Source organism: Coturnix japonica, chromosome W, assembly GCF_054131305.1.
Source record: "Coturnix japonica strain WE chromosome W, WE-NBRP24, whole genome shotgun sequence".
Taxonomy (NCBI): domain Eukaryota; kingdom Metazoa; phylum Chordata; class Aves; order Galliformes; family Phasianidae; genus Coturnix; species Coturnix japonica.
This window is the reverse complement of record NC_140701.1, coordinates 24904596-24976684: the sequence shown is the minus strand read 5'-3', so window position 1 is coordinate 24976684 and position 72089 is coordinate 24904596. Positions and strand designations below refer to the sequence as shown.

The following is a 72089-nucleotide window of genomic DNA, read 5'->3' as shown; positions in this document are numbered from 1 at the left end:
TGAAACCTTTTTGGGGAGAAGGGCGATGGCAAAAGTATAAATATGGAGAGGCATGGCAGGTTGATTATATCACCTTGCCACGATCTCGCAATGGTAAGCGTTATGTACTCACCATGGTGGAGGCAACCACTGGGTGGCTCGAAACATACGCAGTACCCCATGGTACCGCCCGAAACACCATATTAGGGTTGGAAAAGCAAATCTTGTGGCGGCATGGCACTCCAGAAAGAATTGAATCAGATAATGGGACCCATTTCAAAAATTCTCTTGTAACCACTTGGGCCAAAAATCATGGCATTGAGTGGATTTACCATATTCCCTATCATGCACCAGCTTCTGGTGAGATTGAACGATTCAATGGGTTGTTGAAAACTATGTTGAAAGCAATGGGTGGCGGAACATATAAAAACTGGGAGAACCATTTAGCAGAAGCCACCTGGTTAGTCAACACTCGAGGATCTAGTAATCGTAATGGTCCTAACCAATCCAGCTCCCTACGTACCGTGGCGGGAGATAAGGTTCCTGTAGTACACATGAAGAGCGTGTTGGGAAAGACGGTTTCGGTCCTTCCAGCATCTGGAAAGGGCAAACCTCTCCGGGGTACTGTCTTTGCCCAGGGACCTGGGTGCACGTGGTGGGTGATGGACAAAAATGGGAATGTTCAATGTGTACCACAAGGGAATTTGATGTTGGGGGAGTGCAGCCAATGATTTTCTTGTAGATATATAGGTAGAGTCTCAGAAAATATTTGACGACTTTTCAATTAGATATCAGACTTAAGATAGAGTGGATTAATGTTAAGGAAACACTTTTTTTTTCCATATACCTTAATTAGGCATTCTGTAAGCAAGTTTTCCATCTGGACTCTATATCGTGCACTGGCAATGCATGCGTAGAGCACACATGGAAAGAAGTATAAGTAAAAAGGAAATCTGCTGTGGTGGCTGGGAAAGGATGAGTGCACCTTGATGTGGGGGACGCCCTACTAGCGCTGCTTTTCTCCTCTACCGCTGACATGTTTTTCTTTTTTCTGGCAGTTTTGCCATTTTCTCAAAATTAATAAATAGTAGGTTAAGGTATAGAGTTTTGTTCTCAACTTAGAGGTTTGTATGGAACAAATATAAATTGTTGCGAAAATAAGGTTACTGATTATTCACAACTATACGTATGAGTGTGTATGTATGTATAAACATAATGTAATGATGTAGAATAAGGGGTGGAATGTCATGGTTTAATAATTTTGTAATTTTGCTATCAGTATTCCACATCATAACATCATATAAAGCATGAATAATTTTACTGAATCTGCAACTTACAGAAGAAGACTACATCTCCCAGAGAACAACACGATAGGTCATGGGACCTGGACTCTATATTAACTTGGTCGCAGAACAGACTGACGTCTTTCGAGTTCTGGCGTTCAGGGGAGTGTGTGGGAGCCTTCAGCCGTTTGCCTAGATTCACAGTAGGCCTCTCGGTTACGGGACTCATTCTCTCTCCTATTTTGCTTGATTCGTTAGCTCAATTTTCAATTATATTGTATTATATTGTGTTATCCTGTATTTCGATATAGTATTTAGTAAATAAGTGTGCCTCCTGAGATCGTTGCCGCTGTTTTCTTTTCCTAATTAACTTTTTCCTTTCGGCCTAGGGCCCCTCCGGGGCCCACGGCCCCTGTCACGGACGCAGGTGGATTTTTCGTTCAAACCGTGACAGAGGGTATGGTATCGGAGGCCGGGACATAATCCAGTACAAGAGGAAGTATTGACTCAAGATAAGTATATGGCCTGTATCTTGCCCTGGAGGGCGGATCTTCCTCTCCTAGTACCTTTGAAGCATCTGTATTATTCCCCTTAAGATTGATTCTAAGCCTCTAGGACCATCAGAGAACGATTACTTTGGACTGATGAAATGCAGACGGACCTGCACTTAAGATGGCTTGTCTCCGGTAACATCTATCAAGCACTGGCCCATGGAAGATTGTGAATACCCATCCAATCATCGTCATCTGAAATACATCAACATTTAGTGCGACGGGAGATTGTATCAGCGTCACGTTGGGTCTCTGTAATAAGGGAGAACTCACCTAATCATTGGTTCATGCTACGAAGGGGTGGAGTATATAAGAGATTGGTAATCACAGCGTGAACCACTGATTAATCAGCTGAGGAAAGTGTGGGGTCAGCTGTGGGAGCACAGGTGAAAGTTATGTAGCTGTGTTCCCGGGAGGGGTGGAGTTCGACTCCACCTCCTCTGAGACCTCATTTAAGGGCTGACCCTCACTGAGGCAGCATCTCTTGGAGACTGCTTGCTTGTGAAGATCGCCTCAGCTCCTAGTGTCATCACTGGTGAGTTCCCCTTTTTTCCTTATACCTTCTGTACTTCTACTACCATCCTTGTAGTTGCCATTCTTGTTAAAACCTGTATAGTTACCACCAATACAAGGCCCCACTACCCCATATCAACCCTATAGACCCCATACAGGCCCCATAGGCCCCATATGGGCCCCATAGACCCCAAACCGACCCCACAACCCCATATGGGTTCCATAGATTCCACACAGGCCCCACAACCCCATATAATTCCGACAACCCCATATGGGCCCCATAGACCCCATATACATACCCCAAAATCCCATATGAGCCCCATAGACACCATATGAGCCCCATAGACCCCATATAGGCAGCACAACACCATATGGGTCCTGCAAACCCCAATAATGGCCCCATAACCCCATATGGGTCCCATAGACCCCATACAGGCCCCACAACCCCATATGGGCCCCATAGACCCCATTCAGGCTCGACAACCCCATACAGGCCCCACAACCCCATGCGGGCCCCAAAGACACAATAAAGGCCCCACAACCCCATATGGACCCCATAGACCTCATACAGGTCCCACAACCCCATATGGGCCTCATATACCCCATAAATACCCCAAACCCCATATGGGCCCTATAGACCCCATACAGGCCCCGCAGCCCCATATGGGCACCATAGACCCCATACAGTCCCCACAACACTATATAGGCCCCATAGACCATATATGAGCCCCGTAGACCCCATAAAGGCACTACACTCCATAGACCCCATGCAGGCCCCACAAACCCACATAGGTCCCACAGACACCATACAGGCCCCACAACCCCATATGGGCTCCATAGACCCCATGCCGGCCCCACAAACCCACATAGGTCCCACAGACCCCATACAGGCCCCACAACCCCATATGGGCCCCATAGACCTTATACAATCCCCAAGCCCCCATACAGGCAACATAGACCCCATACAGGCTCCATAACCCCATAACCGCACCATAGAACCCATAAAGGCACTACAACCTTATATGGGCTCCATAGACCCCATGCAGGCCCCACAAACCCACATAGGTCCCACAGACCCCACACAGGCCCCAAAACCCCATACAGACCCCAGAACATCATATGGGCCCCATAGACCCCATAAATGCCCCAAACCTTATATGGGCCATATAGACCCCATACAGGCCCCACAGCGCCATTCAGGCCCATAGACCCGATACAGGCCCCACCACCCCATAGACCCCATATGGGCCTCATAGATGCCATACAGGCCCCACAACCCCATATGGGCCCCATAGACCCCATACAGACTCCAAAACCACCTATGGTCCCCATAGACTCCATACAGACCCCACAAACCCATACAAGCCCCCAAACTCCATATAGACCTCATAGACAACATACAGGTCCCGCAAAAGCTTATAGGCCCCTCAACCCCATAGGGACCCGATAGATCCCATACATGACCCACAACCCCATACTGACCGCACAACCACATATGGGCCCCATAGACCCCATACAGACCCCACAACCCCATATGGGCCCAAAGACCCCATGAAGGCCCCACAAAACCATATAGGTCCCTCAGACGCCATACAGGCCCCACAACCCCATACCGGCCCCAAATCCCAACACAGGCCCCCCAACCCCATACAGACCGCAGAACACCATATGGGCCCCATAGACCCCATACAGGCCCCACAAACCCATATGGGCCCCATAGACTTTATACAATCCCCAAGCCCCCCCATACAGGCAACATAGACCCCATACAGGCCCCATAATCCCATAACCGCACCATAGACCCCATGAAGGCACTACAACCTTATATGGGCTCCATAGACCCCATGCAGGCCCCACAAACCCACATAGGTCCCACAGACCCCACACAGGCCACACGACCCCATACAGACCCCAGAACACCATATGGGTCCCATAGACCCTATACAGGCCCCACAAACCCATATGGGCCCCATAGACCCCATAAATGCCCCAAACCTTATATGGGCCATATAGACCCCATACAGGCCCCACAGTGCCATTCAGGCCCATAGACCCGATACAGGCCCCACAACCCCATAGACCCCATATGGGCCTCATAGATGCCATACAGGCCCCACAACCCCATATGGGCCCCATATGGTCCCCATAGACTCCATACAGACCCCACAACCCCATACAAGCCCCCAAACTCCATATAGACCTCATAGACAACATACAGGTCCCACAAAAACTTATAGGCCCCGCAACCCCATAGGGACCCAATAGATCCTGTACATGACCCACAACCCCATACTGACCGCACAACCACATATGGGCCCCATAGACCCCATACAGACCCCACAACCACATATGGGCCCCATACACCCCATACTGACCCCACAACCCCATATATGCCCAAAGACCCCATACAGGCCCCACAAACCCATATGGGCCCCATAGATGTCATACAGGCCCCACAACCCCATATGGGACCCATAGATGTCATACAGGCCCAACAACCCCATACGGGACCCATAGACCCCATACAGGCCCCATAGACCCCATACAGACAACACAACCACATATGGGCCCCATAGACCCCATACAGACAACACAACCACATATGGGCCCCATAAACCCCATACAGGCCCTACAAACCCATTTGGGCCCCACAGTCTCCATATAAGCCCCATGGACCCCATAAGGGCCCCACAGACCCCATACAGGCCCCACAACCCCATATAGGCCGCAGAAACCCGTATGAGTCCCATTGACACCATATGGGCCGCAAAATCCCATACAGGCCCCACAAGCCCATACAGGCCCCACAACCCCATATAGGCGCCATAGACGCCATATAGGTCCCATAGAACCCATACGATACCCATAGACCCAATATGGGCCCCATAGACCCCATTCAGGCCCCACAACCCCATATGGGCCCTATAGACCCCATACAGTCCCCAAAACCCCATACAGGCTCCACAACCACATATAGGCCCCATCGACTCCATACCGGCCCTATAGACCCCATACAGGTCCCACAACACCATAGGGGCTCCATAGACCCCATACAGTCCCCAAAACCCCATACAGTCCCCAAAACCCCATACAGGCTCCACAACCACATATAGGCCCCATCGACCCCATATAGGCCTCATAGACTCTGTACAGGAACCACAATGTCACGTAGGCCCCAAAATCCCTTATAGTTGTCATTGACCCCACACAGGACCCACAGACCCCATACAGGTGTCATAGACCCCATATGGTCCCCTTAGAACCCATACAGGCCCTACAACCCCTTATGGGCCCCGAACACCATAATGGCCCCATAGCCCAACACAGGCCGTACAACCCCATATGGGCCCCTTAGAAACCATACAGGCTCCACAACCCCATATAGGCCCCATAGACCCCATAAAGGCCCCACAACTCCATAAGGGCCCCATAGACCCTATACAGTCCCCAGCACCTCATATGGGCCCCATAGACAGAATACAGGCCCTACAACCCCATATAGGCTCCATAGACCTCATATAGGCCCCACAACCACATACAGGCCACACAACCCCATATGTCCCCCATAGACCCCATACAGGCCCTACAACCCCATACAGGTTCCATAGACCACATATAGGCCCCATAGACACCATACAGGCCCCACAACCACATACAGACCCTAGAACCCCATATGGATCCCATAGACCCCATACAGGCCCCACAACCCCATATGGGCCTCATAGACCCCATACAGTCCACACAACCCAAATCGGCCCCACAACCCCTTATGAGCCCCATATAACCCATACAGGCTCCATAACCCCATACGGGCCCCATAGACCCTATACATGCCCCAGAATTCCATAAAGGCCACAGAGACCTTATACAGTCCCCATATGCCCCATAAAGGCCCCACAACCCCATATGTGCCCGATAGACCCCATACAGGCTCCACAACCGCATATAGGACCCAAGGACCCCCTATGGGCCCCATAGACTCCATACAGGCCCTACAACCCCATACAGGTCCCATACCACCATACAGGCCCCATAGACCCCATACAAGCCCGTCAATCCCATACAAGCCCCAAAGACCCCATACATGCCTCACAACCCCACACAGGCGCCACAACCCTACACAGGCCTCACAACAACATATAAGCCCCATATACCCCATTCAGACTCTACAACCCCATATGGGCCACATAGACCCCATTTGGGCCCCATAGACCCCATACAAGCGCCAAAACCTCATATAGGCCCCATTGACCTCATACAGGCCCCACAACCCCATACCGGCCCCATAGACCCCATATAAACCCCACAACCCCATATCGGCCCCATAGACACCATATCGGCCCCATAGACCCCATATAGGCCCCACTGACCCCATACAGACCCCACAACCCCATATCAACCCCATAGACCCCATGTCAACCCTACAACCCCATACAGGCCCCAGAACCCCATATAGGCCCCATAGACCCCATACAGGCCCCACAACCCCATATCGGCCCCATAGACACCATATCGGCCCCATTGACCCCATATAGGCCCCATTGACCCCATACAGACCCCACAACCCCATATCAACCCCATAGACCCCATATCAACCCTACAACCCCATACAGGCCCCACAACCCCATATAGGCCCCATAGACCCCATACAGGCCCCACAACCCCATACAGGCCCTATAGACCCCATATAGGCCGCACAGACCCCATACAGGTCCCACAACCCTATATAGGCTCCAGAACCCTATATGCGCCCCAAAACCGCATATGGGCCCCATAGACCCCATACAGATCCCACAACCCAATACAGTCCCAATAGACCCCATACAGATCCCACAACCCAATACAGTCCCAATAGACCCCATACAGGCCCCACAAAGCCATATGGGCCCCATCGACCCCATACAGGCCCCACAAACACATATGGTCCCCATAGTCCCCATACAAACCCCACAAGCCCATATGGGCTCCACAACTTAATACAGGACCCATAGTCCCATTACAGTCCCCACAACCAGATATTGGCCCCGTAGACCCCATACAGGCCCCAGAACCACATGTAGGCCCCATAGACTTCATATAGGCCCCACAACCACATACAGGCCCCCAAACCCCATACAGGCCCCACTACCCCATACAAACCCCATAGACCCCATACAGGCCGCACAACCCCATATGGGCCCCTGTCATGGTTTAATAATTTTGTAATTTTGCTATCAGTATTCCACATCATAACATCATATAAAGCATGAATAATTTTATTGAATCTGCAACTTATAGAAGAAGACTACATCTCCCAGAGAGCAACACGATAGGTCACGGGACCTGGACTCTATATTAACTCGGTCGCAGAATAGACTGACATCTTTCGAGCTCTGGCGTTCAGGGGAGTGTGTGGGAGCCTTCACCGTTTCGCCTAGATTTCACAGTAGGCCTCTCGGTTACGGGACTCATTCTCTCTCCTATTTTGCTTGATTCGTTAGCTCAATTTTCAATTATATTGTATTATATTGTGTTATCCTGTATTTCGATATAGTAATTTAGGAAATAAGTGTGCCTCCTTAGATCGTTGCCGCTGTTTTCTTTTCCTAATTAACTTTTTCCTTTCGGCCTAGGGCCCCTGTGGGGCCAACTGCCCCTGTCACGGACACAGGTGATTTTTAGTTTAAACCGTGACAGATTTTGGTGGAGGACGCGGGCATATTGAGTTGCTGTTTTTCTGTGTTTTTTTCTGTTGCTCTTTTAGCTTTTAACAGAGCTACAAGATTTTTTTTTCTGTTAAGGATCTATCTTAGGTTTGCGATTCTGCACCTGCGAGCTTGACCTTGAAAGTCCAGGCGGACTGCCAATACTCCGGGATATTCTGTAAACACTTGCTTTCTTACTTTTTTTCCTCTCTATTGAAGAAAAAAAAAGAAAAAAAAATGTTTTCTCCAGTAAACTTGTTTTACAATGGACTGCATGTCATCAGTTCCTCTTTTATGATGCTCCAAACATATTGGACCATGTTTAAGCTAGCCATTTTTTCCTATGAAGTTATAGGAATGTATAATGGATTGAAAGCAAGGTTAGCAACGCTTACTTGGTATCTGCATGCAGCTCCAGAAGGAGCAACTGATGCAACTGATATTACAGAAAGGGTGGTTTTTGAGCGTGCTCTTCCTTTTTTTTTGCATCCTTTAAGCAGTCTTCGAATGACCAGTTGGCCCAGTGGACCACACTGTCAATTGTGTTAATCTCCCTGAACTTATTGCCGGTTATTGTAATAATCTCACTCAGTATCTGGATTTATAACCTGAGGAGGAAGTCTTCCCCAGAACAAGAGAATACTGAGTGGCAGGGAGTGTGGAGAGACTTTGGAGAGACTTTTAGAAGACAGACATCTTTAGTGTCATGGAGCTTTACTCCTGAACAATTATAGAATCCAGAGAGTTTGACCGCATATTTGAGACAGGAATGTTGTGGCTCAGGCAGATCTAAGGAGGCACAAATGACTTGGGGCCTAGCTAATGCTTATCGGGCCTTATTCAATACCAATCCTGAGAGGGAAGATTTTGAGGTTGAGAGAGAGTCTCAGGGCTGAGAATGAGAGTATGCAATCTGTTGCCTTGTGTAAGGTAACCTAAAGAACTACGTCCATCATTGAGAATGTGCATCTGACGGCCCCATGACCAAGTTACACGCTGATCACACCAATATGGTGAGCTGTAAAATGGCATTTAATGAACCGTGTGAGACCCTTATATAGGGCTCCAATTTCAGCCTCATACATATACATTACCGAGCACGGGGAGGCCTATCGCGTTACATCCCGTGAGTTCGTGCCGCCTAATACATCATTTCCCCCTCTCCATGCTCGATAAAGTATGCCACGTTACATCCCGAACGCTAATCCTTAATCCTAATATAAAAATGTTAGTCTCTATAATTTAAACTTAATAAGTTATCTAAAAAGTGAGGTAGACAAGCTACAGAGGTAGGTAGTGCAATATCTAATAACATCAGTAGTTTTCTAATGATTATATCCAAGGCATCTTGGCTTTATACAGTTCCTTCTTCTTCTCAAAGTTTATCATATACCCGTTGGTACTCCATTTTTTCGTTAAACATTCTATCATATGCTGTAAACAACCCTGGACACACTGAAACAAACAAGGTAAGCAAATCATTAAAGCTAAAAAGAATAAAATACCTATGATTAATACTTTGAGAAACTGCTTAAGCCATGGGCCCAGATTACCAAACAGTCCCTCCAACCAGCTTCCGAATGCATCATCTATTGCGATCTTCTTCGTGTGTTCTTGCATCCATTCCAACTTCCTATGTATCGAATCGCTGTGGTCGCTCAGATTGAAACAACACATCCCTTCAAAGTCCTTGCACCCGTGCCCTTGAGCAAGCAGCAGAAAGTCAATTGCAGCTCTATTTTGAAGAACAGCGTGTCTGATGTTGTTAACGTCCATCAGGAGTTCCGACAGGACTGCTGTGGTGACATTAGCTTGCTTCACGGACCAGCATGCCAATCTCTCAATTTCTCTTAGGGCCTGGGCTGAAGCTACTCCCGGAGCTAAGACGGATGCAAAGATTCTAGCTGTGGGACCCCACAGCTGAACCTCATCACTACAATCCTGGTCCAATGTTTTTATTGACCTTTTCTGGCGTCGAGCTCGATCAATCTTTTTCATAACACTTATCATTGCAGTGTGATTGGGAGCCAACAATGTCAGCTTTCCCAAATAACACGGCCCCCCAACTGGATTCTTTGGTATCCCTTGCCAAGCTCTATCCCCACATATCAAAAATATGTCCTTAGGAAGGGCCTTGGCTGTACCATTGCAGTTTATTCCTTCCCCAGCTAAAGGTTCCTTTCGAGAACAACAACCAGAACATGCCAAATCGTCAGGGCCCCAGTAGCATGAGAGATTATAGGTGGACCCGTTAGGATGACGTACCACATACTTCTGATTGTAAGAGAGCCACCTCCCACCCTGCTTTATGCATTGGTCTGCAAATCCATTCTTGGAGCCATCCCCGGAGCAGGGACGGGAGAATCCCTCCACCCTTTCAGCTGAGAAACCACAATATGCCCCTGACAAGCTATATGTGTCAAATTGAATGGGGTTAAGTAAAGTAAAGGGTTCCGACCCAGTTGTTCCCGAGAATGGTGCCCCATTCCCAAGTAGGCCTTCCCATACCCTGCGATTGGACAGTTGACCCGGTGTCCTAAAACCCGAAAAATACAAACATCTAACCGGGCGTTCCCACTTTTGAGAGTTCTTATTCCATGTTACGTTACCAACTGATTGGGATCCAAGAAGCTGCAACTCTGGTGGATCCCAGGGCAAGGAGGTGTTCAAGGATCTAATAAAACATGCAGACATTCTGGCCCAGTCAGTGAATTTAGACTCAAATGCTTTCATAAAGAAAACTTTGTCCACTGCATCTCTCTTGCAGTTGTTCTTATGCACATATCCGTTGAACTCCTTTGGGTCCCACCTGGGTACACCTATAAGGCATGTTCTAAACGGTGATGTGGCTGACTGCAGGCTAAGGCAGAAATCTTTCTGCCCAGTTCGATTAGACCATGTAACCCAAATATTTTCTGGTTGTGATGTTAAGTGAGTACCCTCTCCCCCGGTAATGAATGCAATTACACAAAGACACACAGCAAGTGATACAACAGATGTCCTTCTCGTTGGTACTAGCAGCAGTTCTTTATCTGTTCTTTTTCCTTTTTCTGAAGAGTCACTTCGCGGTTGCGGCTGGCGGGTTCCCATCAACAGTAAAACCCGCCGTGGTGAGAGCTTCAACCACCCGCCTTTCCAAGTCGTGTAATCCTTTATAACAGAAGTCAGCGCTTCCTTAGGCAGTTCCGATCCTTCTACTGCCCGTATCAATCGATTGGCAGACTCAGAGAATGACTCTGAGGGACCCTGCATAATCTCTGACCACGGGGCTACAGGCTCTGCTTTTCTTATAAAGTGTATAAAAGCAGAGGTAGCCGCCCCCGTGGTGGCAAGCAGCTCTCCTGGGCGGAGGTCCCTAAGCTGCCTCTCTGCAGATCCAGCCAAATCCGCAGATGAACCTGAAAGCCTCATTAAATCAGTTTTTGGATCTCCCTCCTTCCCATTTGCTGGATGCTGTGGATCGCGCGCAGCCTGTGCTAAAACAGCTTTGAGTTGTATTATCCACTCCTCCTTCCACACAGTAAACTGTACTGGTTCGAGGGCTACTCTCATAAGGCTTTCAATATCATATGGGAGTAGGGGACCTGGGGCTACGAGAGCCTCAAAGGCACTCATTGTCATCGGGGATCTCAATCCCTTTTTGTCAATCGCCTCTATAAACCGAGCAACTGCTTTTGCTTCCAAAGGTACCCAAACCGGTCCCTCCTGTTTGACTACAATTGGGAACACCGCCCAGTCCCGCTCCTTGAGCCCCACCTCTCGCATTGTATCGCAAATGTCAGTCCAATCAGTGGGCTTACGCGATATCTCTCGCTCCTCCCACTTCTCCCCCCTCCTCCGGGGAACCACGACCGACTGGGTGGGGACAGGCAATTCCTTCCGTTCCTCCCCTTTCTCCTCCCCCTTCGCGGGAGACGAAACCGACGGGGTGAAGGCAGACAGTACCTTTTGTTCCTCCCCTTTCTCCTCCCCCTCCTCGGGAGGCGAAACCAAAGGGGTAGGGGCAGGCAGTACCTTTCGTTCCTCCCCTTTCGCGGGATGAGGTCCCTCCTCCGGGGGCGGGTCTAGGGGTGGCTTAACGCCTCCACGGCGCGCCTCCCCCCATGACTCTCCCTCCCTCGGACAGGACCCACCCCCCTCAGGTGAACGAAAGCTCTGCAAACAGGGGTATAGGCGGGGATAATATGGCGGCGCCTCCCCAGATGAGGCAACTTCCGCCATCCCTTCCGGAGTTGTTTCGGGCGCCGCCATGGCCATTGTGAAAACGGCCGGCGTGGTCGGCGCCATCTTGGGTACGGAGTCGCCGCAAGGGAGCGGTTCCTCCGCACCCTCCGGGACCCCAGACGTCCCGGAACCCACCCCAAAAACCCCATTCGCGACTGCCTGGATCTTTTTCTCCTCCTTAGCCGCTTTAAGCGCACCCAGGACCAAAACCCAGGTTTTTAACTCCTCCGCCTTATAATCGTTTGTTGCTCTTAGGAGCAGGGCAGCGGTGAAAGATTCCCAACGCTCCGAATCGAGCAAATTACAAGGGGAGGGTGAAAGCTCCGCTTCCTGCAAAAAAGTAATAACGGCAACAATCTCCTTCTTAGAAGGAGCATTCCTACCGCAGTGGGTTTTACAAACCCGTAATAGTACCTTTGTGACGGAATCCATGTTTTTTCTGGTGCTCGACACCGTACGTCCTCGCACCCTTTGTATATATACCCGGGCCCAAAGTCCCACGGTCTTCCACGGTCTCACCGCAGGATAATCAGTAGCTGCAGTCAATATATCGCCCCTCCGGCGCTTCCACGGGATCTAACCGTAGGATTCGCGTCCGTCTCGCGGTTAGCCGTCGCACACTCACTCTCAGGACTTCCTCACACGGGGCACCAATTGTTGCCTTGTGTAAGGTAACCTAAAGAACTACGTCCATCATTGAGAATGTGCATCTGACGGCCCCATGACCAAGTTACACGCTGATCACACCAATATGGTGAGCTGTAAAATGGCATTTAATGAACCGTGTGAGACCCTTATATAGGGCTCCAATTTCAGCCTCATACATATACATTACCGAGCACGGGGAGGCCTATCGCGTTACATCCCGTGAGTTCGTGCCGCCTAATACATCAGCAATCCAAACTAGACACCATTCAGTCCGAGCATAACGCCCTCCGGTCAGAGCACAATACTCTTCAGTCCGAGCAGAGCACCCTCCGGTCTGAGAACAACACTCTCCAGACTGAGCACAATAGTCTCCAGACTGAGCGTAATGCCCTCCAGACCGAGCACAACACTCTCCAGACTGAGCACAATGCCCTCCGGTCCGGGTACAACACTCTCCAGTCCAAATACAACGCCTTCCAGACTAAGCACGGCACTTTCCAGCCCAAGCACGATGCTTTGCAACCCAAGTGCAACACCCTCCAGTCCGAGCATAACACTCTTCAGACTGAGCGTAACGCCCTCCGGACTGAGCACAACACTCTCCAGACTGAGCACAATGCCCTCTGGACTGAGCACAACACTCTCCAGACTGAGCATAATGCCCTCCGGTCCGAGCATAGCACCCTCCGGTCTGGGTACAACATTCTCCAGTCCAATACGACGCCCTCCAGTCTGAGCATGACACCCTCCAGCCCAAGCACAACGCCTTCCAATCCGAGAGTGACACCTTCAAGTCCAAGTATGACACTCTCCAGTCAGAGCACAATGCCCTCCGGTAAAAACACAACACTCTCCAGACTGAGCATAACACCCTCCAGTCTAAGAATAACGCCCTCCAGTTCGAGTGTAAAACCCTCCGATCCGAGCGCGACACCCTCCAGTGGAAGTACGACAGCCTCCAGACTGAGTTCGGTGCCGTCCAGTTCGAGCGGAACACTCTCCGAAACCAGCTATGTGCCCTCCGGGGTGAACTGAATGTATTTAACCAACTACCAGGGGCACATGTAGTCCAATTTGACCAGCCACCGGGGGCACATGTAGTCCAATCTGACCAGCCACCGGGGGCACATGTAGTCCAATTGGACCAACCATCGGGGACACCAGATACAATATTGGTTGCCCCTGTAAGAGGGCGAAAGACAAAACGTGTTTCGACTCAGTTAGAGAAAATGCAGAAGGAGTTAGAAGAGCGGAGGGAGGTAGGAGAGCAGGGAGACTCAGGAGAGCAGGGGGAGTTAGAAGAGCAAGGGAAGTAAGAAGACCAGAGAAAGTTTGAGGAGCAGATGATGTTAGAGGAGCATAAGAAGAAGTTAGATGAGCAGAGGAAGTTAGGAGAGAGGAAAAAAAAGGAGGGTTACCTGGAGGAAATAATACAAGAGTCAGAGTCAGAAGAAGAAGAGGAGCCAAAAGCTTGATTTTCTTTACGAGAATTTCTCGAATCCAAACTTCTAGATGGGGCAGCCTCATCAACACAGTTGCCACCATCAACACCTGGGACTCTTGATAGAGCAAAAGGCGAGCAAAGTATTACAACCATTATTGATCGATCTTTTAAAATGAGTAAAATTCGAGATCTAAGAAAGGATTTCACACGTCAGACAAAAGAACATATGGTCACTTGGTTACTTCGCTGCTGGGACAATGGTGCCAACAGTGTGAGGCTCGATGGCCGTAAAACTCGCCAATTGGGTAGCATTTCCAGGGACTCACGTGTGGGCAGAGGTATTGGCACATGCCAAAATCAGTCCTACACCCTCTGGAAGCGGATGTTGATAGTGGTAAGAGATAGATTCCCCTTTAAAGGGACTTGGAGCCTGAGAAAAAGAAATGGACTAATATAGAGAAAGGTATCCAATTTTTGAGAGAGAGTGCTCTGGTGGAAATGCTGTACAGCCCCCACTTGAATCGTAACGATCCAAACCAATTACATGATCCGGAAACAGTCTGTGTTCCACGACAAATGTGGCGTGACTTTACAAAGGCAGCTCCAGAAAAGCATGCCAGTGCACTTGCATTATTATATGGCAAAGGGGAAAGGAAACCCCTTGTGAATGAACTAATTAGCAGGCTTCAGGAACTTGAATTATTTATCAGCGCTAAAGAAGTTAATCTGTATACTTCAGCCATTGTCAAAATAGTGGAAAGATTAAACAAAATGGAGGGAACACAAAGTGATATTATTGACAAATTGGCTAACGTGCCTGATGTAGATGAATCCATGGTGGTACCAGATGATGGAAACCAGGATTTCCACGATCGCCTATTGAGAAAGCTAAACAACATCAGTTCCTCTCAACCCATATTATCGAAAATCTCAACCATAAAAAAGAGACGTCCTCGTATTCAAGCAAATGACAACGATAAGACTACATGTCTTGCCTTGTTGTTTTTCCTCTGTAGTCATGGGGAGGACATGAGGAAGTGGTGTAATTCATCCACTTCTGCACTTCAGGCACGAGTGAAAGAATTACAAGGTGAAACAACTACCATGGTGAACTCTTCCAAGAAGGGGAGAGTTCCAGTTGCTGCAAGTCAACGAGGTAAACAATAGAGGGGCCCTGCCCCCAGCCAGGGGAGGGAAAGGGACAATAGAGTATACTGGACTGTGTGGATTAAGTGGCCTGGCGCATCTCGACCACAGAAATATAAAGCCTTGGTGGACACTGGTGCACAATGCACCCTAATGCCCTCAAGTCACCAAGGGACACAACCAATATATATCCATGGAGTGACTGGGGGTTCCCAAGAATTGACTATGTTGGAGGCCGAAATAAGCCTCACTGGTAAAAATTGGCAAAACACCCTATTGTGACTGGTCCAGTGGCTCCATGTATATTGGGTATCGATTACCTTAGGATGGGATATTTTAAGGATCCCAAGGGGTATCGATGGGCCTTTGGGATAGCTGCTGTTAACACAAACGGTGTTAAGCAGCTGTCAGCTTTACCTGGTCTGTCAGATGATCCTTCTGCTGTGGGGTTGCTCCAGGTAAAAGACCAAGAGGTACCAATTGCCACCAAAGTGGTTCACAGACGGCAGTACTGCACCAATAGGGACTCATTATTCCCCATTCACAAGCTAATTCGCCAATTAGAGAATCAGGGAGTGATTAGCAAAACTCACTCGCCTTTTAACAGCCCCATATGGCCAGTGCGTAAAAGCAGTGGGGAATGGAGGCTGACCGTGGATTACCGTGGCCTGAATGAAGTCACACCTCCATTAAGTGCTGCTGTACCAGAAATGCTAGAACTCCAGTATGAATTGGAGTCAAAAGAAGCTAGGTGGTATGCCACCATTAACATTGCTAATGCCTTCTTTTCCATCCCATTGGCTGCAAAATGTTGGCCACAGTTTGCTTTTACCTGGAGAGGTATTCAGTATACCTGGAAACATTTACCTCAAGGGTGGAAGCACAGCCCAACCATTTGCCATGGGTTGATCCAAGCCGTTTTGGAACAGGGTAATGCTCCTGAGCACTTGCAGTATATTGATGATACTGTAGTGTGGGGCCATACAGCAGCAGAGGTTTTCAAGAAAGGAAAACAAATAATCCAAATTCTTTTGCAAGCTGGTTTTGCCATTAAGCGCAGCAAGGTGAAGGGGCCTGCCCAGGAAATCCAGTTCTTAGGTATACAATGGCAAGATGGACGTCGTCACATCCCAGCAGATGTGATTGACAAAATCACTGCTATGTCTCCGCCCACAAATAAAATAGAGACCCAATCTTTTCTGGGAGTAGTGGGCTTTTGGAGAATGCATGTCCCAAACTACAGCCACATAGTGAGCCCCCTCTATCAGGTAACACGGAAGAAGAATAATTTCTCATGGGGTCCTGAGCAGCAGCAGGCTTTTGAGCAGATAAAACAAGAGATAGCCCGTGCCGTGGCCTTGGGGCCAGTACGGACGGGACAGGATGTGAAGAACATCCTCTACACTGCTGCTGGAGAGAAAGGTCCCACCTGGAGTTTGTGGCAAAGAGCTTCGGGAGAGACCCGAGGCCGACCCCTAGGATTTTGGAGTCTGTAGAGTGTGTTTTTTACAGATAGTTAGCTGAGAGGGGTTGTAAACACGGTGCAGTTAATCAAGCAGCCATGCCACCTGCAAGGACAGTGAGAACAACAGGATGCCTTGGGATGGTGAGAAACTAGCCATGGTTTTGTGAGCTCAGCAAGGGAGTAACTTTCAGGATGTTAACAAGAAGTTGCAAAGATAATCGGGGGTGGTATGTAATTGGGAACCAATGATGAGCTCCACTTTTGCAATATGTATGAGCTAATTATCCGTATTATAAATGTACACGCAGCCAAGCAATAAAGGAAAATAGCTGATCATATGTCAATGACAGGTGTGGTCGTCCGCTTTTCTCCCGCCGTTCGACAACAAACGCCCTCTGGGACAGAAGGGCCATCTCCTACGCAGGATGTGCTGCACAGTTCTTTTTCCTTCTCTTCTTCATGTCAGCAGAGCTGTCCCTTCTCACCATCATGTCCTATGACCGCTACGTTGCCATCTGCAAGCCCCTGCACTACGGGACCTTGATGGATCGCAGAGCTTGTGCCACCATGGCAGCAGCTGTCTGGGGTGCTGGTGTTCTCAGTTCCCTGCTGCACACTGCCAGTACGTGTTCACTGCCTCTCTGCCATGTGAACCAGTTTTTCTGTGAAGTCCCCCAGATCCTCAAGCTCTCCTGCTCAGCCTCCTACCTTAAGGAAGTTCTGTTTCTCATTTTTAGTACCAGTTTAGCCTTTGGCTGCTATGTTTTCATAGTTGTGTCCTATGTGCAAATCTTCCTTGTCGTGCTGATGATGCCCTCTCAGGAGGGACAGCACAAAGCCTTCTCCACGTGCCTCACTCACCTGGCCATGATCTCTCTATTTGTCAGCACTGGCGCTTTTGTCTACCTGAAGCCCCCCTCCATTTCCTCACCACTCCTGGATCTGACAGTGGCACTTCTGTACTCAGTGGTTCCTCCAGCACTGAACCCTATTATCTACAGCATGAGGAATAGGGAGATCAAGCACGCTCTTAGGAAGGTGTTGCAATATACACTATTCCAACTTCCATAAAGTGCACATCTTCATCACAGGATTCCCATTGATGGCTATTTATGTTTTATTCTTGTTTGTCTTTTTGATTTTGTGTAATACCGTAATCTGCAAATAAGTTGCAATTTATTTCACTACTTCTTTCCTACCTACTTTCCATTTTATTATACCAAGAGCTTGTGAAAACATGAAACCAGATTCCCTGAATAGGTTAAGAGACAAATAAGAAAAGTTTTCAAAATAGACTTTTCCTTATCTCTTCTTTCTTCCTCCCTTGTCTGGGTCTGGGAGAGCTACATCCATGGACAGCAGCACAACAAGCTCTTTTCCATCCTGCCACAGTGCTCTCAAGTCCTTGTATTTGTGCAGGCCTGAAGGTCTTGTGTGTTTCACAACAGTCCTGTTGTCTCTACAGTAGCACTCCGGGGCAGCAGTCAGTAGCCAGCAATATGAACGGTTGTGTCAGAGCTGGTCTCCTTTTTGACACTGTCATGGAGTTATCCAGATCAGTGTATGACCCTGACAGGGGGGGCAGTAGGCCCGCAGGCCCCCTGGCCCAAACAAATAGGAAGGGAAAAAGGAACAGGGTAGAGAGACTGGAGCTGGGCTCAAGGAAACAAACAGAGAATCAGAAAAGACCTAAGAAGGAAAACTTGTTTTACTAACTATGATATGTGGAATACCAATGGGAAAAATTACAAAACCATTACATTCCACCCCTTATTCTACATCACTACATCATGCTTAGAAAACATATCTATATACAAATAATCAACAATTAAAATGCATTAGACACACAGGAATTTATACATATATATACATGGAATTACTGACTGCACTCCCCCAACATCAAATTCCCTTATCGTACATATTGAACATACACATCCTTCTGCATCACCACCACGTGCACCCAGGTCCCTGGGCAAAAACAGTTCCATGGAGAGGTTTGCCCTTTAGAGAGACTAGAAGGACCGAAACAGCTTTTCCCAACATGAATAATCTGCGCAATAGTGTCCATAGTTAAGTCCACCCCTCGGTCTCCGGCCCTTTCCTATGTTGCGTCTCTTCCTTGATGGCTTGAGGTCTCATGGGCCCATCGAGATAGAAATAATTCACCCTTGTTCTGCCAGTCCACATCTATTTGAGCTACCTCAATTCTGGCAGCTCGATCTACCCAGTGGTTGTTTTGCAGTTCTTCAGTAGACCTACTCTTGGGCATGTGATGTACCTTTACAACCATATCTTTTTTTCGGGCAGCAGTGTCTTTCCACAGTTCAGCAGCCCAAATAGGTTTATCCCTCCGTTGCCAGTTATTTTGTTCCCACTGCTGTAACCACCCCCATAAGGCATTTGCCACCATCCATGAGTAAGGCCTCGGGTCTCTCCTGAGGCTTTTGGCCACAAACTCCAAGTGGGACCTTTCTCTCCAGCAGCAATGTAGAGGATGTTCTTTACATCCTGTCCCATCTGTACTGGCCCAAGGGCCACGGCACAGGCTGTCTCCTATTAAGTCTGTTCAAAAGCCTGCTGCTGCTTGGGGCCTCATGTATAATTCTTCTTCTACAGCACCTGAAAAAGGGGGCTCACTATGGGGCTGTAGTTTGGAACATGCATTCTCCAAAAGCCCACTACGCCCAGGAAAGATCCTGCCTCTTTCTTGTAAATGTGTGGAGACATGGCAGTGATTTTGTCGATCACATCTGTTGTGATGTGACGATGTCCATCTTGCCACTTTATAGCTAGGAACTGAAATTCCTGTCAGGTTATTTCACTTTGCTTTGCTTTATGGCAAAACAAGCTTGTAGAAGAATTTGGATTATTTGCTCTTCTTTTGTGAAAGCTTCTTCTGCTGTATCGCCCCACACAACGCTATCATCAATGCACTGCAGGTGCTCAGGAGCACCACCCTGTTCCAGTACAGTTTGGACCAGCCCATGGCAAATGGTTGGGCTGTGTTTTCACCCACAAGCAAGAAATAGACACAAAAGCACAGTGGAAGGCTCCACTGATTGTCAGAGATGTTCAGTAACCATCAGAAGACTTCACTGATCAAGAGAGGGTGTCACTGGTCATCATAGGGCTTCATTGGTCATCGGGAGATTGGAGGTGTCCATGGGAGGGGATATGCAGACCTTGTTCTGGGTGATGGGGTAGTGGGTAGGGGCAGTCGCGCAAGGGGACTAAAGAAGACCCAAAGGAGGGACAAGTGGCTTCAAGAAGAGAGGGGCCAAAAGGATGGTGAAGTGGTCACACTGTGTCCATGCAGATGTAGATCAAAGGGTGAAGGGTTTGGGAGGAATTGTATGGAGGAGCTGAGAGAGAGCAGAGGGATTGTAGTGGGGCTGATGGCCGCATGAGGAGCTCCATCCTATAGGACTTTGGAGCAGGTGATGAGAGAGGGTGGGGAAGCCCACAGGGGTGCAGGACATGGTGTGCGCAGCATGGAGCTGGGGAACCCTCCAGATAATTTGAGGTGGGAACAGCCAGGCAGGGAGAGACCCCACCTGCTCCTGCATGACTCCCTGCAAAGCCGCCCTTGGGAACAATCTGAGTGGCTGTGCAGGCACTCACCACAGCAACTTCCGAGTTTGGCACTTGCATAAGTGACTGTGGAGAGAGGAGCAGGAGAGAGTGAGAGAGACATGCAGTGGGTACCCCCATGGCCAATCACCTCCAGCCCCAGCCCACATCCCCCACGGATGCTTCACCTGAGCATCCACTGTGCAGCACAGGGCAGCAAGGAGCATCATGAGGCTGAGCACAGCTGCCTTCATCTTCCTCTGTGCTCCGGGAGCTGATGAGGCTGAAGGAAGCAAGGTCTGCATTTATCCTCCCAGAACCTCTCCCACTCCCCAAGTGTCCGTGGGCTTGGCAGGCTTCCCTGGCATGGACTGAGCACAGCCAGACCTCTCAGGGAGAGAAATGACCTCTCAGGCCATCCAGCTGTTAACTCAGATAAGATCTGCTTCAATAGTAATGACCCCTCTTGTATTACCTGGGCCGTAAGATCAGAGGCAGATTTAGGAGATGGGGCTGTAGAGGTTGAACCTTCCCACCAACATCCCATTACGTGTTGCTGCCGTGTAAAAGATGACAGCAGAGGGGTAGCCTGACAGAATGGCATCTGACATTGAAGTGCACATGAAGCGATGGTGTGCCATTGAATGCCTCCAAGTGGATAAAATGACACTCATTGATATTCACCAATTTTTGCTGAATGTTTCCGGAGACCAAACAGTAGATGTGAGCAGAATGAGGCAATGGGAGGTGTGTTTCAGCAGTGGTAACAGTGGGTCGCCATTGCTGGTGAAGATGGCAATGAGCATGGCACATAGGCTCCTCTTCCCTCAGTCTCCCATCTCTGTTATCCAGGCTGCTCCCAACCTCCTCATGTCAGTCATCTCATTAGGAGCAGCTTTCTACCTACCAGCCTATGCTCCAAGAATGGCTCCTGTAGGTGTTGGGTAACTTTTATCAGACCTTTGTGCAGAATTCCTTTACCACAAACCATCCTGGAGGCAGCACCGACCTCTGTGTACAAAATGGAAGAAGCCCAAAAGGAAGCTTGGAAACTTCTGACCTGACAACCCATATCCAAGAACTTGTCCTGTGCAGGGTCTCACAGGGAAAGAGGAAGAGAGACCTGGCAGCCAACATGCAAACCAGTTGCTGCTGCTGGCTTCTCAGAGGCACTGACAAATGTGAGCCTTGAAGAACAGACCCCAGCCAGGAGCCCAGGGATGGCCTGTCAGCTGTTGCAGTCGGAAGTCAGCGCACAGTTTGATGATCAGCCATGTGCTTCCTGCTGGATTGTAGGTTTCTGAGAACATATGACCCCAACTGCTCCAGAAACGTCTCACAAGAAGGAGGACAGACAGAGGCACTGCACGTCCTTTATTCTGTTAAGTTTCACAGAGATCCTGGTTCATTATGTACAGTGTGTCTGGGCTACAATATAAAGGTAAAAGCTGAAGAGGAATTGATTTGAATAATACCATTTCAGTGAAAAAAATTACAGTGTTTTAAAACAACAATAAAATTTAATACAATACACTTATGAAAACGGATCAAAACAAAACAAACAAAAAAAATAACAAAGAGTTTGTATCAGTAAAAAGCTGCATTACATGTCATGAATTCCAAAAGATGGGCAGTTCACTGCTTTTGAAACACATCTGGTCATCACTTTCCTCACTGCATCCTTGACTTCCTGTTTCCTCATGCTGTAGATGAGGGGGTTCACTGCTGGAGGCACCACCGAGTACAGAAGTGCCACCATCAGGTCCATGGATAAGGAGGAAACAGAGGGGGGCTTCAGATAGGCAAAAAAGGCAGTACTGAGAAAGAGGGAGACCACGGCCAGGTGAGGGAGGCATGTGGAGAAGGCTTTGTGCTGTCCCTCCTGAGAGGGCACCATCAGCACGACAAGGAAGATTTGCACATAGGACACAACTATGAAAACATAGCAGCCAAAGGCTAAACTGGTACTAAAAATGAGAAACAGAACTTCCTTAAGGTAGGAGGCTGAGCAGGAGAGCTTGAGGATCTGGGGGATTTCACAGAAAAACTGGTTGACCACATTCCCTTGGCAGAGAGGCAGTGAAAACGTACTGGCAGTGTGCACCAGGGAATTCAGAACACCAGTGCCCCAGACAGCTGCTGCCATGGTGGCACAAGCTCTGCTGTCCATCAAGGTCCCGTAGCGCAGGGACTTGCAGATGGAAACGTAGCGGTCATAGGACATGATGGTGAGAAGGGACAGCTCTGCTGACATGAAGAAGAGAAGGAAAAAGAACTGTGCAGCACATTCTGTGTAGGAGATGGCCCTGGTGTCCCAGAGGGCATTGGCCATGGCTTTGGGGAGAGTGGTGGAGATGCAGCCCAGGTCGAGGAGGGCCAGGTTGAGGAGGAAGAAGTACATGGGGGTGTGCAGGCGGCGGTCGCACACTACGGCTGTGCTGATGAGGCCGTTGCCCAGGAGGGCAGCCAGGTAGATGCCCAGGAAGAGCCAGAAGTGCAAGAGCTGCAGTTGCCGCGTCTGCCAATGGCAGCAGGAGGAACTCGCTGATGGAGCTGTGTAGAGAGTGTTTTTTACAGCTAGTTAGCTGAGAAGGGTCGTAAACACGGTGCAGCTAAGCAAGCAGCCATAACACCTGCAAGGACAGCAAGAACAACAGGATGCCCTGGGATGGTGAGAAACTAGCCATGGTTCTGGGAACTCAGCAAGGGAGTAGCTTTCAGTTGATAACAACAAGCTGTTAAGATACTCGGGGATGGTATGTAATTGGGAACCAATGATGAGCTCTACTTTTGCAATATGTATGAGCTAATTATCCGTATTATAAAGGTACACGCAGCCAAGGAATAAAGGAGAATAGCTGATCATATGTCAATGACAGGTGTGGTCGTCTGCTTTTCTCCCGCCGTTCTGCAACAATTGGTGACCCCGACATGGCCTACCAGGAAGGATCGTAGCGGCGAAGGTGTTCGAATCATTAAGCAGCAGGGATAGCATGCGCCAGGAAAAGAAGGTGCAGGTGCTCTACGTGACCTTATTGAAGGGCCTAGCCGATACGGGCCGCCGACATCCTTTAAGGCTGCAACAGTGCGCTGACAAATAGGTATGCCAAGGCAAGCGGTTTATGAATTATTTTCTTGCTTTTTTAAAAAAAAGTGTCAGGTATTTTCTTGCTTTTTGAAAAAAAAAAGAGTCAGGTTAAGGGGACAGACTTACAAAAGGAACTCCCCGAGTTATTAGCGTATGGGTATGCTAAAGGGTTATTTCAGAATCCGCATTTAGTGTATGATCTTGCTGAGTGGCGTAAATTTGGAGATGCAATTTTACAGGGAATATTAGATGGGGATAAAACAGCTAAAAAATGCGGGAAGTGGTGGCGTGTGGTTTATAATGATTTGTTGCTACATCAGGCAGAAAAGGAAGCGGCAGAACAAGCTAGTGCTGTGCAGGGGAGGAATAAGAATTATAATGAATGGTCAGATTGCCCGGTGCCCCCTGCTTTGTCCACCGTAAAGTTGCCACCGGCCTCCGAGCCTGCATTGCCGGTGGCTCCGGAGCCGAGTGCCCCGTCTCCGTCTCCCGGCACGTCTGTATCAGACGAGCCGCCTGCATCGACCATGGTGCTACAGCCGGCCCCCTCGACCCCCCTTTGCAATGAGCCGCTCCCTGGGGCACAGAGTGACCTGGCGGAGGCTGTCGCGCGGGAGCGGGGGGGGGGGCTTGGGCGTCGCTGGCGCGGGCTTGTTTAGAGGCAGGAGACGGTGAGGCGTTGGAAGCGGTGCAACAGGTGGTGCTGCCGGGGGGGTATTCGCCTGATCCTGCAGGCGGGACACAGGCTGCTATCAGTGCTTTAGATTGGAAGTTGTTGTCACAATTGCAGTCTACGGTCAGTCAGTTTGGAGTAAAAAGTGAGCCAGCGAGACAGATACTGGATTATATCTGGAGTACTCAGGTTTTGTTGCCATCTGATTGTCGGGCTATAGCTAGGTTGATTTTTTCGCAGCACCAACAACTGCTATTTAATGCTTATTGGGAAGAGATGTGCCAACAGAGCGCTGCGATAGTTAGGCAGCCCAGAGATCCCTTGTATAATGTAACCGTTGAAGAACTTTTAGGGGTGGGTCCTTTCATCCGGACGGAGGCCCAGGCTTTATTAGGACCAGCTAAATGTAGGGAGTCAATGTATCTGGCCAGGCAGGCTATGGATAAGATCAAGGTGCCAGGTGGGCTGCCGTCTTATATGGGAATCCAGCAGGGAAGAAATGAGGATTTTGGAGCGTTTCTAGATATGGTAGCTGGAGCCATAGAGAAGGCTGGAGTACCAGAGTACATGAGGGAAATAATTCTAAAATATTGTGCACTTCAGAATTGTAATGCTACAGCTCGTGGCATTCTAAGTACTTTGAGGAGTAACTGGACAATAGAGGAGGCGTTAGACAGATTATCGAGTGTGCCCACGGGGGCTCAGGCTTTCATAGTTGAGGCTATTAAAGAGCTAGGGGCAGGATTAAAGGCACAGGCTGAGGCTTCTCAGAATCAAGTATTTGCAGCTCTTGCACCCTTACAAGCGTCTGCGGTAACCAGTGCAGGCCCAAGCACCTCTTTTAAATGTTTCCGGTGTGGCGTTAAGGGACATTTGCGACGGAATTGCCAAGCTGTCGGTGTGTGGTGCCAGAACTGCCGCTCGGACAACCACAACACCGTCACCTGCCGTCGCTGGTCAAGAAATCTCCAGCCCAGCGCAAGAAAGAACAGCGGCCGCGCTCCGACACAAGCAGCCGTTCCCAGCCAGTGGCCGCCTGCCCCCCCGCACATGTCTCTCGCCGCGTTGTTGGTCTCTACGGCGCCCCCGCCCTCTGCTTCGCCCACGTCGTTCTCTGCGCCTAGCCATGCTGCCCCCCCCTTGTCGTGCGCAGCTGCGTCTGTGCAGCCCATGTGTAACGTGGTTAAAGACGCGGATGGACCGAAACCAGAGGATCGTTGTGACCCCGGTCCTGTAGATCCAGAAAGCGAATCGGACGCATTTCCTCCTGATGATACTTTGTTTGGAGCAGGAATGACAAATTTCCCTACAGCGTACTGTGATGTCTTAGAGCAATGCAGAAAAGAAACAGTATTAAGGGGTGATGCTGACACGTTGCAAACCTTTTCTAATCAGGTCCCCCATTTGGAATCCCTGCCTTGTGAGGCAGTGAAGGAGCTAAGGGAGTCAGTGAGAACATACGGAGTTCAGTCAGACTTTACATACAATCTTTTGGTTGCAAACAGTGACAGTTACTCTATGACCCCTCACGATTGGAAAACTGTGTTAAGAATGATCCTCTCTCCTACGCAATACACCGTGTTTGTGACTGAATACCAGCTACATAATTTGACTGATACCTCTTTGCCTCAAACTGGGACAAATCCATGTGGCACAGCACCTCTTCAACTGTGTCAGACAAATGTCACTCATGTTCCTGAATTTGGCTGTCTAAAATATGCACATATAACAATAGATACTCATTCTTCTTACGTATTTGCCACAGCACAGGTGGCACAGTCATGACACCCGTAAACACTGGTTATCTGCTTGTGCTGCTATGGGAATCCCACATACTACAAAAACAGATAATGAGCCTGCATATACCTCTAAGGCCACTCAAACTTTCCTCCAAGAAGGGTGTGTTAAACATACTACAACCATTGCTCATTCTCCCACTGAACAAGCTATCACTGATCACATTTGTTCTGCAACAGAGCTGCTGTTGGACATCTGCTGTTCCTGGGCTTGGAGTCCTGTTCAGAGTGCAGAAGATAATGACAAGTCCAGACCATTCTCAGACACTCTTCCTGCTATAATATGAAATGTTTTAATTCTCTTACAACAGTGTACATTTAGCACCATTACTTGCATTTAATTTCATGTCGTTCAGCATTCCTTAAGCAGAAGCAGCATTTGAAGCTCTAACCTTCTTCTTACTTTCTTATCTTATCCCGTCTCCCTGGTTAGTTTCATCTGTTTTATGTCTCATATCTTGACCCCAACTGCTCTTAGCGTCCAAAACCCAGCCTCTGTGCCATTCAATTTCATTTAGAAAAAGCTGCCTGTTCAAACGTTAAGTGAATTCCTTTTGTCTACTGAAAATGATGATAATTTTGATTGGTTCTACCATTTGAGAAAGAGGAGACTGAAAGCACATCATGTGTGACTGCTCACAAAACAAGCAATTGACTGAAGAAAAATTATCAGAGCTGTGACAGCCCCTTTTAAAATTTGCCTCCAATCATTTCTGTCTTCCTCAAGAACAGGAAATAGAATATCCCTGCCTTGGCTCTCCTCTTGCAAAGTACACTTAAAAACATTCTTTTGTGCAGTGGAGCTGTGATCCCCCTGCCCCAGGCAGCAGCTGTGGCAGCACAAGCCCTGCCGGGGGGCTCCTTCCCCCCACACGTTTCCCTGCAGTGCCCTGGGCAGCTCCCCAGGCAGGCTGAGTGCTGAGCCTGGCAGGCGGCAGAGTCCCATACCCAGCACACTGCCCCTGGGGCACAGCAGGGACCCTGCTCTGCAGGACAGCCCTGGGCACTCGCCTGCAGCCCCGGCTGCACAGCCTGCAGCCGTGCTGGGACACGCAGCACTCAGGGCTGTGCTCTGACGCTGCAGCATGGAAGCCCTCAGTTAAAACAGAAGTTTTTTATCCACAGTAAAGAAACATGCAGTGCCTGTGGCCAGATCTGCTATGGCATGTCCCAGTTATAGTTAACCTTCTATGAAAAGCAGCTGCATAGTCTGCAGGGAGACTTAACCTGTCATGTTCTGTGAGCAATGCTCCTGCAGTGAATTCACAGCCCGCTCACACAGTATACATCCTGTAAGCTCTCTCCCTTTTCTCTCCTCTCCTTCTGTCAGCTGCAGGCTGTGCTGTGCAAAAGAGCAGATCCTGGGCACAGCTGTCTCTCTACAGCACTGCCCACTTTTATGAGCTCACTGTATCCCAGGAGTATGGCCCAGCCCAGCTCAGCAGCAGAGGATGTATTGTTTATCCTTCCCACTCGTCTCCCCTGAGATGTCCCTGGGTCTTCTTGGCCAACAGCTTCTGAAAGACAGCAGTGTCATAACCGTACTTTGAAATCTGATGAATTAAACACCAGATATCCAGTGGTCAGTGACTAATTCCAGACTTAGGGCAGTCCTACCAGAGATTTTTTGATGAAACAAAAAGGGCACACAGACAAGGGCAAGACATCATAGAATCTTAGAATCATCAAGGTTGGAAAAGACCTAAAAGATCACCCAGTCCAACTGTTCACCTATCTCTAATAGCTCCCATATATCCATGTCCCTCAACACAACATCCAGTTTTTCCTGGAACACCTCCTGGGTCAGTGACTCCACCACCCCCACGGGCAGTCCATTCCAGGTCCCAAAGTGCAGAACGTGGATTTTGGTCTATGTGAACCCCATCCCATTGGCTTCAGCCCAGCTCTCAAGCCTGTCCAGACCCCTCAGTAGGGCCTCGCTACCCAGGTAGATCCACACTCCCAGCCAATTTGGTGTCATCTGAAAACTTTCCTAGGGTGCACTCAATACCCTCATCCAGGTCAGCAATGAAGATATTGAAGAGCAAAGGCACCTGCACTGACACCTGGAAAACAGGTGTGCCCCGGTGGCGCAGTGGTTAAAGACGCCGCCTTGCAACACTGGGGTCCGGAGTTCGAATCCCCCCTGTGGCGCAAGTGGTAGAAGTGCCGCTCTGCTACACAGAGGCTCGAATCCCGGGGGCTGGACTCGATGATCTCTAAGGTCCCTTCCAACCCGCACAAAACTATGAAACTATGAAACACCAAGTAGGTGTCCAGGCGGGTCTTGAATATTTCCAGAGAAGGCGACTCCACAAGCCTCTTGGGCAGCCTGTTCCAGTGCTCCATGAAACTCACTGTAAAGAAGCTATTGCACACATTTGTGCAGAACTTCCTACGCTCCAGTTTCTGTCCATTTCCCCTCTTCCTGTCTCCACACACTGATGAAGAGTCTGGTCTCACCACTTTGCCCCCCACGCCTCAGATATTTATAGACCTGGTTCGAGTTCCCTCTCAGTCTTCTTCTGTCAAGGCTAAACAGACTCTGTACACTTAGCCTTTCTTCATAGGGGAGATTCTCCATGCCCTTCACCATCTTTGTGGCCTTCCGTTGAACTCTTTCCATGACATCCCTGTCTTTTTTCTACTGGTAAGCCCAGAACTGAACACAGGACTCCAGATGAGGCCTCACCAGGGCAGAGTAGAGGATTACTTCTCTCAACCTGCTGGACACGCTCTTTTTCATGTACCCCAGAATGCCATTGGCCTTTTTGGCCACGAGGGCACACTGCTGCCTCACGGTCAACCTGTCATCAACCAGGACACCCAGGTCCCTCTCTGCAGAGCTCCTCTCCAGCAGCTCACCCCCCAACCTGTCCCAGGTGCTCACAGACCAGCTCTTCCCAAATTAAAGAGAAGTCTTCCATTCCCCAGACCCTCTCACTAAGCTCCAGGGTCTGGGATTTCTGAGGGTGAGCTTTCTCAAGGAAGACAGAAGCAAAGAAGGCCTTCAGTATCTTCACTATCTCAGCAACCCCAGTTACCAGAACACCCCTCTCACTTTGCAGGGGACCCACAGTCTCCCTAGTCTTCCTTTTACTCTTAACATACTTTAAAAAGCCTTTTTTTTCTATCCATTTTAATGAGTGTCAACCCATTTATATTCTGATTGCAAGGAAGTGTGTGAGGGAGGTGGTTCAATCAGTGCTGGTTCTGTGGCAAAGTGTTTATAACTGAACGATATGGATTGTTAAGGGAAAGTTATATGGTATTAAGGGTGTATATGGAAACTAAAAAAATGTATTGTTTCACAAACTATTTTGATGGTATAAGAAAGTGTAATTGTTAATGGTATGTGGAAGTGTACTTGAGGGAGTGTGGAAGTATAAATGAGGGTACAAGTAGTGGAATAGTTTACAAGGTAAAAAGGGTTAAAGATAAAGTGAGCTAATCTGCACTGAAATGAGAGCAATCTCCCACACCATTCCCCTACCAGCTGAGCAGAGCAGAGCAGAGGCACAGTCCCCATGTATCAGGTAGTGATATTCTGCTTACCAAATGGCTGAGCTCACAACAGAAGAGGCAGGTCTTCCTCTCTACTCCATCTGTGGCATACTCTGGAGTTCAAGGCATTGCAAAGCTATGGCACATCTACGTTCTTTCGCTGATGACACCTTAGTGTGCTCTGGGCTCTATAATCAATTGCATCTAAAGAAGTCTAGGGTCATGCCAGTTGACAGGAACTGGCAAATGTTGTCTCATTGTAAGGAAGAGTATAATTGATGACACGGGCAATTATGGACTTGTCAGTTTCACTCCAGTGCTTGTAAAATTGTGGAGAAAATGATGGTGGGAGTTATGGAAAAACAATTCTGTCATTGGTCGCAGCCAACACAAGTTCCTGAGGGGAAGGTCGCGTTAAACTTAAGGTCCTTTTATGACAAGGTTATCCATTTAGCTGGCCAAGGGAAACCAGTTGGTGTTATCCTTGAGGATTTCAGTAGAGATTTGATACTATTTCTCACAGCACCCTTCTGGACAGAATGTCCTGCATACAGCTAGACAGAAACACGATGTGGTGGGTGAGCAGTTGGCCAACAGGTCAGGCACAATGGATTATAGTCAATGGGTTCCATCAGGCTGTTAGATGGTCACTGTCATGGTTCCCCAGGGCTCCATTTTAGGGCCACTTCTCTTAAATGTTTTTGCAGATGACTTGCATGCAGGACTAGAAGATGATCTGAGCAAGTTTGCTGATGATACCAGATGAGGAGGTGCTGTTGCCTCCACTGAGAGAGGAGAGGATTTGCAGAGAGATGTGGACAAGTCAGAGAAGTGGGTACCAGTTGGTACGAAGCAACAAGCGCATAAAGTGAAACAACAACAAGTGCCTGATTGTGCACCTGGGTAGGGGCAACCCAGGACATAAACACTGACTTGTTATGGGACACTGGAGGGTAATCTGACTGAAAAGGACTGGAGGTCCTGCTCAACATCAAATTTAATGTGAGTCTGCAGTGTGCCCAGGCAGCCAGGAAGGCCAGTGGTCCCCTGGAGTGCATCAAGCAAGTTATTGCCAGCTGGGTGAGGGAAACGGTCGTCCCTCTCTGCTCTGCATTGCAGAGATAAAGTACATCAAACTATGGGAGGGTGTGCAAAGGAGGGCACTGGAAGTGAGAGATCTGAAATTCAGAGTTTCATTGGGAATGACTGCTTGCTCAGACTGGGCCCTTCTCAAATCCCACATCCTGTGATGACACACAGGGCCCACATGAGACATGAACTTCACAGCATCCTTGCACCCCATGCAGAGCCTGGGATCTTCTGTCCCCATGTCTTTTGTTTAACATCATACAGACCTCCATCCCACTGCCCCAGGAAGGGCCCTGAGCCAACATGAGAGACCAGATCTCCCTGCTAAGGATCTGGGAATCAGGGTTTGGCCTGTCTTCTTCATAAGGCAAAGGAAGGGTTTCTTAGCATCAGAGCCACCATGCCAGTGCCTTTGCCTGCCTGTAGTCATATCTTCCAATTATCTGCTCTAAAAAGTCCCTAGGAAAGCTTGCTTACTAATGGCCCTCAGTGGGCCCATTAATACTCCAAGAAACTTCACTGTTACTTCTGACTTTGTCTTGCTGAGTACTTTGTGCAAACTTCTCTCTGCACTGGAGGTTGATGGACTCAGCATCAAACGCACCCTGGGGCCCATTATAACCGAAAGAGTCTCCTGTGCCTTATGCCATCTTGTTATCTTATTCAGGTTATCAGAACTTGTTCAGCAAAATGCAAAGGTATCTGAAGAGAGCTTAAAGAGCCAGAGTCCAGACGGCAATTATTGTCTATTTAATTATAGTTGTGTTTAAACAAGAAGTTCAGGCAGCACTGTGCAACTGATATCGATCCAGGATGCCCCAATGAGTTTTATTCTGTCATTGCATGGACAAACGTCCTTCTCAACCTCCCCACCCCATTTCTACTCACATTGGCCCCATGGGACTTGCATCACTTTTCCTCACAACACTCTTCTCCTCTGCAGCCACCAGCTCAGTGTTAAACCACCTTTGCACCAACTCCCACTGGCTTTCCTCAGAGAAACAGCTGCACGTGGGCAAGGAAAGAATTCTCTCTTTTTTTTGGCCAACACATAGAAGGAAAGGTGATGCAACTGGTGTCAGAATGAACAGTAAAACACAGTGATCAACTGCATGCCATGGCCAAGCTGCATCTATTGAGGTTTGTCTTTCACAGGGAATTTTAGTACAAGAAATGAATTAGACAGATTCCAGACTTCAGTCACAGGGCATTGGGACTGGCACCGCTCTCTGTATCCCTGTACGTGAAGGCATCTGTGTCCTGCAAACACAGTTCTAGAAAACGACCTAATTACAGGGGGAGAAAAAAAAAACCAAAAAAACAAAATAACCACAAAATCCCCTCAAAGACTCATTTTTACAACTTAAAATGGAACAGGACTCATGAGAATTTCACATGTGGAGAAGGGTTAACACGTTTTCATTCATTTCTATTTTTGTCTTCAATTCACTGTTACAGTATTATTGGCATTAAAGAAACAACTTTCAGACTTACAGCTTAAAATAAAAAAAAGAGAGAGAGATCCATTTGTGTTTCACATGTGGCCTGGTGCCCCCTTGACTTTCACATTCCCCACCAGCCCTTCCTTGCTGGTGAGCATGAGATCCATCAGAGCACCTCTCCTCTCCTGGATGGCATGAGCCCTGTTGTGCTGTCCCTGCAGCAGATACTGGAGTGAAAAAGGCCCCCAAAGGGGACAAGGGCCTGACAACACAAAACTGCCATGTGCCTGCAGAGGGTACTTCCCACTTGCTCTTCCTGGTAAGGAAGCTGAGAAGAAACACAGTTGTTCTCCTCTGTGTCACGGGTTACTTAGATTTACCTATGCCCGTGACAGGGGAAGCCACCCCGTGGGCCCCCCCCGGGGCCCAGAAAGGAGGGGGAAAAGGGGAATGGGATAAAAACAGCGACAATCTAAGGAGGAAAAACTTATTTTACTAAATATGATATCGAAAAACAAGATAACACAATATAATATAATTGAGGCTAACAAATCGAACAAACAGAGAGAGAGAGTCCCCGAAACCTGAGAGGCCTACTGTGAACTCTAGGCGACACGGATGGAACGCTTGGTTTTGTAATTTTGTAATTTTGCTATCAGTATTCCACATCATAACATCATGTAAAGTATGGATACTTCTATTGAATGTGCAGTCCACAGAAGAAGACTACATATCCCAGAGAACAACGGGGTTAATGATAAGTCACGGGACCAGGACTCTATATAATCTCGTTTCCAGGCTGGAGTGCCCTCCTTCTTCTCTCAAACTTCTCGGAGAGTGGGAAGCGTTCCAGCCGTGTCGCCTAGAGTTCACAGTAGGCCTCTCGGTTTTCGGGGACTCTCTCTCTCTGTTTCGTTCGATTTGTTAGCCTCAATTATATTATATTGTGTTATCTTGTATTTCGGTATCATATTTAGTAAAATAAGTTTTTCCTCCTTAGATTGTCGCTGTTTTATCCCACTCCCTTTTTCCCCCTCCTTTCCGGGCCCCGGGGGGGGGGCCCACGGGGTGGCTTCCCCTGTCACGGGCATAGGTAAATCTAAGTAACCCGTGACAGATTTTTTGGTGGAGAATGCGGGCATAGAGCTTTTTAGCTTTTAGAACGACTCTCTCTTTGCTCTTAAAGAGCTTCGTAAGGGGAGTGTTATCTTTTCGTAGCTGCTCACTGAGAACGTGACCTTGAAATACCAGACAAATTGTCAACATTAAGGGCTGCTGTACATTCTCAGCACTGCTATCTAACTTTTGTGTAGAAAACAAAGGGATTTCTTTCTCCCTTAGAGCAAAGCTAGCTAGCTCTGACTTTTACAGAGCCTGCCAGCTATGAATCCACTCTTTATCCCAGTTGCTCTGTTTAAGGGATTGAAAGCAATTATGATCTTTTTAAAGTATTGGTCAACTATTAACACCATAATTTGGTGTTGTGGAATTGTGCAGGTATATAGCCTAATAAGGTGGATACTGATGGAGACACCTGCCTGGTACTTTTATGAGATGTGGTATGGTCAGAATTTTGGCACCTACACCCCAGATGGAATTGTGAATCTTACAAACACTTGCATCCCAGATGGAATTGCGAATCTTACAAGTACTTGCATCCCAGATGGAACAGGCAATTTTACAAACACCACCATGTTTAATTCATTGTACAGGCTAAAAAAAAACTTTTTATTTAGGTTGTACTCTCAGGTTTCCACACGCCTTTCAATAACTGAGATAGGGTTCATACTTGCATCCGTGTTATCACTATTAATGAATGCATATATGTTCCTATGCATTCGTTCTATGCGGAAGTCTCCTCCAGAACCAGAGAATGATGACTGGCAGGGAATATGGAAAGGTTTAGGAAAAGTCTTGGAAGCATGGGGACCCGCAGTGTCATGGGATTTCACTCTTGAACACCTAAGGGACCCTAAGAAATTAAGTGAGTAGTTGGGTCAGAGATCTAAGGAGGTAAACCTTATGTGGGGTTTGGCTTATGCATACCGTGCTTTGCATCATACTATTCTGGAGAGAGAGAGTTTCCGATCTGAGATTCAAGCCCAAGTTAATTCTGATCAGTCACAGGAGGCATCAGTAGCAATATCAGTTGCCCCTGTGGAAGGCAAGAAATGGAAACGGGTGTCCATGCGTCTAGAACGAAAAGAAGGAGAAGCACAGGGGGGGGCTGCAGAAGACCCAGGTGCCGGGCATGGAGCAGTACCGAAAAAAGCAAAGGCAAAAACCAAGAGGCATGAAGAAGAGACTGATGATGAGGAGGAAATCACCTATTGTCGACCTCTGAAGCTGACTGAAATCCAAGGCTCAAGAAAGGAGTTCACACGGCGTCAAGATGAAGGTATCCTTGCTTGGTTGCTTCGCTGCTGGGACAACGGGGCCAACAGCTTGTCTCTAGATGGTAATGAAGCTCGCCAACTAGGAAGCATTGCCCAAGATGCAGGTATCGACAGAGGGATTAGCAGATGTTCGGATGGAGCTGCCACTCTCTGGTTGCGGCTGTTAGAAGCCGTGAGAGAAAGGTACCCCTATAAGGATGCTTTGAAGCCCAAATTTGATAGTTGGAATACCGTCCAAAAAGGTATTCAGCGCTTGAGGGAATTGGCCATGGCGAAAATGTTGTACAGCCCTGATCCAAGCGAACTTGACCCTGAGAGAGTGAGGGCCGATCCTGACATGTGGCAGAAAATCACAAGTACAGCACCAGAGAGAATGGCACAGTCATTGGTAACAGGTTCTAAAGGGTTCATGGACAGATGGCCCCGAGTTGTTGAGCTGATTATAATGCTTCAAACCACCGATCAGCAGCTCCCCCAACTGCATGCCGCAGTTTCTGCCATCTCACGGCTAGAAAACCGAGTAGATGAAATGTGCAAGAAATTGTTTCCATCAACTAATTGCAATGATCCCGTAATAGTATCAGAAACAACTGAAGAAGGTCAATCCTCGTACGGGCCACCAGGTCTAATGAAGGATCTGATCAAAGTATTCCAGTCCTACTCCCCACCTGCATCATCAAAAGTCTCAGCTGTTAAACGCACACGCTTCCCAGCTCGAGCAAAGAACAACAGTACGATTGCACCGCGTGTTTCCATGTGGCGCTACCTACGTGACCGTGGAGAAGACATGAGGAAGTGGCATGATCAGCCTACTTCTGCACTACGAGCACGGGTGAAAGAACTACTAGACATACCAACCACCAGTGGAGTTGCTCCAGTCATCACAGGTAACCAATAGAGGGGCCCTGCCCTCAGTCAGGGGAGGGAAAGGGATAATAGAGTTTATTGGACTGTGTGGATTCGATGGCCTGGCACATCAGAACCACAGAAATATAAGGCACTGGTGGATACCGGTGCACAGTGCACCCTAATGCCCTCCAGTCATGAAGGGACAGAATCAATCCATATTTCTGGAGTGACTGGAGGCTCTCAAGAATTGACTGTGCTGGAGGCTGAAATAAGCCTCACTGGCAAAGACTGGCAAAAACATCCTATTGTGACTGGCCCAGGGGCTCCATGTATACTGGGTATTGATTACCTCAGAAGGGAGCATTTCAAGGATCCTAAGGGGTATCGATGGGCCTTTGGGATAGCTGCTGTAGATATGGACAACATTAAGCAGCTGTCTGTTTTGCCTGGCCTGTCAGAGGACCCGTCTGTTGTGGGGCTTCTACGAGTAAAAGAGCAGCAGGTACCGATTGCTACAAAGACAGTGCACAGACGGCAGTATCGCACCAACAGGGATTCCTTGCTCCCCATTCATGATTTGATTCGCCAGTTGGAGAATCAGGGAGTGATCAGTAAAACTCACTCACCTTTTAACAGTCCCATATGGCCAGTGCGTAAAGCCAGTGGAGAATGGAGGCTGACAGTAGACTACCGTGGCCTGAATGAGGTCACACCCCCATTGAGCGCTGCTGTGCCGGACATGTTGGAACTCCAGTACGAGCTGGAGTCAAAAGCAGCCAAATGGTATGCCACCATTGACATTGCCAATGCCTTCTTTTCTATTCCTTTGGCTGCAGAATGTAAGCCACAGTTTGCCTTCACCTGGAGGGGCATTCAGTATACTTGGAACCGTTTGCCCCAGGGGTGGAAACACAGCCCCACCATTTGCCATGGGTTGGTCCAAACTGTACTGGAACAGGGTGGTGCTCCTGAACACCTGCAGTACATTGATGACATTGTTGTGTGGGGTGATACAGCAGAAGAGGTTTTCACAAAAGGAGAGCAGATCATCCAAATTCTTCTACAAGCCGGCTTTGCTATTAAGCGAAGCAAAGTAAAAGGACCTGCCCAGGAAATTCAGTTCTTAGGTATAAAGTGGCAGGATGGACGTCGTCACATCCCAACAGATGTGATCGACAAAATCACTGCCATGTCTCCACCAACTAGCAAGAAAGAGACACAATCTTTCCTGGGTGCAGTAGGCTTTTGGAGGATGCACATTCCAAACTACAGCCTCATTGTAAGCCCCCTTTATCAGGTGACGCGGAAGAAGAACGATTTTGCATGGGGCCCTGAGCAGCAGCAGGCTTTTGAACAGATTAAACAAGAGATAGCCCGAGCTGTAGCTCTGGGGCCAGTACGGACTGGACAGGATGTAAAGAACATCCTCTATACTGCTGCTGGAGAGAAAGGCCCCACTTGGAGTTTGTGGCAAAGAGCCTCAGGAGAGACCCGAGGCCGACCCCTGGGATTCTGGAGTCGATCATATAAGGGGTCTGAAGAGTGCTACACTCCAACTGAGAAGGAGATCTTAGCCGCGTATGAGGGGGTTCGGGCTGCTTCCGAAGTAGTTGGGACTGAAACACAGCTCCTTTTGGCACCTCGACTGCCAGTGCTGAACTGGATGTTCAAAGGACAGGTTCCCTCCACTCATCATGCTACCGATGTCACCTGGAGCAAGTGGATTACGCTGATTACACAGCGAGCGCGAATGGGAAACCTCAATCGTCCAGGAATCCTAGAGGTAATCATGGACTGGCCTGAAGATAAAACGTTTGGAACATCACCAGCAGAAGAGGTATCACGTGCTAAAGAGGCCCCACCATACAACGAATTACCAGAAAATGAAAAGAAATATGCCCTATTCACAGACGGATCATGTCGCATTGTAGGGAAGCATCGCAAATGGAAAGCTGCTGTGTGGAGCCCCACACGACAGGTTGCAGAGGCCACCGAAGGTAAGGGAGAATCAAGTCAGTTTGCAGAGGTAAAAGCTGTCCAGCTGGCCTTAGATGTTGCTGAACGAGAAAAGTGGCCAATGCTGTATCTTTATACTGACTCATGGATGGTGGCAAATGCCTTATGGGGGTGGTTACAGAGGTGGGAACAAAACAACTGGCAACGGAAGGGTAAATCTGTTTGGGCCGCTGAATTATGGAAGGACATTGCTGCCCGAACAAAGAATATGGTTGTAAAGGTGCGTCATGTGGATGCACATGTGCCCAAAAGTCGGGCTACTGAAGAACAACAAAACAACCATCAGGTAGATAAAGCTGCCAAAATTGAGGTGGCTCAAATTGACTTGGACTGGCAGAATAAGGGTGAATTATTTCTAGCTCGATGGGCTCATGAGACCTCAGGTCATCAAGGAAGAGACACGACATATAAGTGGGCCAGAGACCGAGGGGTGGACTTAACCATGGACGCTATTGCGCAGATTATTCATGATTGTGAAACATGTGCCATAATTAAACAAGCCAAAAGGATGAAACCTCTCTGGGAGGAAGGGCGATGGCAAAAGTATAAATATGGGGAGGCGTGGCAGGTTGATTATATCACCTTGCCACGATCTCGCAGTGGTAAGTGTTATGTACTCACCATGGTAGAGGCAACCACTGGGTGGCTTGAAACATACGCAGTACCCCATGCAACTGCTCGAAACACCATATTAGGTCTTGAGAAACAAGTCCTATGGCGACATGGCACCCCAGAAAGAATTGAATCTGATAATGGGACACATTTCAAAAATTGTCTTATAAATACTTGGGCCAAAGATCATGGCATTGAGTGGATTTATCATATTCCCTACCATGCACCAGCTTCTGGTAAAATTGAACGATATAATGGGTTGTTGAAAACTATGTTGAAAGCAATGGGTGGTGGAACATTTAAGCACTGGGAGAAGAATCTGGCAGAAGCCACTTGGTTGGTGAATACTAGAGGATCTGTCAATCGTGATGGTCCTAGTCAATCTAGCCCCCTACACACTGTAGAAGGAGATAAGGTCCCTGTTGTACATGTAAAGAACATGTTGGGAAAAGCTGTTTGGTTCCTTCCAGCTTCTGGAAAGGGCAAACCTATCCGTGGAACTGTCTTTGCCCAGGGACCTGGGTGCACTTGGTGGGTAATGCAGAAGGATGGGGATGTTCAATGTGTGCCACAAGGGAATTTAATGCTGGGGGAGTGCAGTCAATAATTTTATGTATTTATATATATACGTTTGCATGTGTAGTGTATTTTAGTTATTATAGTTGTACATTTAGTTATGTTACATGTAATTCTACTGTTTAGCTATCATAATTTTACATATGTGTATATATATGTATATATATATTTACCATGATGTAATAATGAAGAATAAGGGGTGGAATGTCATGGTTTTGTAATTTTGTAATTTTGCTATCAGTATTCCACATCATAACATCATGTAAAGTATGGATACTTCTATTGAATGTGCAGTCCACAGAAGAAGACTACATATCCCAGAGAACAACGGGGTTAATGATAAGTCACGGGACCAGGACTCTATATAATCTCGTTTCCAGGCTGGAGTGCCCTCCTTCTTCTCTCAAACTTCTCGGAGAGTGGGAAGCGTTCCAGCCGTGTCGCCTAGAGTTCACAGTAGGCCTCTCGGTTTTCGGGGACTCTCTCTCTCTGTTTCGTTCGATTTGTTAGCCTCAATTATATTATATTGTGTTATCTTGTATTTCAGTATCATATTTAGTAAAATAAGTTTTTCCTCCTTAGATTGTCGCTGTTTTATCCCACTCCCTTTTTCCCCCTCCTTTCCGGGCCCCGGGGGGAGGGGCCCACGGGGTGGCTTCCCCTGTCACGGGCATAGGTAAATCTAAGTAACCCGTGACATATATACATATATATATACAAGTATGTAAAATTATGATAGCTAAATAGTAGAATTGCATGTAACATAACTAAATGTACAACAATAATAACTAAAATACACTACACATGCAAACTTATATATATAGATACATAAAATTATTGACTGCACTCCCCCAGCATCAGATTCCCTTGTGGTACACACTGAACATCCCCATCCTTCTGCATTACCCACCAAGTGCACCCAGGTCCCTGGGCAAAGACAGTTCCAAGGATAGGTTTGCCCTTTCCAGAAGCTGGAAGGACCCAAACAGCTTTAACCAACATGTTCTTTACATGTACAACAGGGACCTTATTACCTTCTATAGTGTGTAGGGGACTAGATTGACTAGGACCATCATGACTGACAGATCCTCTAGCATTGATCAACCAAGTGGCTTCAGCCAGATTCTTCTCCCAGTGCTTAAATGTTCCACCACCCATTGCTTTCAACATAGTTTTCAACAACCCATTATATCGTTCAATTTTACCAGAAGCTGGTGCATGGTAGGGAATATGATAAATCCACTCAATGCCATGATCTTTGGCCCAAGTATTTATAAGACAATTTTTGAAATGTGTCCCATTATCAGATTCAGTTCTTTCTGGGGTGCCATGTCGCCACAGGACTTGTTTCTCAAGACCTAATATGGTGTTTCGAGCAGTAGCATGGGGCACTGCGTATGTTTCAAGCCACCCAGTGGTTGCCTCTACCATGGTGAGTACATAACACTTACCACTGCGAGACCGTGGCAAGGTGATATAATCAACCTGCCACGCCTCCCCATATTTATACTTTTGCCATCGCCCTTCCCCCCAAAAAGGTTTCATCCTCTTGGCTTGTTTAATTATGGCACATGTTTCACAATCATGAATAATCTGCGCAATAGCGTCCATGGTTAAGTCCACCCCTCGGTCTCTGGCCCACTTATATGTCGCGTCTCTTCCTTGATGACCTGAGGTCTCATGAGCCCATCGAGCTAGAAATAATTCGCCCTTATTCTGCCAGTCCAAGTCTATTTGAGCCACCTCAATTCTGGCAGCTTTATCTACCTGATGGTTGTTTTGATGTTCTTCAGTAGCCCGACTTTTGGGCACATGTGCATCCACATGATGCACCTTTACAACCATATTCTTTGTTCGGGAAGCAATGTCCTTCCATAATTCAGCGGCCCAAACAGATTTACCCTTCCGTTGCCAGTTGTTTTGTTCCCACCTCTGTAACCACCCCCATAAGGCATTTGCCACCATCCATGAGTCAGTATAAAGATACAGCATTGGCCACTTTTCTCGTTCAGCAACATCTAAGGCCAGCTGGACAGCTTTTACCTCTGCAAACTGACTTGATTCTCCCTTACCTTCAGTGGCCTCTGCAACCTGTCATGTGGGGCTCCACACAGCAGCTTTCCATTTGCGATGCTTCCCTACAATGCGATATGATCCGTCAGTGAATAGGGCATATTTCTTTTCATTTTCTGGTAATTTGTTGTATGGTGGGGCCTCTTTAGCACGTGATACCTCTTCTGCTGGTGATGTTCCAAACCTTTTATCTTCAGGCCAGTCCATGATTACCTCTAGGATTCCTGGACGATTGAGGTTTCCCATTCGTGCTCGCTGTGTAATCAGCGTAATCCACTTGCTCCAGGTGACATCTGTAGCATGATGAGTGGAGGGAACCTGTCCTTTGAACATCCAGTTCAGCACTGGCATTCGAGGTGCCAAAAGGAGCTGTGTTTCAGTCCCACCTACTTCGGAAGCAGCCTGAACCCCCTCATACGCAGCTAAGATCCCCTTCTCAGTTGGAGTGCAGCACTCTTCAGACCCCTTATATGATCGACTCCAGAATCCCAGGGGTCGGCCTCGGGTCTCTCCTGAGGCTCTTTGCCACAAACTCCAAGTGGGGCCTTTCTCTCCAACAGCAGTATAGAGGATGTTTTTTACATCCTGTCCAGTCCGTACTGGCCCCAGAGCTACAGCACGGGCTATCTCTTGTTTAATCTGTTCAAAAGCCTGCTGCTGCTCAGGGCCCCATGCAAATCGTTTTTCTTCCGCGTCACCTGATAAAGGGGGCTTACAATGAGGCTGTAGTTTGGAATGTGCATCCTCCAAAAGCCTACTGCACCCAGGAAAGATTGTGTCTCTTTCTTGCTAGTTGGTGGAGACATGGCAGTGATTTTGTCGATCACATCTGTTGGGATGTGACGACGTCCATCCTGCCACTTTATACCTAAGAACTGAATTTCCTGGGCAGGTCCTTTTACTTTGCTTCGCTTAATAGCAAAGCCAGCTTGTAGAAGAATTTGGATGATCTGCTCTCCTTTTGTGAAAACCTCTTCTGCTGTATCACCCCACACAACAATGTCATCAATGTACTGCAGGTGTTCAGGAGCACCACCCTGTTCCAGTACAGTTTGGACCAACCCATGGCAAATGGTGGGGCTGTGTTTCCACCCCTGGGGCAAACGGTTCCAAGTATACTGAATGCCCCTCCAGGTGAAGGCAAACTGTGGCTTACATTCTGCAGCCAAAGGAATAGAAAAGAAGGCATTGGCAATGTCAATGGTGGCATACCATTTGGCTGCTTTTGACTCCAGCTCGTACTGGAGTTCCAACATGTCCGGCACAGCAGCGCTCAATGGGGGTGTGACCTCATTCAGGCCACGGTAGTCTACTGTCAGCCTCCATTCTCCACTGGCTTTACGCACTGGCCATATGGGACTGTTAAAAGGTGAGTGAGTTTTACTGATCACTCCCTGATTCTCTAACTGGCGAATCAAATCATGAATGGGGAGCAAGGAATCCCTGTTGGTACGATACTGCTGTCTGTGCACTGTCTTTGTAGTAATTGGTACCTGCTGCTCTTTTACTCGTAGCAGCCCCACAACAGACGGGTCCTCTGACAGGCCAGGCAAAACAGACAGCTGCTTAATGTTGTCCATGTCTACAGCAGCTATCCCAAAGGCCCATCGATACCCCTTAGGATCCTTGAAATGCCCCCTTCTGAGGTAATCAATACCCAGTATACATGGAGCCCCTGGGCCAGTCACAATAGGATGTTTTTGCCAGTTTTTGCCAGAGAGACTTATTTCAGCCTCCAGCACAGTCAATTCTTGAGAGGCCCCATTCACCCCAGAAATATGGATTGATTCTGTCCCTTCATGACTGGAGGGCATTAGGGTGCACTGTGCACCGGTATTCACCAGCGCCTTATATTCCTGTGGTTCTGATGTGCCAGGCCATCGAATCCACACAGTCCAATAAACTCTATTATCCCTTTCCCTCCCCTGATTGAGGACAGGGCCCCTCTATTGGTTACCTGAGATGACTGGAGCAACTCCACTGGTGGTTGATATGTCTAGTAGTTCTTTCACCCGTGCTTGTAATGCAGAAGTAGGCTGATCATGCCACTTCCTCATGTCTTCTCCACAGTCACGTAGGTAGCGCCACATGGAAACACGCGGTGCAATCGTACTGTTGTTCTTTGCTCGAGCTGGGAAGCGTGTGCGTTTAACAGCCGAGACTTTTGATGATGCAGGTGGGGAGTAGGACTGGAATACTTTGATCAGATCCTTCATTAGACCTGGTGGCCCGTACGAGGATTGACCTTCATCAGTTGTTTCTGATACTATTACGGGATCATTACGATTAGTTGATGGAAACAATTTCTTGCACATTTCATCTAGTTGGTCTTCTAGCCGTGATATGGCAGAAACTGCGGCATGCAGTTGGGGGAGCTGCTGATCGGTGGTTTGAAGCATTATAATCAGCTCAACAACTCGGGGCCATCTGTCCATGAACCCTTTAGAACCTGTTACCAATGACTGTGCCATTCTCTCTGGTGCTGTACTTGTGATTTTCTGCCACATGTCAGGATCGGCCCTCACTCTCTCAGGGTCAAGTTCGCTTGGATGTGGGCTGTACAACATTTTCACCATGGCCAATTCCCTCAGGCACTGAATACCTTTTTGGATGGTATTCCAACTATCAAATTTAGGCTTCAAAGCATCCTTATAGGGGTACCTTTCTCTCACAGCTTCTAACAGCCGCAACCAGAGAGTGGCAGCTCCATCCGAACATCTGCTAATCCCTCTGTCGATACCTGCATCGTGGGCAATGCTTCCTACTTGGCGAGCTTCATTACCATCTAGAGACAAGCTGTTGATCCCGTTGTCCCAGCAGCGAAGCAACCAAGCAAGGATACCTTCATCTTGACGCCGTGTAAACTCCTTTCTTGAGCCTTGGATTTCAGTCAGCTTCAGAGGTCGACGATAGGTGATTTCTTCCTCATCATCAGTCTCTTCTTCATGCCTCTTGGTTTTTCCCTTTGCTTTTTTCGGTACTGCTCCATGCCCGGCACCTGGGTCTTCTGCTTCTCCTTCTTTTCGTTCTAGACGCATGGACACCTGTTTCCTTTTCATGCCTTCCACAGAGGCAACTGATATTGCTACTGATGCCTCCTGTGACTGATCAGAGTTAACTTGGGCTTGAATCTCAGATCAGAAACTCTCTCCTTCCAGAATAGTATGATACAAAGCACGGTATGCATAAGCCAAACCCCACATAAGGTTTACCTCCTTAGATCTCTGACCCAAATACTCACTTAATTTCTCAGGGTCCCTTAGGTGTTCAAGAGTGAAATCCCATGACACTGCGGGTCCCCATGCTTCTAAGACTTTTCCTAAACCTTTCCATATTCCCTGCCAGTCATCATTCTCTGGTTCTGGAGGAGACTTCCGCATAGAACGAATGCATAGGAATACATATGCATTCATTAATAGTGATAACATGGATACAAATACGAACCCTATATCAGTTATTGAAAGGCGTGTGGAAATCTGAGAGTACAACCTAAAAAAAGCAGGTTTTTTTAGCCTGTACACTGGATTAAACATGGTGGTGTTTGTAAAATTGCCCATTCCATCTGAGATGCAAGTATTTGTAAGATTCGCAATTCCATCTGGGATGCAAGTGTTTGTAAGATTCACAATTCCATCTGGGGTGTAGATGCCAAAATTCTGACCATACCACATCTCATATAAGTACAAGGCAGGCGTCTCCATCAGTATCCACCTTATTAGGCCATATACCTGCACAATTCCACAACACCAAATTATGGTGTTAATAGTTGACCAATACTTTGAGAAGATCATAATTGCTTTCAATCCCTTAAACAGAGCAACTGGGATGAAGAGTGGATTCATAGCTGGCAGGCTCTGTAAAAGTCAGAGCTATCTAGCTTTGCTCTAAGGGAGAAAGAAATCCCTTTGTTTTCTATACAAAAGTTAGATAGCAATGCTGAGAATGTGCAGCTGCCCTTGATGTTGACAATTTGTCTGGTATTTCAAGGTCACATTCTCAGTGAGCAGCTACGAAAAGATAACACTCCCGTAACGAAGCTAACATATCTCTTTAAGAGCAAAGAGAGAGTCGTTCTAAAAGCTAAAAAGCTCTATGCCCGCATCCTCCACCAAAAAAATCTGTCACGGGTTACTTAGATTTACCTATGCCCGTGACAGTGGAAGCCACCCCGTGGGCCCCCCCCAGGCCCAGAAAGGAGGGGGAAAAGGGGAATGGGATAAAAACAGCGGCAATCTAAGGAGGAAAAACTTATTTTACTAAATATGATATCGAAATACAAGATAACACAATATAATATAATTGAGGCTAACAAATCGTACAAACAGAGAGAGAGAGTCCCCGAAAACCGAGAGGCCTACTGTGAACTCTAGGCAACACGGCTGGAACGCTTCCCACTCTCCGAGAAGGTCGAGAGAAGAAGGAGGGCCCTCCAGCCTGGGAACGAGATTATATAGCGTCCTGGTCCCATGACTTATCATTACCCCTGTTGTTCTCTGGGATATGTAGTCTTCTTCTGTGGACTGCACATTCAATAGAAGTATCCATACTTGACATGATGTTATGATGTGGAATACTGATAGCAAAATTACAAAATTACAAAACCATGACACTCTGTTTGCCACTTCCATTAGCTCTGGCCCGGCTGCTGTGCCATCCCCAGGCAGAGCTCAGTGCACTCTCACAGAGGGCAGTCTCCCTTCCTTGTCTCCTCGCCCATCCGTCCTAAAGATATACCCCCTTGTGCTACAGTGCAATGGTGGAAGCCATTCAACTGTGTCCCTGTGGTCCAAACAAGAGCCCAGGCCTACAGCCTGGTGTTCTCATTAGTTGAAAATGACAGAAGTAAACATACAAATTGGAAAGCATCATTGGACATAGCCTGACTGGATAGCTTATCTATAGCAACAGTGTACAGAAGGTGGCACACAGGCATTAGAGCTGACGTAGCATCACAGACACTCCCTGGGCATGGATTTCCAGGAAGGACCTGTGCTGCATTTCCAGCTACAACAGAGTGTGAGGGACAGCCCAGGGAACTGGCATGATCATAGAATCATCAAGGTTGGAGAAGACCTATAAGATTACCCAGTCCAACCATTCACCTAATACCAATATCTCCAACAACACCATGTCGCTGAACACAACATCCAAACATTGCTTGAAAACCACCAGGGTCGGTGACCCCACCACCTCCCTGGGCAGTCCTCACCACTCTTTCTGATCTGTAATATTTCCTAACATCTAGCCTGAATCTCCCCTGTTGCAGCTTGAAACCATTCCCTTTAGTACTATCACTAAAGACACGAGAGAAGAGGCTGACCCCCAGCCACAGGCTGCCAGCTTCTGCAGGAGAATACTATGAGAGACAGTGTCAAAGGCTTTGCTGAAGTCTAGGTAGACCACCTGTAAGGCTAACTAATATAAAGACGTTAACAAAGATGATGGTAGATAGTCAAAGGTTATTAGCAAAGGAAAACTCACCAATGTCAATGCCTTGACTGGAAAGCTGAGGCAGTCTCCACTGGGGAGCAATCTCCAAGAGATGCTGCTTCAGTGGTGGTCAGCCCTTAAATGAGGTCTTAGTGGAGGTGGAGCTAGATTACTCTCACCTGTGCTCCCACAGCTGACCCAACAGTTGCCTCAGCTAATTAATCAGAGGTTCAAGCTGTGATTTCCCATACACCACCTCAACAGCCTTTCCCTCATCCACCAGATGGGTCACTAGATCATAGAAGGAGATCAGGTTGGTCAAACAGGACCTGCCCTTCATGAACCCATGCTGGCTAGGCCTGATCCCCCGGCCATCCCACACATGCCACACAATCTGCCTGAAGACAATCTGCTCCATAACCTTCCCTGGCACCGAGGTCAGGGTAACAGGCCTGTAGTTCCCCAGATCCTCCTTACAACCTTCCTTGTAAATGGGAGTCACATTGGAAGCCTCCAGTCTTCCAGGACCTCACCCGTTACAAAGGAGCGCTGATAGATGACAGAAAGCAGCTCGGCTATCACCTCCGCCAGTTTCCTCAGCACTCTCGGGTAAATCTTATCTGGTCCCATGGACTTGTGGCAGTCCAGTTGGAGTAGTAATTCCCTGACCGTTGCTTCCAGAATCACAGGGGGTTCAGTCCGGGACGTATTCGCCAATTATCCCGAATTATCTTGGGACCTCAACTGTCCAGGGGAGAGAGACACAAATATGGATGCCATCATGTCTTCTCTCAATTTATTGCTGTGTCACATACCTTATATACCATCCTAAATCCCGCGCAGATGTGTACACCCGCTTTGCAAAACCCGATGCACGTGATACAACCTATACACACACCTACCTAAACCCCCCACCCACTAACTCTTAACCTACAGGCCGTCACTCAGCTATTCTAGAACATTCCATCTACTCAGAACTACTGTATGCACTCATAAATCCTTGCAAAGACAACTTAGCACCCCAACATCTCCCCCCTTTCTTTGCTAATGTGATGTTTCATAGTCACACGTGGATAGTGGTTGATAGCCATCCCCATGTGGTGCACTTAAAACTAAATTAACTGCAAGAAGGTGACTAACTGCCTGATCCAAAACAGGGTGAACAATACGAATTATAACAGGAATCAAACACACAGCAAGCAGAATAACTACTAAAGCAATCACACCCACAGTAAGAGCATTCTCAAGTCATCTAGGAAGACCAAGTATTTTGGAAAAGAAACCCCAGTTCTTGTCCTTCAATATCCGGAACGTCGAGTCAGCTATGTCCTTCGCTTCCCGTCGGATCTTGTCTATGGCCGAAGATGCATTTGCGCTGAAGTCAAGACAGCAGAATCCTTTGAGGCCTAGGTGTTGTTCCATCTGAGCGCAACCTAGACCAGTCCGAGCAAACAGAAAGTCTACCACCATCTTAGTCTGAGTCAGTCCAGTGTCAAGGGAACTCAGTGATTCAGCTATATCAGTCAGTGCACGGGAAGTGCGATTCGCATTCTTTGCTGCCCAACAAGCAAGCTGTGTAGTCGCACGTGTATTACGAAGATAGTACCTAGGACAGGCTCACTCCCAGCAGCAGGAACAGAAGTAGAGGCAGCAGCAGCTGGCAACCACAGCCAGACCAGACAGGCAAGAATCCACTGGGTTCTGGCTCCTGTGGAAATACAAGCATACCCTCAGCCCCATGTGAGAAGATCTGTAAGCGTCATTTAGAAGATTCGAGCATTGGTAATATCAGATCCTATTTGGTTCACATCCAATCCATTAGTAAAATAGAAATGCACAGTAACCTGGATAATGACTAATAATTCGAATTCTTGAAACTGCATTGGAAATGCAAGAAATTCTCCCATTATGTCACACCACTGTTATCTGCAGTATAACAAGTTACAAAGCAATACCAATCAGTAAGAAGCACACAGTCCCAGTCTCTATGAAAGCTGGATACTAGTTTATGCCTAGAGATGAGGCCGAACATATCATACTGAAACCCTCACAGGGCCGGTCCTAACAACTCCAATTTACTTTCAAAAAGCATCATTTGGGTGGGCGATTGGACCGCCCAGTCCACACTATGCCAATCAAAGGGGGTGATGAGCTCCATCTGTATCATGTCCAATAGAGCTTGGCAGGAGGGACTTGCCAAGCCTGACGTAGCCATTACCGATCTTAACTCCTTAACAAGCTGCCAATCAAAAGGCTCCCAGGTGGGCCAGCCCTGAGGATCCCGTACCTCAGGGCTTACAAGCGGCCCACCCCCCTCTAATGGTTGAAAGATAAGATCTCTTTGAAGTGCACAGTTCTTAACAGTCATATACCAATCGTCCACTGGATCATTAAGGGGCTTTGCTAAATCACACTCCCGCTGCTGTTGTGCAGCCTGAATTTTAACTGCCTGAGCTAATGACCTAAAGTTAACCGAAAGCCTCCAAATTTCTCTTAGCAGCCTCTCAGGCAGATCATCCCCTTTGGTATCCTCAGTGCTCGCGGCACCTCCCACATCTCCCCTAGGAGCCTCCGGAGGGCCAGTGGCTGACGATGGCATACTAACGTCCGTGGAGACGCCTAATCCACGCACAGGGTGTAAGCACAGTGCAGGTGGGGCAGGGACCGTTGGTGTCGGCACACAATCAACAGCAATACCAGGGGCAAACGGCCCCTCCTCTGCAAACAAGGATTCCAAAGCCTTTTTCTCCGTAACGGGAAAAGCCTGTGCCGATTCCAAAGAGAAAGCACTGTCCTCCTCCCTCTTTATCTGCCTTTCGCATTCACAGAATCACAGAACTGTAGGGGTTGGAAGGGACCTCTAGAGATCACCGAGTCCAACCCCCCTGCCAAAGCAGGCTCCCTACACCATGTCACACAGGTAGGCGTCCAGGCGGGTCTTAAATATCTCCAGAGAAGGAGACTCCACCCCCCCCCGGGCAGCCTGTTCCAATGCTCCGTCACCCTTACCATAAAGAAGTTCTTCCGCACATTCGTGCGGAACTTCCTATGCTGTACTTTCATCCCATTACCCCTAGTCCTATCCCCACGCACTACTGAAACTACTGAGACCAGACTCACCACTATGGCTCCCACACCTCAGGTATTTATAAACCTGGATCAAGTCCCATCTCAGCCTTCTTTTTTCAAGGCTAAACAGACCCAGTTCCCTAAGTCTCTCCTCATAGGGGAGATGCTCCAGGCCCTTCACCATCTTAGTGGCCCTCCACTGGACTCTTTCCAAGAGATCCCTGTCTTTTTTGTACTGGGGAGCCCAGAACTGGACACAGTATTCCAGATGAGGCCTCACCAGGGCAGAGTAGAGGGGGGAGGATCACCTCCTTTGACCTGCTGGACACGCTCTTTTTAATGCACCCCAGTATGTCATTGGCTTTTTTGGCTACAAGGGCACACTGCTGGCTCATGGTCAATCTGTCGTCCACCAGGACTCCCAGGTCCCTCTCAGCAGAGCTCCTCTCCAGCATCTCTTCCCCCAGCCTGTACTGGTGAATGCAATTATTTCTACCCAGGTGCAAGACTCTACACTTGCTTTTGTTAAACCTCATCCAGTTTCTTACTGCCCAGCTCTCCAGCCTGTCCAGGTCTCGCTGAATGGCAGCACAGCCTTCAGGCGTGTCAGCCAATCCTCCCAACTTTGTGTCATCAGCAAACTTGCTGAGGGTGGTCACTATCCCCTCATCAAGGTCGTTGATGAAGATGTTGAGCAAGACCGGACCCAGTACAGACCCCTGGGGGACGTCGCTAGTTACAGGCCTCCAGCCAGGTTCCGCACTGCAAACGACAACCCTCAGCACTTTGCCAATCAGCCAATTCTCGACCCACTTCACCACCCACTCATCTATCCCATACTTCCTCAGCTTTGTTATAAGGATGTCATGGGGGACAGTATCAAAAGCCTTACTGAAATCAAGGTAGACTACATCTACCGCCCTCCCCCTGTCCACCCAGCTAGTGACATTTTCATAAAAGGCCACCGGGTTGGTCAAGCACGACCTCCCCTTGGTGATCCCATGCGGGGTACTCCTGATAACCTCCTTATCTCCCAGTTGTCTGGAGATGGCATCCAGCACAAGCTGTTCCATCACCTTCCCTGGGACAGAGGTGAGGCTGACCGGCCTATAGTTACCCGGGTCTTCATTCTTGCCCTTTTTGAAGTCTGGAGTGACATTGGCCGTCCTCCAGTCTTCAGGCACCTCCCCAGTTCTCCAAGACCTCTGAAAGATTACAGAGAGCGGCTCAGCAATGACCTCCGCCAGCTCTCTCAGCACCTGCGGATGCACCCCATCAGGTCCCATGGATTGATGGACCTTAATGTTTCCTAGGCACTCACGGACCACCTCTTCCCTCACTAAAGGGAAATCTCCCATTCCCCGGACTCTCTCATCAACCTCCAGGGTCCGGGATTCCTGAGGGAGAGCCCTTTCACTAAAGACAGAAGCAAAGAAGGCGTTCAGTATTTCCACCTTCTCAGCATCCCCTGTTACCAGAGCGCCCCTCTCACTTAGTATGGGGCCCACATTCTCCCTAGCCTTCCTTTCTGTTAATGTATTTTAAGAAGCCTTTTTTATTATTCTTTATCTTCTTAGCTAGATTCAACTCCAGGTGGGCTTTAGCCTTCCTGGTCGCATCTCTGCAGTCCCTGACTACATTCTTGTATTGTTCCCAAGTGGTCAGACCCTTTTTCCACATATCATGTACTTTCTTCTTTCTGCAGAGCTTGAACATGAGCTCCTTACTCATCCACGCAGGTCTCCTTGCACCTTTTCCCGATTTCTTAGTCACAGGGACGCACCGATCCTGAGCTTGGAAGAAGATCCGTTTAAACGCTAACCAGCTCTCACAGGCCCCCTTGCCTTCTAGCACCCTGGCCCACGGGATAGCCCCAAGTAGGTCACGAAGGAGATCAAAGTTGGCTCTCCTAAAGTCCAGGGTAGCAATCCTACTTTTTGCTTTGCTTAGTAAGCAAAAATGTTCCTGAGGGGGAACATCAGGGAGCAGCTGGACACTCTCCCCCGAGCCATTAGAGCTCGAATTCCCTGGCTCTGCCACTTTCAGCAAGCCATAAACAGCAGCCAAAGCCTCCATCCACGCACTTCCCGAGCTGCGAATTTTCTGAAGGCAAGCACGTAGAGCTCCCCAGGCAGGGATAAGCTGAAGAGCAGACTTACTTCCTGCTCCAGCAGCTGATACTAACTCCATCCCTGCGGCTTGAACCTTATCCAGGTCCAAAGCCTGTACGGCTGAATCAGCCCACCTTGTATCATCCATTGGATGAGCCCCTCCGTGCTATTAGAGGACAATGTGCCCCCCGCATCCTTTGCAAGCACCTTTAAAATCTTTACCATCTCTTTAACGGATCCTGCCGCCATGGTAAAGACCCTCCCAGACCTTCCCCATCCTTTCTCCCAGCTGTTTCTCTCGGCTGCACTCCCGGCTGCTTCTTCCAGCCGCTCTGCTGGACCTTCCTGTCCGCCCAGCTGCTTCCCTTGGCTGCTTCCTGGACGCTTCTCCCGGCTGTTCTCTCAGCCGCTTCCTCGAGTACTTGAACATCAAACTCTATAAAAAAACAGAAACAATCACATCTACACTCACACCACAAGCAAACTCCTCAATCGTAAATCAACCACACTATCATGTTGGTATCACCACTTGACATATTCGCCAATTAACCCGACTTATCCCAGGGGATAGAGACACAAACATGGATGCCATCAACTTAGCACCCCAACAGTCCGCTCCCCAGCTGAGATTACCAGGTCAGAGTGTGGGGAGCTGTTGTACTAGGTATGCACTCAGGATGTAACGCGATAGGCCCTCCCCTGCTTGGTTATGCATATGTAGAAGGGGTTATGCATATGTATAAGGGGTGTAGATGAAGTAGCGGCTTATTTAAACCGCTAAAACGCATAATAAAACGCCATTTAGCTATTCACCATATTGGTGTGAATGTGTAGTTAAATGGGCCCCGGCTCGACCAGGTCAGATTTGCAGAGGCTTAACGCTAGAATCCTGATGTGAAATGAACTACAAGTAACAAGTGGTGCCCCGTGTGAGGCCATTAGGATTCAAGGTGTTGGAAATCCTCTGCATGCCTGTCGGATAAAGAGAGTCTGTGAGGTTGGCGGCAGGCTACTGGCAGAGGACCGCTATTGCGGGGCCGAACGAACTTGTTCGTCTCAGATCGACTATGGAGCAAGTCTTGAAGGTATTGCTTCAGTTTTGTAAAGACTATGGTGGCAAGCGTGTTCCTTCTAAGAAGGAACGTCATTAGTTGCATAGAAAAGGAGAGGGAGCTTTCCTCTCCTCAGGAGATTCTGGACCACAGTAGGTGGGAATCTTTAACTTTTTCGCTCTGTGAGCGTGCAATGAATGAGCAGAAAGATGCTGAGCTCAAAATGTGGGGGTTGGTGCTTGGGGCGCTGAAAGCGGCTTGGAAAGAAGGGAAGACTGATGCTCAGATTGGGGCTGCTTTGGGAATTGGGTCGGGAGGCCTTTTCTCTTGCAGATGTGAGGATTTGAAAGACAAAGACAAGGTGGCGCGTGCCATCCCGACCGTACCCATCACTCTGGCTGAGCAACAACCAGATGGCCTGTAAGAGGCCATGCTTTTTACATTACTGTCTCAAAGTTTGCTGAAATGGACAAGTTCAGGCAAGTCCTGGCCAAGGTTCCAGGACTGCCTTTGTCTGAGACACACAGGAGATGGACAAGTCCGGGAGCTACGAAAGGGAGATAAGATACTGATCAATGGCCCTTGAGTGGTCTTTTTGTGTTGGCCTATCTCAAGGAAGATGGCCATCCCTGAGGACTAATGGCCCTTAAGTGGTCTTTCCTGTTGGCCCATCTCAAGGAAGATTGACATCTCTGAGGAAGTCACAAGACTCTGACCCGAGCCGTCCCGAAATCTCTGGAAGGCGGGAAAGAAGGATAAAAAGGGCACGGAGAAACCACGGTTTTGTGGGCATCTAGGTATCCGACCTCAGATTCCTCCACCGTTGTCCTACTGCTGCCTATTATCTCTTCTGGGATTGCTGCTCGAGACTCTGCTCCGAGGGACCTCGCTGCCCGAGACTCCACTTCCTGAGACCTCGCTACTCTGACCATCTTCTCTGCGTTTCATCGATCTGTGGCCTGCTACTCCGTTGCTGCTCTCCCCTACGCTTATTTTGCCCCGGACCAACGTTAACAACGTGCTACGGGACGCTGCTGCATTCAGGAGGTGACTATTCCCCGCTTTAATGTAATTCTTGCTCTTTTCTACCTTTTTCTATCGCCTACTTTCCCTTCCCCATCCCCTCAATTGTCTATTATTTCCAATAAACTGGTCGGATCAACATTTGAATGTTCTTCTTCTTAATCTCACGCCGGGCATAACATTATCAAAAGAACCTTTGCCTCACTCCTAAATTGGAGCGAGACATGGCCCTGTCCAGCAGCATTCCACACATTCCACATCCTTATCTCTTGACCCGCAGAAGCTCTCCTCTGAGGCCCCATCATCGTATCCAAAGCAACCGATATCTAATGCATTCCTTCACCCATCCTTGGGGGTGGGGAAAGGGAGTGAGCAGGGGCGGGAGGATGGGTCCCTTCCTTGAGATTGGATGGGTTGTGGGTGTGGCTCCGCCCATGGAGGGTGGGGTGGATAGGCGTAACCAAGATAGAAGCCAATCCACATCAGCGGGGGCGGAGGCGGAGGCGTTCCTAGTCATCATAACCCTTCCCCAAGAGGGTGGGCTGCTAATACGGCTCCACCTGGGGGGAGGGGAGAACAAGAGCGACCAAGTCACGGATTGGTCAAAGATAAGGGAGGCATTCCTTTTTGTCGTTAATTGGGGCCCAGTCAGGGGGCCATGGGCTCGAGTGGAGTCTCTGAAGCCGAAACAAGACCAGCTGACGAGCGAGCCACGGTAGCCCTAGTCGGAGTTGGTTAAACTGCTGCTGACAACTTTGAGAAGTCTTGTTTCATCTATGCTTTTGTTTGTTGTGGTTGTGAACTGTGTTTGATATCAGTCCTTGGATCTGTCACAATTTGGTTCAGAGTTTTTTTTTCAGGTCATTCCGGACTTCTGGTACTTCCTTCACGGTGATAACTATTCCTTTCTTTCACCTCTTTTTGTCAAACTGATTATGATTTGCATGTAACTCCTCCATAGTGTTTCCAAATTCCTAACAAATTGGGAAATGAGCCAAGGAACCCATTTAATATCTGTTAGTGTTGGTCACAAAATAAATCTATCATAAAGACCATTGCACTGATGTTTTTCAGTGTCAGCACCAGCCCAGTGGTATCAGTGGATAATACTCATCCTTAAAACTATACTGCTTAAGCAAAAAAGAAGGAACGGAGATGGCCCTTCCAGCAAGAAGGCTTGCTAAAATGACATATGTATTGAATTTTTAAATCAAGGATGTGATGATGAGCAACAACCAGTAGCCCTCACTTCGTTTCAGTTAACAAGGAAAGAGTGAAAATTCATGGAAAAAAATATGATAATATTAAAGAATTTGGAATCAGGTCAATGGGAAGGCCCATTCCTGCTGATAACTTGGAGGAGAGGAAGAATGCTTAGGATAAACTGTATAGGATATTGTCACTGTCTTTGTGATTGTTAAATGTTTATGGTATATGAAAGTACAAATTCAAATGGTATATGGAAATGTAATTGTTAATGCTATGTACAACGGTAATTGAGGGTACAAATAGTGAAATTGTGAAAAACAAAAAACAACAACTACAAAAAATAGTGAAAATGTTACAGAAGAACAGTGAATTAAATATTGAAATTTGATATGCTCTAGCCAGAGAAGTTTAAGTGCCAGCAAGAGAGTGCATCCCCGCGCTGTCCGCTTGTGATCAAAACAGTAAACAAATCGTTACTTCCCAATGGGGACAAAAGCAGAACATTGGAAGTGCACATGCCCTTAGTTTAGTGTTAATCACTACCCCTGCTGGGACCAGTATTACAGACAAAGTAAGTGATAATTTGGTTTGGGTAGTAGAGACCCGAGGTAGGGATAAGAATGCAGCACCAAATGCATTCGGAGTACCACAGAGAGCTCAGCTGATTCAGACAAAACAGAAACCCCTCAAATTTGAAGACATGGATTACCTGATAGCTACCAAAACAATAGAAATGATGCATAACACGGACAATTAGTTTACTAAATTTTCTCAGACTTAATGGCTATCGAATGTCTCCACAGAAAACCCACATGGCACGGCCACCAGTAACTTGTTTGCATTATGGAATCACTGCTGGATCCCGAAACTTTGGGAACAGTGAGGAAGAAAAAGAAGCTGCCAGACTCCGGAACCACGTGTGTTTCCATGTGTGCTCTACACATGCATGGCCAGTGCACGATATAGAGTCCAGATGGAAAACTTGCTAACAGAATGCCTAATTAAGGTATATGGAAAAAAAGTGTTTCCTTAACATTAATCCACTTTATCTTAAGTCCTGTACCTAACTGAACATTCGTCAAATATTTTCTGAGACTCTACCTATATATCTACAAGAAATCATTGGCTGCACTCCCCCAACATCAAATTCCCTTGTGGTACACATTGGACATACCCATTTTTGTCCATCACCCACCACGTGCACCCAGGTCCCTGGGCAAAGACAGTACCCCGGAGAGGTTTACCCTTTCCAGATGCTGGAAAGACCCAAACTGTTTTTCCCAACACACTCTTTATGTGTACTACAGGAACCTTATCTCCCTCCACGGTACGTAGGGAGCTGGATTGGTTAGGACCATTACGATTACTAGATCCTCGAGTGTTGACCAACCAGGTGGCTTCTGCTAAATGGTTCTCCCAATTTTTATACGTTCCGCCACCCATTGCTTTCAACATAGTTTTCAACAACCCATTGAATCGTTCAATCTTACCAGAAGCTGGTGCATGATAGGGAATATGGTAAATCCACTCAATGCCATGATTTTTGGCCCAAGTGGCGCATGTTTCACAGTCATGAATAACCTGAGCAATAGCGTCCATAGTTAAGTCCACCCCTCGGTCTCTGGCCACTTATATGTTGCATCCCTTCCTTGATGACCTGAAGTCTCGTGGGCCCACCGAGCTAGGAATAATTCACCCTTGTTCTGCCAGTCCAAGTCTATTTGAGCCACCTCAATTTTGGCAGCTCGATCAACCTGATGGTTATTTTTATGTTCTTCAGTAGCCCTACTTTTAGGCACATGAGCATCTACATGGCGCACCTTTACAACAATGTTCCTTATTCAGGCAGCAATGTCTTTCCACAGTTCAGCAGCCCAAACAGGTTTACCCCTTCGATGCCAGTTATCATCTTCCCACTGCTGCAACCACACCCATAAGGCATTTGCCACCATCCATGAATCAGTGTAAAGATGAAGCATTGGCCACCCTTCCCTTCAGCCACATCTGAAGCCAGCTGAACAGCCTTTACCTCTGCGAATTTACTTGATTCTCCATTACCTTCAGTGGCCTCTGCAACTTGTCGTGTGGGGCTCCATACAGCAGCTTTCCATCTGCGATGCTTCCCTACAATACGACATGATCCGTCTGTGAATAGGGCAAATTTCTTTTCGTTTTCTGGTAGCTCATTGTATGGTGGTGCCTCTTTAGCGCGTGATACCTCTTCTGTAGGTGGTGTTTCAATTTTTTTACTCTCAGGCCAGTCCATGATCACTTCTAGAATTCCAGGACGGCTGAGTTTTCCCATTCGAGCTCGTTGAGTAATTAATGAATTCCACTTACTCCAAGTGCCATCAGTAGCATGATGGGTGGAGGGAACCTGTCCTTTAAACATCCAGTTTATTACTGGCAAGCGAGGTGCTAGAAGAAGCTGAACCTCTGTCCCAACAACTTCAGAAGCAGCCCGAACCCCCTCATACACGGCTAAGATCTCCTTTCAGTCGGAGTGTAGCGCTCCTCAGACCCTTTACATGCTCGACTCCAGAATCCTAGGGGTCGGCCTCGGGTCTCTCCTGAGGCTCTTTGCCACAAACTCCAGGTGGGACCTTTCTCTCCAGCAGCAGTGTAGAGGATGTTCTTCACATCCTGTCCCATCCGTACTGGCCCCAGGGCCACGGCACGGGTTATTTCTTGTTTTATCTGCTCAAAAACATGCTGCTGCTCAGGACCCCATGAGAAATTATTCTTCTTCTGTGTTACCTGATAGAGGGAGCTCACTATGTGGCTGTAGTTTGGGACATGCATTCTCCAAAAGCCCACTACTCCCAGAAAAGATTGGATCTCTGTTTTGTTGGTGGGCGGAGACATAGCAGTGATTTTGTCAGTCACATCTGCTGGGATGTGACGACGTCCATCTTGCCATTTTATACCTAAGAACTGGATTTCCTGGGCAGGCCCCTTCACCTTGCTGCGCTTAATGGCAAAACCAGCTTGCAAAAGAATTTGGATTATTTGTTTTCCTTTCTTGAAAACCTCTGCTGCTGTATGGCCCCACACTACAATATCATCAATATACTGCAAGTTCTCAGGAGCATTACCCTGTTCCAAGACGGCTTGGATTAACTCATGGCAAATGGTTGGGCTGTGCTTCCACCCTTGAGGTAAACGTTTCCAGGTATACTGAATACCTCTCCAGGTAAAAGCAAACTGTGGCCAACATTTTGCAGCCAATGGGATGGAAAAGAAGGCATTAGCAATGTCAATGGTGGCATACCACCTAGCTTCTTTTGACTCCAATTCATACTGGAGTTCTAGCATGTCTGGTACAGCAGCACTTAATGGAGGTGTGACTTCATTCAGGCCATGGTAATCCACGGTCAGCCTCCATTCCCCACTGGTTTTACGCACTGGCCATATGGAGCTGTTAAAAGGTTAGTGAGTTTTGCTAATCACTCCCTGATTCTCTAATTGGCGAATTAGCATGTGAATGGGGAGCAATGAGTCCCTATTGGTGCAGTACTGCCTTCTGTGAACCACTTCGGTGGCAATTGGTACCTCTTGGTCTTTTACCTGGAGCAACCCCACAGCAGAAGGATCATCTGACTGACCAGGTAAAGTTGACAGCTGCCTAACACCGTTTGTGTTAACAGCAGCTATCCCAAAGGCCCATCGATACCCCTTGGGATCCTTAAAATATCCCATCCTAAGGTAATCGATTCCCAGAATACATGGAGCCTCTGGACCAGTCACAATAGGGTGTCTCTGCCAGTTTTTACCAGTGAGGCTTATTTCGGCCTCCAACATAGTCAATTCTTGGGAACCCCCAGTCACTCCATGGATATATATTGGTTGTGTCCCTTGGTGACTTGAGGGCATTAGGGTGCATTGTGCACCCGTGTCCACCAAGGCTTTATATTTCTGTGGTTGAGATGTGCCAGGCCACTTAATCCACACAGTCCAGTATACTCTACTGTCCCTTTCCCCTCCCTGGCTGGGGGCAGGGCCCCTCTATTGTTTACCTCGGTGGCTTGCAGCAACTGGAACTTTCCCCTTCTTGGAAGAGTTCACCTTGGTTGTTGTTTCGAATTGTAATTCTGTCACTCGTGCCTGAAGTGCAGAAGTGGATGAATTACGCCATTTCTTCATGTCCTCCCCATGACTACAGAGGAAAAACAACAAGGCAAGACGTGTAGTCTTATCGTTGTCATTTGCTTGAATACGAGGACGTCTCTTTTTTATGGTTGAGATTTTCGATAATACGGGTTGAGAGGAACTGATGTTGTTTAGCTTTCTCAATAGGCGATCGTGGAAATCCTGGTTTCCATCATCTGGTACCGCCATGGATTCATCTACATCAGGCACGTTAGCCAATTTGTCAATAATATCACTTTGTGTTTCCTCCATTTTGTTTAATCTTTCCACTATTTTGACAATGGCTGAAGTATACAGATTAACTTCTTTAGCGCTGATAAATAATTCAAGTTCCTGAAGCCTGCTAATTAGTTCATTCACAAGGGGTTTCCTTTCCCCTTTGCCATATAATAATGCAAGTGCACTGGCATGCTTTTCTGGAGCTGCCTTTGTAAAGTTACGCCACATTTGTCGTGGAACACAGACTGTTTCCGGATCATGTAATTGGTTTGGATCGTTACGATTGAAGTGGGGGCTGTATAGCAGTTCCACCAGTGCACTTTCTCTCAGAAATTGGATACCTTTCTCTATATCAGTCGATTTCTTTTTCTCTGGCTCCAAGTCCCGTTTAATGCGGAATCTATCTCTTACCGCTATCAACATCCACTTCCAGAGGGTGTAGGACTGATTTTGGCATGTGCCAATACCTCTGTCCACACGTGAGTCCTTGGAAATGCTACCCAGTTGGCGAGCTTCACTGCCATCAAGCCACGCACAGTTGGCACCATTGTCCCAGCAGTGAAGTAACCAAGTGACCATATGTTCTTTTGGCTGACGTGTGAAATCCTTTCTTAGATCTTGAATTTCACTCATTTTAAAAGATCGATCAATAATGGTCGTAATACTTTGCTCGCCTTTTGCTCTATCAAGAGTCCCAGGTGTTGATGGTGGTAACTGTGTTGATGAGGCTGCCCCATCTAGAAGTTTGGACTCAAGAAATTCTCGTAAAGAAAATCTAACTTTTGGCTCCTCTTCTTCTTCTGACTCTGACTCTTGTATTATTTCCTCCAGGTAACCCTCCTTCTTTTTCCTCTCTCCTAACTTCCTCTCTCCTAACTTCTTCTGCTCCTCTAACTTCTTCTTAAACTCCTCTAACATCCTCTGCTCCTCCAACTTCCTCTGGTCTTCTGACTCCCCCTGCTCTCCTGAGTCCCCCTGCTCTCCTGAATCCTGCTCTCCTAAGTCCCTCCGCTCTTCTAACTCCTTCTGCATTTTCTCTAACTGAGTTGAAACTCTTTTTGTCTTTCGCCCTCTTACAGGGGCAACCAACATTGTATCTGGTGTCCCCTATGGTTGGTCCAATTGGACTACATGTGCCCCCGGGAGCTGGTCAGATTGGACTACATGCGCCCCCATTGGCTGGTCAAATTGGACTACATGTGCCCCCGGTGGCTGGTCAAATTGAACTACATGTGTCCCTGGTAGTTGGTTAAAAACATTCAGTTCACCCAAGAGGGCACATAGCTGGTCTCGGAGAGCATTCCGCTCGAACTGTGTGCCCCGGTGGCGCAGTGGTTAAAGACGCCGCCTTGCAACACTGGGGCCCGGAGTTCGAATCCCCCCTGTGGCGCAAGTGGTAGAAGTGCCGCTCTGCTACACAGAGGCTCGAATTCCGGGGGCTGGACTCGATGATCTCTAAGGTCCCTTCCAACCCGCACGAAACTATGAAACTATGAAACTATGAAACTGGACAGCATCGAGCTCAGTCTGGAGGCTGTCGTAGTTGGACTGGAGAGTGTTGTACCCGAACCGGAGGATGGTATGCTCGGCCCAGAGGGCATTGTGCTCAGTCAGGATAGTGTTGTGCTTGGTCCAGAGGGCACTGTGCTCAGTCTGAAGAGTGTTATGCTCGGACTGGAGGGTGTAGCAATTGGGTTGGAAGGTCCTGGACCTGGAGGGTCCTGCGCTCAGACTGGAGGGCGTCATACTTGGACTGGAGAGTGTTGTACCCAGACCGGAGGGCATTGTGCTCAGTCTGGAGAGTGTTGTGCTTGTTTTGGAGGGCATTGTGCTCAGTCTGGAGAGTGTTGTACCTGGACTGGAGGGCATTGTGCTCAGTCTGGAGAGTGTTGTGCTTGGTCCGGAGGGCACTGTGCTCAGTCTGGAGAGTGTTGTGCTCGGTCCGGAGGGCATTGTGCTCAGTCTGGAGAGTGTTGTACTTGGACTGTATAGTGTTGTGCTCGGACTGGAGGGTGTCGCACTTGGGTTGGAAGGCATCATGCTTGGGCTGGAGAGTGCCGCGCTCAGACTGGAGGGCGTCATACGTGGACTGGAGAGTGTTGTACCCGGACTGGAGGGCATTGTGCTCTGACCGGAGGATGTTACACTCAGACTGAAGGGCACTGTGTTCTGACCGAAGGGCGTTGTGCTCGGACTGGAGAGTGTTGTACCCGGACTGAAGGGTGTCGAGTTTGGATTGCATACTCTCATTCTCGGCCCTGAGACTCTCTCTCTCAACCTCAAAATCTTCCCTCTCAGGAATGGCATTGAATAAGGCCCGATAAGCATTAGCTAGTCCCCAAGTCATTTGTGCCTCCTTAGATCTGCCTGAGCCACAACATTCCTGTCTCAAATATGTGGTCAAACTCTCAGGATTCTATAAGTGTTCAGGAGTAAAGCTCCATGACACTAGAGATGTCTGTCCTCTAAAAGTCTCTCCAAAGTCTCTCCACACTCCCTGCCACTCAGTATTCTCTGGTTCTGGGGAAGACTTCCTCCTGAGGTTATAAATCCAGATACCGAGTGAGATTATTACAATAACCAACGGTAAGTTCAGGGAGATTGACACAATTGACAGTGTGGTCCACTGGGACAACTGGTCATTTGAAGACTGCTTAAAGGATGCAAAGAAAAAAGGAGGAACACGTTCAAAAAGCACCATTCCTGAACTATTAGTTGCATTAGTTGCTCCCTCTGGAGCTGCATGCAGATACCAAGTAAGCGTTGCTAACCATGCTTTCAAAGCTTTATACATTCCTATAGCTCCATAGGAAAAAGTGGCTAGCTTAAACATGCTCCAATATGTTTGGAGCATCACAAAAGAGGAACTAATGACATGCAGTCCCTGGTAGAACAAATTTACTTGAGTAAACATTTTTCCCTTTTTTTTTTTTTTTTTTTCTTCAATAGAGAGAAAAAAATGGTAAAAGAAAACAAAGCTCAGCAGTGTTTATAAAATATACCGGAGTATTGGCAGTCCGCCTGGACTTTTCAAGGTCAAGCTCGCAGGTGCAGAATCGCAAACCTAAGATAGCTCCTTAACAGGGAAAAAAACTCGTAGCTCTGTTAAAAGCTAAAAGAACAACAGAAGAAAACACAGAAAAACAGCAACTCAATTTGCCCGCATTCTCCACCAAAATCTGTCACGGTTTGAACAAATAATCCACCTGCGTCCGTGGCAGGGGCCGTGGGCCCCGCAGGGGCCCTCGGCCGAAAGGAAAAAGTTAATTAGGAAAAGAAAACAGCGGCAACGATCTAAGGAGGCACACTTATTTACTAAATACTATATCGAAATACAGGATAACACAATATAATACAATATAATTGAAAATTGAGCTAACAAATCAAGCAAAATAGAAGAGAGAATGAGTCCCGAAACCGAGAGGCCTACTGTGAAATCTAGGCGAAACGGTGAAGGCTCCCACACACTCCCCTGAACGCCAGAACTCGAAAGACGTCAGTCTGTTCTGCGACCAAGTTAATATAGAGTCCAGGTCCTGTGACCTATCGTGTTGTTCTCTGGGAGATGTAGTCTTCTTCTGTAAGTTGCAGATTCAGTAAAATTATTCATGCTTTATATGATGTTATGATGTGGAATACTGATAGCAAAATTATTAAACCATGACACTTTTATTGTGAACGATGAACTTAAACAATATGAACTTTGTCAAGTGACTTATTAAATGTAACTCTCTTTCCACACACGGCAGAGCTGGATCTTCCATCCTGCCCCATAGAGCCCCATAGAGCCCTATTGACCCCCATAGACCCCCATCCAACCCCATAGATCCAGCAGTTCTCCATATTGATGTCTGGGACCCCATTGACGACATAGCGCCCCACTGACCCCATAGGACCCCATAGCCCCCCACTGATCCCATAGCCCCCCATTGACCCCATAGTGCCCCACTGGGCCCCATAGAGCCCCATAGGGTCATCCTTCCCCATAGTGACCCACATGTGCCCCATAGATCCATCAGTTCTCCAAGAAGGAGATCGAGGACCTGCTGCGTAAAGGCACCTACGCCCGTAGCCCCCATTGACCCCATAGCCCCCCATAGAGCCCCATAGCGCCCCATTGACCCCATAGGGCCCCATAGAGCCCCATAGCCTTCCATTGACCCCCATCCTGCCCCATAGTGACCCACTCCTGCCCCATAGATCCAGCAGTTCTCCATACTAATGGCTGGGACCCCATAAGTCCCCATAGCCCCCCATTGACTCCATAGCCCCTCTCCTGACCCACAGAGCCCCATAGCCCCCCATAGGCCCCATTGACCTCCTCCTGCCCCATAGTGACCCACTGATGCCCCATAGATCCAGCAGCTCTCCAAGAAGGATCCCCATTCCCCATAGCCTCCCATTGACCCCATAGGGCCCCATAGTGCCCCATAGAGCCCCATAGCTCCCCATAGCCCCCCATTGACCCCTATTCCTGCCCCATAGATCCAGCAGTTCTCCAAGAAGGAGACTGAGGACCTGCTGCGTAAAGGTGCCTACGCCCATAGCCCCCATAGCACCCCATTGACCCCATAGCCCTCCATAGAGCCCCATAGAGCCCCTTAGACCCCTATTGACCCCCATAGACCCCCATCCTGCCCCATAGATCCAGCAGTTCTCCATATAGATAACTGGGACCCCATTGACGCCATAGCCCCCCATTGACCCCATAGCCCTCCATTGACCCCACTGACCCCATAGCCCCCTATTGACCCCATAGGGCCCCATAGTGCCCCATAGCCCCCCATTGACCCACTCCTGCCCCATAGTGACCCACTGGTGCCCCATAGATCCAGCAGTTCTCCAAGAAGGATACCCATTCCCCATAGCCTCCCATTGACCCCATAGCCCCCCATAGAACCCCATTGACCCCCATTGACCCCATAGACCCCCATAGAGCCCCATAGGGTCATCCTGCCCCACACTGACCCCACTCCTGCCCCATAGATCCAGCAGCTCTCCAAGAAGGATCCCCATAGAGCCCCAGGGTGGGACCCCATAGCCCCCCATTGACCCCATAGGATCCCATAGCCTCCCATTGACCCCATAGAGCCCCATAGCCCTCCATTGACCCTATAGACCCCCACTGACCCCCATCCTGCCCCATAGATCCAGCAGTTCTCCATTAAGGACACCCATAGAGCCCCATAGGACCCCATAGGCCCCCATTGACTCCATAGCCCCCCATTGACCCCATAGAGCCCTATAGGGTCATCCTGCCCCATATATATCCCCATCCTGCCCCATAGATCCATCAGTTCTCCAAGGAGATCGAGGACCTGCTGCGTAAAGGCGCCTACGCCGCCATCATGGAGGAGGATGACGAGGGCTCCAAGTTTTGTGAGGAGGACATTGATCAGATTCTATTGAGACGGACCACCACCATCACCATCGAGAGCGAGGGGAAGGGGTCCACGTTCGCCAAGGTATGGACCTAAATCCACCTTTTTTAACCCATTTTCGATGCCATTTTTAACCCATTTTCTATGGCACCTTTTAGAACAAGGTTGGGACCCCAAAATTCCTTATGTTTAACCCCCAAAATCACTTGTTTTTAACCCATTTTTTAGGGTTTTTTTAGGGTGTTTTTGGCCAAGGTCGGACCCAAAATCCCGGGTTTTTAACCCATTTTCTAGGATATTTTTACCCATTTTTTAGGGTTTTTTCGGACCCAAAATTGCTTGTTCTTAACCCATTTTTTAGGCCAAGTTCTGACACAAAATCCCATGTTTTTAACCCATTTTTTAGGATTTTTTTTTCACCAAGGTCTGACCCAAAATCGCTTGTTTTTAACCCATTTTCGATGCCATTTTTTACCCATTTTCTAGGTCTTTTTTTAGGGCTTTTTTTGCCAAGGTCTGTCCCAAAATTGCTTGTTTTTAACCCAATTTTTAGGGTTTTTTTTTTTGCCAAGGTTGGGATCCCAAAATCCCTTCTTTTAACCCCTCAAAGTACCGTTTTTTAACCCCCAAAATCCCTTCTTTTCAACCCATTTTTTAGGGTTTTCTATGTCATTTTTTAACAAGTTCTGACCTAAAATCGCTTGTTTTTAACCCATTTTTGATGCCATTTATTTAACAATGTCTGCCCAAAAATCCCTTCTTTTTAACCCCCCAAATCCCTTTCTTTTAACCCTCCAAATCCCTATTTTTAACCCTTTTTTTAGGTTTTTTTTGGCCAAGGTTGGGACCCCAAAATCCCATGTTTTTAACCCATTTTCTAGGTCATTTTTAACCCATTTTCTAGGTCATTTTTTAACATTGTCTGACCCCAAAATCCCGTGTTTTTAACCCATTTTTAGGTCATTTTTGACCCATTTTCGATGCCATTTTAACCCATTTTCTATGGCATTTTTGACCCATTTTCTAGGTCATTTTTAGGGCTTTTTAAACCCATTTTCTATGTCATTTTTTAACAAGGTCTTGACCCAAAATTGCTTGTTTTTTACCCCATTTTCAGTGCCATTTTTTAGCGTTTTCTTTCATATCTACCTTCTTTCCCTTTTGCCCCACAGGCCAGTTTCATCGCCTCGGAGAATCGCACCGACATTGCGTTGGATGACCCCAATTTCTAGCAAAAATGGGCCAAAAAAGCCAATTTAGACCTGGATCTGCTCAACAGCAAGGTGGGTTATGGGGGCAGAACGGCAGATTTGGGGTTCCAGGAGGCGTTTCTGGGTTGTTTTTGGGGTTCCAGGAGACGTTTGGGGGCGTTTGGGGCACTTGGAGGCATTTTAGGGGCGTTTTGTGGGTAAATGGGGATATTTAGGTCCACTTGAAGCCGTTTTATTCCATGATAACCCAGTTTTGGGGGTAAATGGGGATATTTAGGTCCACTTGATGCCGTTTTGATGCCTTATAATCCAATTTAAAGGCATTTTATTCAATTTTAACCCAATTTAAAGGCACTTTATTCCATTATACCCTAATTTAATTGTGTTTCAGGGGCATTTTTGTTGCAAATAGTGATATTTAGGTCCACTTGAAGCCGTTTTGGTGCCTTATAACCCAATTTCATGGTGTTTTAGAGGCGTTTTTGGGGTTCCAGGAGGCGTTTTTGGGCATTTAGAGGCATTTTAGAGGTGTTTTAGAGCTGTATTGGGGCACCTGGATGCATTTTAGAGCCATTTTTGAAGGCATATCAGGATATTTAGGTTGTTTTGGTCCATTATAACCCAATTTAAAGTAATTTTATTCCATTATACACCAATTTAATTGTGTTTTAGAGGCGTTTTGGGGGTTTTAGGACACATTTAGGGCCACCTGAAGGTGTTTTGGTGCATCATAACCCAATTTAACTGTATTTTAAGGGCGTTTTTGGTGCAAATAGTGATATTTAGGTCCACTTGAAGGCTTTTTGGTGCATTATAACCCAATTTAATTGTGTTTTAGAGGCGTTTTTGGGGTTCCAGGAGTCGTTTTTGGGATTCCAGGAGACATTTAAGGGCATTTAGAGGCATTTTAGAGGCGTTTTAGAGGTGTTTTGGGTCACCTGGATGCATTTTAGAGCCATTTTTGCGGGCATTTTGTTCCACTGTAACCCAATTTTGGAGGTAAATGGGGATACTTAGGTCCATTTGATGTCATTTTATTCCATTATAACCCAATTTTGGGGGTAAATGGGGATATTTAGGTCCACTTGATGCCGTTTTATTCCATTATACCCCAATTTAAAGGCATTTTGGTGCCTTATAACCCTATTTAAAGCCATTTTGTTCCATTATACCCCAATTTATTGCATTATAACCCCCATTTAACCCCCTTTTCCCCCCATACGACAACCTGGTGATCGACACGCCGCGCGTCCACAAACAAACCCGACATTTCAGCACATTGAGAGACGACGATTTGGTGGAATTTTCCGACCTGGAAAGTGAAGATGAGGAGAAACCACGAGCACGAAGGCACCAACAGCAGCAACAACAGCAGCAGCCATTGCACGCCTTGCACGCTTATGGACGGGCCGAGTGCTACAGGGTGGAGAAGCATCTGCTGCTCTATGGGTCAGACCCATATCAAGGTCCTCCAGCCCCATAGATTCCCATATTAGGGTCCTCCAGCCCCATATTAAGGTCCTCCAGCCCCATAGATTCCCATTTTGAGCCATTTTAGCCCCATTTTGAGCCATTTTAGCCCCATTTTGAGCCCCTTTAGCCCCATATTAAGGTCCTCCAGCCCCATAGATTCCCAACCCCTGGTCCCCAAGACCCATATTGAGGACCCCAGACCCATATTAAGCCCCTCCAGCCCCATTTTGAGCCCATTTTGAGGTCCTCCAACCCCATAGATTCCCACCTCAGCCCCATATTAAGGTCCTACAGCCCCATATTGAGGCCCTTTAGCCCCATTTTCAGGTCCTCCAGCCACATAGATTTCCATATTGAGGCCCTTTAGCCCCATTTTGAGCCCCTTTAGCCCCATTTTCGAGTCCTCCAGCCCCATAGATTCCCATTTTGAGCCCCTTTAGCCCCATTTTGAGGTCCTCCAACCCCGTTTTGAGCCCCTTTAACCCCATATTAAACTCCTCCAGCCCCATATTGGGGTCCTCCAACCCCATTTTGAGCCCCTTTAGCCCCATATTAAGGTCCTCCAGCCTCATATTAAGGTCCTCCAGTCCCATAGATTCCCACCCTCTGGTCCTCCAGCCCCATTTTGGGGTCCTTAAGGTCCTCCAGCCCCATAGATTCCCACCTTAGCCCCATATTAAGGTCCTCCAGCCCCATATTAAGGTCCTCCAGCCCCATTTGGGGTCCTTCGGGATCCCCCAGACCCATATTGGGGTCCCCCAGACCCATATTAAGCCCCTCCAGCCCCATTTTGAGCCCCTTCAGCCCAATATCAAGGTCCTCCAGCCCCATTTTGGGCCCATTTTGGGGTCTTCCAGCCCCATAGATTCCCACCCTCGGGTCCTCCAGCCCCAAAAAAGGGCAAAATAAGGAGTGGATTTGGGGCCGGTTTTGGGGTGAAAAAGAGCAAAATAGGGGGTGGGGATGTCATGGTGGGGGCTCCTTGCATGTCTTGCACACTTATGGACGGGCCGAGTGCTACAGGGTGGAGAAGCATCTGCTGCTCTATGGGTGAGTACGAATTTGGGGTGAAAGAGGGCAAAATAAGGGGTGGGGGGGGGTGGAAATGGTGGTTTTTGGTGTCAGATTTTGGGGGAAAACGGCCATTTCGAGCCATTTTGGTGCCAACTAGGAGCAAATTTGGGGAGAAAACACCATTTTGAGCCATTTTGGTGCCAATGAGGAGGAAATTTGGGTGGAAAACACTATTTTGAGCCATTTTGGTGCCAATTGGGGGCAGATTTGGGGGGAAATGGCCATTATGAGACATTTTGGTGCCAATTAGGATCAAAAAAAAGGTCCTCCAGCCCCAAAAAAGGGCAAAATAAGGGGTGGATTTGGGGCCAATTTTGGGGTGAAAAAGCGCAAAATAAGGGGTGGATTTGGGGCCATTTCTGGGGTGAAAAAGAGCAAAATAAGGGGTGGATTTGGTGCCATTTCTGGGGTGAAAAAGGGCAAAATAAGGGGTGGGGGGGTGGGAAAGTAGTGAGTTGGGTGAGCCCAAAATGGGGCCAATTTTGGGGTGAAAAAGGGCAAAATAGGGGATGGGGATGTAATGGTGTGGGGCCCCTTGCACGCCTTGCACGCTTATGGACGGGCTGAGTGCTACAGGGTGGAGAAGCATCTGCTGCTCTATGAGTGAGACCCATATTAAGGTCCCTCCAGCCCCATAGATTCCCATTTTGAGTCCCTTTAGCCCCATTTTGAACCATTTTAACCCCATTTTGAGCCCCCTTAGCCACATATTGGGGTCCTCCAACCCCATATTAAGCCACTTCAGCACCATAGATTCCCATTTTGAGCCGCTTTTCTGGTCCTCCAACCCCATTTTGAGTCATTTTAGCCCCAATTTGAGCCCCATATTAAGGTTCTTTAGAATCCCCCAGACCCATATTGGGGTCCTCCAGCCCCATATTAAGCCCCTCCAGCCCCATAGATTCCCACTTTCTGGTCCTCCAACCCCATTTTAGGGTCCTCCAACCCCATTTTCAGCCTCTTTAGCCCCATTTTGAGCCCCTTTAGCCCCATATTAAGGTCTCCAGCCCCATATTAGGGTCCTCCATCCCCATATTAATCCTCTCCAGCCCCATAGATTCCCACCTCAATCCCATATTAAGGTCCTTCAGCCCCATATTAAGGTCTTCCAGCCCCATAGATTCCCACTTTCTGGTCCTCCAACCCCATTTTAGGGTCCACCAACCTTGTTTTCAGCCTCTTTAGCCCCATTTTGAGCCCCTTTAGCTCCATATTAAGTTCCTCCAGCCCCATATTAGGGTCCTCCATCCCCATATTAAGCCCCTCCAGCCCCATAGATTCCCATTTTGAGCCCCTTTAGCCCCATTTTGAGACATTTTAGCCCCATTTTGAGCTTCTTTAGCCCCATATTGGGGTCCTTTAGCCCCATTTTGGGGTCCTCCAACCCCATATTAAGCCCCTCCAGCCCCATAGATTCCCATTTTGAGCCCCTTTACCCCCATTTTGTGCCATTTTAGCCCCATTTTGAGCCCCTTTAGCTCCATATTAAGCCACTCCCCCCCCATAGATTCCCACCCTCTGGTCCTCCAGCCCCATATTAAGGTTCTTTAGAATCCCCCAGACCCATATTGGGGTCCTCCAGCCCCATATTAAGCCCCTCCAGTCCCATAGATTCCCACTTTCTGGTCCTCCAACCCCATTTTAGGGTCCACCAACCCCGTTTTCAGCCTCTTCAGCCCCATTTTGAGCCCCTTTAGCCCCATATTAAGGTTTTCCAGCCCTATATTAGGTCCTCCATCCCCATATTGAGCCCCTCCAGCCCCATAAATTCCCATTTTGAGCCCCTTTAGCCCCATTTTGAGCCATTTTAGCCCCATTTTGAGCTCCTTTAGCCCCATATTGGGGTCCTTTAGCCCCATTTTGGGGTCCTCCAAACCCATATTAAGCCCCTCCAGCCCCATAGATTCCCACCTCAGTCCCATATTAAGGTCCTCCAGCCCCATATTAAGGTCCTCCAGCCCCATAGATTCCCATTTTGAGCCCCTTTACCCCCATTTTGAGCCATTTTAGCCCCATTTTGAGCCCCTTTAGCTCCATATTAAGCCCCTCCACCCCCATAGATTCCCACCCTCTGGTCCTCCAGCCCCATATTAAGGTTCTTTAGAATCCCTCAGACCCATATTGGGGTCCTCCAGCCCCATATTAAGCCCCTCCAGCCCCATAGATTCCCACTTTCTGGTCCTCCAACCCCATTTTAGGGTCCTCCAACCCCATTTTCAGCCTCTTTAGCCCCATTTTGAGCCCCTTTAGCCCCATATTAAGGTCCTCCAGCCCCATATTAGGGTCCTCCAGCCCCATAGATTCCCACCTCAGTCCCATATTAAGGTCCTCCAGCCCCATATTAAGGTCCTCCAGCCCCATATTAATCCTCTCCAGCCCCATAGATTCCCATTTTGAGCCCCTTTAGCCCCATTTTGAGCCATTTTAGCCCCATTTTGAGCTCCTTTAGCCCCATATTGGGGTCCTTTAGCCTCATATTGGGGTCCTCCAACCCCATATTAAGCCCCTCCAGCCCCATAGATTCCCACCTCAGCCCAACATTAAGCCCCTCCAGCCACATATGAAGGTCCTCCAGCCCCATTTTGGGGTCCTCCAGCCCCATAGCTCCCCCTATCTCACCCTGCCCCATTTCTTGCCCTATAGCTGGGGTCGCTGGGGGAAGCTGCTGCCCCACGGGTTCCTCAAACGCCACCTGTCGGAGCCGGAGGCGGAATCCATCTCTAGGGCCATCCTGCTCTATTGCCTGCTCCATTATCGAGGTGATGAGTCCATCAAGGCCTTTATATGGGACCTCATTCATCCCAATGACAACGGGAAGGCCGGCAAGCAACAAGGTAAGTGCGACCCATAAGTGTGACCCCATAGGGGCCAATGGGGACCCCAGACCCACAAGTGGGAACACAGACCCATAAGTGTGACCCATAAGTGAGGCTCCAGAACCATAGGTGGGACCCATAAGTGAGGCTCCAGACCCATAAGTGGGTCCTCAGACCCATAAGTGGGAATACAGACCCATAAGTGGGACCCATAAGTGAGGATCCAGACCAATAGGTGGGTCCCCAGACCCATAAGTGTGACCCAAAACCCCATAACTATGATTCTAGCCCCATAAATGAGACCCCATAGGGGCCAATAGGGATCCCAGCCCCATAAGTGTGACCCGTAAGTGAGGCTCCAGCCCCATAAATGGGTACCTAGACCCATAAGTATGACCCTAGCTCCATAAGTGAGACCCCAAACGTTATGATTCTAGCCCCATAAGTGCCTCCCCAGCCCTATAACTGCATCCCCAGCCCCATAAGTGTGACCCCAAACCCCATAAGTGGGACCCCATAGGGGCCAATGGGGACCCCAGCCCTATAAGTGGGAACACAGACCCATAAGTGGGTCCCCAAACCCCATAACTATAGATTTGGAGATGTCCCCAGCCCCATGAGTGGGTCTCCAGCCCCATAAGTGAGGCTCCAGACCCATAAGTGTGACCCCATAGGGGCCAATGGGGACCCTAGCCCCATAAGTGTGACCCATAAGTGAGGCTCCAGAACCATAGGTGGGACCCATAAGTGAGGCTCCAGACCCATAAGTGGGTCCTCAGACCCATAAGTGGGAATACAGACCCATAAGTGGGACCCATAGTGAGGATCCAGACCCATAGGTGGGTCTCCAGACCCATAAGTGGGACCCAAAACCCCATAACTATGATTCTAGCCCCATAAGTGTGACCCCATAGGGGCCGATGGGGACCCCAAGCCCTGTAAGTGTGAACACAGACCCATAAGTGGGACCCATAAGTGAGGCTCCAGCCCCATAACTGTGACCCCAAACCCTAATGACATCCCCATAAACCCTAATGGGGTCCCCATAAACCCTAATGGGGTCCCAATAAGTGTGACCCCAGCCCCATAAGTGGGTCCTCAGACCCATAAGTGGGAATACAGACCCATAAGTGTGACCCATAACTGCATCCTCAGCCCCATAAGTGGGTCCCCAGCCCCATACATGTGACCCCAAACCCCATAAGTGTGACCCCAAACTCCATTTATATGAGACCTCATTCATTCCAATGA

The 72089-nt window shown here is 48.2% G+C and overlaps 1 pseudogene; it reads right to left on the bottom strand.

Moving 5' to 3' along the window:
• Positions 1-22110: 22110 nt before the first annotated feature.
• On the bottom strand, positions 22111-46681 carry LOC146754626 (olfactory receptor 14J1-like; annotated as a pseudogene).
• Positions 46682-72089: the final 25408 nt, after the last annotated feature.